The following is a 70,889-nucleotide window of genomic DNA, read 5'->3' as shown; positions in this document are numbered from 1 at the left end:
TACTGCTACTTGAAACAGCCTCGTTTATGAATGTGCTTACATGTTTATCTTGTCTCCTCCAAGAGAATGTAAACCTCCTAAGAGCAGAGCCCTGGGGTGCCCTGATCCCCCACTGGTATCACTCGCACCCAGAACGGTGCGCGGCGCCAGGCGGACTGCAGTGACTGGAGAGAAGCGTTCCCTCCTGGCCGGGCACTGGGAGAGGCTGCCTCAGCTGTGTGCGGGTGCTGCCCTCTGGCGGTGCCAGGCCCCCATCACACCTGGCTTTCTCCTGTTGGCCTTTTCAATCTCCAACCACCTGTCGCAAGGCACATCTGTGTGGGACCACGGGGATGGAGGTAAAGGGATCTTGTCTCCAGGGATCAACCCACGTGGATTCAGATAAGTGATCCTCTACGACACCTGGTATTTGAAAGGCCAGCCTCACAATGAAGAAAGATGAGTTTAGTGTATGCTGTGGATTCTGTCCCGGAGAAGACAACTTCAGGGCAGAAAATGATGGTGCCTGTCTCTACAAAGTCTAATAAAGGGAGCAAGATAAGCCAGTCTGACTGTCCCACTTTACAGATGAAGTCACCGAGCCACAAGCCAGGACACAAAGAGAAAGTTGCCTGGCCTAAAGAAACCCTAGAATAACTGACCCATTCCCCTACCCACTCGCTGTTAAGCCCAGGGCAGTCGCATTTTATGCAAAGCATGTGCTCCTGAAGACCTTGCATAATTCCAAATGTGCATAATTCTAGACTAATTTTGCCATAGAGATGAATGCAAAGTGGAAAGGATGTGTTGCATAAATCTACCCCCATTGTGGCATATTTTTGCTTTAATGCCACTTTTTATTTTCCCGGCATTACCTCTAATATTTCACAGCACGGTCTCAGCTGAATTAACAGCACAGCATTTCATGCCGGTGGTTTGGTCTTCTTCATAACATTTTATCACATCTCACTTCCTTTCCAACGTTATTGATTTTCAGGTGCGTTTTTCAGCACCACCATTTAAAGAACACTTGGATGACACCGTTACAGGATACAGATAAAAGATTTAAAGTTATAATAACTGTGAATGTTGAGAAAGTGGCACAATGTCTCCAGAATCTCCAGCAGAAATTAGAAATTTGGATGCATGCAAACAGCCATGCATGCATATAGAAGGCAGCTATTTCTATTTCACAACCAAAGCGACGTTACCATGTGGCAGGGTTACAATTCCCAGTTAACAACTCACTTAGCTCCTCCAACTCTAGGAAACTGGGCAATTCTGACAATTTTTTTAAACTGAGGGGCTTTGCATTATTGCCGATTGCGTGCATAAACATTTATCAGCATTTTACATTGCATCTTTCCAAAGCCACGTAGTTGGTATTCTCATAAACCGTGACCTCATCTCCCTTCGCTATGTCCTTAACCCCAGAAGGGTGGAAATGTACAACCACACCCAACAATCACAGATACAGACTTCAGAAATTCCAGCCACCCAACTCATACCCATGCCAGGGCTTTTTTGGATGCAGCATCAGCAGAGGCCCCCTGCACAGCTGGGTGGGTCTCACCCCTCCTCCAAGTCAACTTCTCTTACTAGCCAGAGAAGGACCTCCCCTGGGAGCAATCCTCCTGTCTCCTCCTGCCCCCTCTCCCCATCAGCCTTTGGTTCAAGTGGTCAGCTACCCCCTCCCCCAAAAGTAGCCTGAAGGGGTTTTAGATCCACGTTGGGGGGAGTGGGGGGGAAAGAAAACTGGCTCTCCATTTCAAGCATTTATAAGACCATCAGCCTTTTCACATGGCCAAGACCCATCTCTCAGTACCACTCCTGTGAATTGTCTCTTTGGCCTTCCCCTGCCTGGAATTGCTTCTGAAAGGCTCCCTCAGCTGAGCCAGAGCCTGGCCCCATGAGAGGGAGGGCCAGACCCTAGGAAGGAGGAGAGGAGGAGCAGCAGGGCAGGCTCTGACCCTGTCTGCTGGAACTCCTGTCCAGAGTCACCTCCTCCTGGCCTTAAGCAAGCCCCTGTCCAAGACATTTCCCCTCTCTGGGCCTGTTTCTTCCTCTGTAGAATGGGAATAAAATACCACCTACTTCCCAGGACCACTGTGAGAATGAAACGCAGTCCCCCAGGTGACAGCACCTAGCACAGAGTAAAGGACAGGCAAATATTCACAGGGAGTTTGGGATGTCTGAGCGTCAGCATTAGAATCTGGGAAATCCCACCCCTGGGAGAATTTATGGTCCAATATTACTAGTGACCCAGACAGGAAGACTCTTCCCACTAATTCACAAATTCACCAGTGGGGATGCGGAAGGAATTGCTCAGCTGAGGAGGGCAGGCAGGGGTTCCCAGCCCTGGCTTTGATAGGGTGTCTGTCAACTCACCTTCTGCCTCTGGGCCACCTCTAAGACTTGAGAGGCAGGGACAGGCACCTGGGGCCCTCCAGGTGGTCCGTTCAGGTCAGCCCCTCCCACTGGCCCGCCCCTCCCTGCGCTGCCAGCGAATCTGCAAATCTGCCTGGTGAGTATGTCTGTGGATTCAAAACCACATTCCCCTTACCCCTCAGAAGACGGTGGAGTCATACAGTCGCCAGCGAAGGCAATGGCCACATCCAGGGCTTGATTGTCTGGACCCCTGCCCTGCCCCTCCCCGTTGGTCCCTCCCCCCTTGGTTCCTCCTCTCTCTCCTCTTCTGCTGCTGTGGGTGCCTCTCCCCGGGGGGCACTGAGGCTACTGTTGCTGGGCTCCCAGGCACCAGAGGAGGGACCCCACAGGACAAGAGGAGAAGGACGGGGCAGGGTTTTCAGGAGAGAATGAGATGGCCTAGCCCCAGCAAGGCTAGCCATAGGTTAAAAGCTGGAGGGCATGCCCCGCCCATTCTCGCCCCTCTCCTGCTATTTTAATCATCTCTTCACATTCTTGTCTCCCACCAGACAAGGAGGCTCCTGAGGGCCAGGGGCACCCAGCCTTTCCTCTCTATCTCCAGCACCTGGATGCTGATTGGACAGGGAAAGGATGGGTGTCCCAGGGCAGGCGCCAGGACGGTAACGTGGTCCTCGCCTATGGCTTATCCAGTGCGTTCCAAGTGTCCACACGGGGCCAACCATGCCACCAAGAAATGAACTGTGCTGGACTCTTCCTAGCTCTCTCTTCCCTCCTTTCTCAGCTCCTCAGCCTTCTAATCTCTTACTTTTCCCCTCCCTCCCCCTACCCAAGACCTCCTCCCCTTGTGTCCAGCCTCCCTCCTGGAGAGCCAGTCTGTTCCAGCTGTGACTCAAATTGGAAGGGGGAGAGGAATAGGGAAGTGGGGACTTTGGATCAGGAGGGTAAAGGAAAGGCCCCAGGGTGGCCTGGCTTCAGGGCAAAATGTCTAAAAATCATTCAGAATTTTATCCTAGGGGAAATTCACCCACTTGCATAATTTTCATATTCAATTCTGCTACAGTGTCCGTGTCCTTCCCATGTTACATCTCTAAGGACTCTCTTCTGTTACTTGAGTCCTGAGAAGCACCAGGTTCCAATAACTGTGTGGGGAGAGTAGAGGTAGCAGGGGAGGAGAAATTCATGCTGCCCCGGTAAGAGTTAAGAACCGCTAGGTGTGGTTTCATTGAACCCAGATAGATCCTGGTGTCAGCCCTGAAATTCCTCCTCCTCCAGGAAGCCCTTCTGGGATGGGAGGGAGAGTCCCATGATAAAGGAAGAATATTAGATGTTCTCAGATACATCTCTTGTTCTCCTGCCTCTGCATCTTGCCACTTGGAGAGCCCTTCCTCCAGATGTGTCCAAATGCTCCCCATCTGTCGCTGCGAGACTTAAATGTCACTACTTCCCAGGGAAAAGCGACTGTTCCCTTATTAGGGTCACCCCAAGCATTTTCTATCCTGGGCTACTATGATCACAGGTGCCAGGGAGAATTGCTCAGGCTGGGGACCAGTGGCAGCTCCCAGTCTGGCTTTGCCCAAGTGTTTTTCAAGCCACTTTCAGCCTCTGAGCCTCCTCTTCCACCAGAGGGGTAATGTGAGCTTAGAGGCCATTTAGGCTCTATATCCACCCTGGTGTCATCTCCCCACTAGCCTGTGAGCAAGATGCTTGACCTATATTCGTGGGACACTGAGGAATCAGTACATTTGTTGAGTGGCTAAATGGATGAATTCAGAACCTGGGGACGTAAGATCTAAAGCTCTCTTAACATTAAGCCTCTGAGCATCCTCAGCCTTGCAACTATACCTTCTTTTCCTTACACCAGCCCAGCAACAAAATCATCTCCTAAGCCACCAGCCAGGCAGTCACACCTTCGGTATGACCCCAGGAGAAATGATCAAAAAGGTTAACAATATGTCCACTCACTTTTTTTTTTTTTTTTTGCGGTACGCGGGCCTCTCACTGTTGTGGCCTCTCCCATTGCGGAGCACAGGCTCCGGACGTGCAGGCTCAGCGGCCATGGCTCACGGGCCCAGCCGCTCCGCGGCATGTGGGATCTTCCCGGACCGGGGCACGAACCCATGTCCCCTGCATCGGCAGGCGGACTCTCAACCACTACACCACCAGGGAAGCCCTACTCACTTTTTTTTTCCAATATATTTATACACAATGGAGGTAATAATAATAATAACTGCAAATATTTATTGAGTGCCTATTATACACCTGACACTGGGCTCTACACTTTCATATGAATTTTCTCATTTAATCCCCATGATAATCCATGAGGTAGGTTCTACTATTAGCCCCCACTTTTCAGGCCAGGAAATAAGACCGAAAGAGGTTAAACTTGCCCAAGGTCACATAACAAGCTAGTGACAGAATTTGGGAACTTTGTAAGTAAATCATTTTTTATGCATTTGTGTCACAATAGATTTGCATTTTTAGAGTCCTCTCTCAGACTTTAGATTTTTGTTTTTTAATTTAACGTCCTGATCTATTTTCAGTCCATTATGCCTACTCTGTTGTTTGGCAATGTTTCTGTGAACTGTCAATTTTGTCTTCCTCTCTAAGAGAGTAGAAATATTTTGTGGAGTTTGTGAAAACATAGCTAAATGGGTACGTGGACATGGATGACTGAAAATGAATTTTTAAAATGAAACAACCTAGAAAGCAGACAAAATTGCTTTCAAAATGCATATGAAAATTGCAAAATCACCCCAGGGTGTATCAGCCTTATCAAGACATGAACTAATGGCTGTAAACATTCATTTCCAGCCAAATTCCTTTCAATTGATTCACTTGGAACCTGGAAGAAAAACTTTAAAATGTGTTATAACTTTGTCAGACAAATGCATAATTGCTGAAAAATTATTTAGAAATTAAAAGCCCAAAAGACTGGAGGTGAGGATGGAGAGTAAAGAGGTAACAATAAAAGCTAAAATATACTTTTTAACGTTTCAAGGACACTCCCATGGTACATAAAAATTAATAGTACTTGGAAAAACAAGGGCCAGAAATACCATTTCAACCAACTTTTTTTGTGTCAGCATTATTGAAGTATAACTGCATACAATAAAATGCACAGATTTTTAAGTGTAGAGTTTAAGTTCTGACAAGTATGTATACCTGTATAACAACCATACAATCAAGATATTGATTGATATTGACATTGATAAGAGACTGAACATTTCCATTACCCCAGAAAGTCCTTTTGTGCCTCTTTGTAATCAAGCCATCCACCCCCAGTCAACCAATGATCTGCTCTCTATAATCAGTTTATGTTTGTCTGTTCTAGAATTTCATATAAATGAACTTGTACAGTACATACCCTTTTGTGTCTATCTTCTTTCACTCAGTAAAGTGTTTTTGAGAGTCATCCATTTTTTTGCTTAACCCAAGCAGTTATTTCATTTTCAGTAGTATTCCATTGTGAGTCATCCATTTTTTTGCTTAACCCAAGCAGTTATTTCATTTTCAGTAGTATTCCATTGTATGAAAATACCACACTGCATTTCTCCATTCATCTCTTAATGAGTATTTGGTTTGTCTCCATTTTTTTGCTATTGTAAATAAATTTGGATTGTCTCCAGATTTTTTTTTTTTTTTTTTTTTTGCTTTACGCGGGCCTCTCACTGTTGTGGCCTCTCCCGTTGTAGACGGACGCAGAGGCTCAGCGGCCATGGCTCACGGGCCCAGCCGCTCCGCGGCATGTGCGATCTTCCCGGACCGCGGCACGAACCCCTGTCCCCTGCATCGGCAGGCGGACTCTCAACCACTGCGCCACAAGGGAAGCCCTGTCTCCAGATTTTTACATAGGTCTTAGTCTGGATATAATTTTTCATTTCTTTCGGTAAATACTTAACAGTGAGACCTCTGGGTCATGTGGGATATGTATATTTAACTATTATAAGAAATTGCCAGGGGCTTCCCTGGTGGCGCAGTGGTTGAAAATCTGCCTACCAGTGCAGGGGACACGGGTTCGAGCCCTGATCTGGGAAGATCCCACATGCCGCGGAGCAACTAGGCGGTGAGCCACAACTACTGAGCTTGTGCTCCACAACAAGAGAGGCTGCAACAGTGAGAGGCCCGCGCACCGCGATGAAGAGTGGCCCCCGCTCACCGCAACTAGAGAAAGCCCTCGCACAGAAACGAAGACCAAACACAGCCAAAAATTAAATAAATAAATAAATTTTAAATTAAAAAAAAAGAGTGAGAATGTAAAGACTGGGAAGAAGTATTTTTATGCATATATCTGATAAAGGATTTTATCTAGATGTACAAAGAACTCTCACAACTCAATAATGAAAGCAAACAAACCAATTCAGAAATGGACAAAACATGAGAACAGACACCAAAAAAGAAATATGAACAGCACATAGGTACATAAAAAGACAACATCATTAGCCACTAGAGGAATGCACGTTAAAACCACGATTAGTGATCGCTACACATTTATTCGAATGGATAACAATTTTAAGCTGGCAATACCAAGTACTGAGAAGAATGCAAAACAACTGGAACTCTCGTACATTTCTGGTGGGTACAACCATTTTAGAAAACAGATTGTCAGTCTCTTAAAAAGTTAAATATACTTGCCATAAGACCAAACTGTCTCACTCCTAGGTATCTCCCCAAGAGAGATGAAGACAGACCTCCAACAAAGACCTGTACACAAAAGTTTATAGCAGCTTTATTCATACACCCCCCAAAACTGGAAACAACCATCAACTGGTGACTAGATAAACAAATTAAGGTACATGCAACATGGGGGAATCCTAAAAGCATATGCTAAGTGAAAGATGTCAGACACAAAAGGCTATATACTATGATTCCATTCATATGACATTCTGGGAAAACCAAAACCATAGGGACAGAAATCAGTTCACAAGTGACCAGAAGGAACTTCTGGGGGTGATAGAACTATTCTCTATCTTGATTATTGTGATGGTTATCCAAGTGTACACATTTGTCAAAATTCACCGAACTGTACACTTAAAATATAAATTTTTCTGTGTGTGACATATACCTCCCTAAACCTAACTTTAAAGAAACTGAACATTATGTGCAGGAATCCTATTGATACTTTCTCTGTACTTAGCTCTCCCAATTACATGCCACACATTTATCACACTAAGTAGTGTGTTCTGCAAACACACCAGTATTGACACTTCCTGGTCTACACTTCCTGCTGCCCTGCCCTTTCCTTTCTCCCACCCTGTTCTTGGAACCCCAGCACCTCGGGAGAAGTGGGGTTATGATGGCTAGATTCATTCCCTGGAGCTGGCCGGTTCTTGCCCTGACCCCTCCTCTTGGACAGAAGGAAATGCCCACAGTAGCATCTAGGGTTCTCTGCTTGTAAGCAATAGATACAGGCTCCAGCCACCCTATGCGAAAAGGAGGTCATTGGAAGAGTTCAGCAGAACCAAGGAAAAAGCTAAAGAAAAAAGCTGGGAAGGACAGCGAGCAGGGCAGCTCGGAGGGTCTCAGTGGCAGGAAGTGGTAAATGGGTTTTCTGGGCATTGCTGCCACCATGAATCAGCTGTAACCAATTTTAGGTTTTATTGTTATTTCTGTCCATCTCAGAGAAGGAATAAGTAAGCAATGGGCTCATTAGTCTGGCCTGGGTCATACCCACCCCTTTTGAAACAGAGCAGGACCCTATGGTCCTTGCCCCCCATGTCCTCAGCCTGACTTTTGTCTGTGGAAAAACTTTAGCCAAAGAATAAGTTTAATCAGAGAAGTGAGAAAATGTAGAAACAAAGGAAAACAGTCAAATGAGACCAAGTAATAATTATTTAGTCATTAAGCAAAGTCAAGGACCTTCATTTCTCTTCAAGGGCTATAGATAATATTCTGAGCCACATCCTGTGAGCTGTCTTATAGATACTGAGACCCCCACCAGGTGGAAGAAGTTAACTACATGATGACCAGACTGTAGCCATGACATAAGCTGCCACAATTCCAAGAACCGGCCTCAAAGAAATGAGAACTAACCGACCCTGGAACTATAGACTAACTGTACTTAAAACAATCAAGATGACACTGATCAGACCACTGCATGACCAATTTCTAGATGACTGTCAGAGCTGACTGTACTGTTTCTACATGTAGCCCCCTCCCTCCGTCTATAAAGGCTCTTGCCCTCTGTCATGGGCGGGGGGAGTCGGACTTTGGACTGGAGTCTGCCCTCCCCCCCAGGTTGCCGGCCTCAGAAATAAAGCGAACTTTTCATTCCACCAACCTTCCCTCTTTACTAGCTTTAGAGCATCAAACAGCCAGACCACCACTTTCGGTAACACTTTGGCTGGAGGAAAGCAAGCAGTGGATTGATGGCCCCCAAAGACTGCAAGAGCCAAGGAGGCGGCTCTCCCAAAAGGAGATGAAGACGTTCTTACCCAAAAAGGAATAGATGCCTCCTGTGTGTACTCTCTTCACACCTCGTCAACAAAGGGAAGCAGCCGGAGTGCACATCAGGGAGACCTAATCTAATTGGAGGGTCTCCCTAAGGAAGCGATGTCTGCGCTGAGTCCTGAGAACAAGAAGTTAGCCAGGTTTAGGGGCGAACGTGGGAGAGCACTGAACGAGGTGGAACCACAGGAGCAAAGGAGGAGGGAAGAGGTCCATGCGACCTTCCAGATACCCTCTCCCCCATCCAAAACAGGCCCCTCACAGCGGACCTCGGTAGTTTGCCATTTCAGCATCCATCCCCCTTCTTCAGGCAACACCTCCTAAATTTTATTTCCAGAGCCAAAGCTTACCTACTCGCAGACCACCTTGTCTGGGTCCAAGGGTAGAGCTTGCTATGCAGGGCTTAAGCTGGGAGGCTGGATTTATCCTCCTGGCTACAATGATTGGTCAAAGGTAGTCATGTGACCTGAGCTGGACCAATTAGAATAAACCTCAAGGCTTTTGAGAAACTTTTGTGGGTTTTTTTTTTTGCGGTACGCGGGCCTCTCACTGTTGTGGTCTCTCCCGTTGCGCAGCACAGGCTCCGGATGCGCAGGCTCAGCGGCCATGGCTCACGGGCCCAGCCGCTCCGCGGCATGTGGGATCTTCCCGGACCGGGGCACGAACCCGTGTCCCCTGCATCGGCAGGCGGACTCTCAACCACTGCGCCACCAGGGAAACCCCAGAGAAACTGATTTTTTTTTCCCCACCGGACAGAAACTTGAGCGATGTTTTAGGGCAGTGACATGACTCTGTATGATACTATAATGGTAGATATGTCATTGTATATTTGTCCAAACTCACAGAATGTAGAACATCAAGAGTGAACTCTAATGTAAACTACAGACTTTGGGTGATAATGATGCATCAGTGTAGGTTCATGGATTCTAACAAAGGTACCGCTCTGGTGGGGGATGTTGATAATGGGGGAGCTGTGCCTGTGTGGGGCAGGGGGTTTATAGGAAATCTCTGTACTTTCTGCTCAATTCAATTTTGCTGGGAACCTAAAACTGCTCTAAAAATAGTCTATTTAAAGAAAAATACCTAAATGGTATAAAGTCTGGAATGCTTGAAGACTTTTGCCATCACATGGAGCCTGAGAACAAAGCCAACACTTGGAGAAGAGCCCAGACAGGATTTGTTTAATGACGTTGTTTGAGCTGCTCAAACAAGGGTCAAGCTGCACCTCAAGCCAGCCACTCCCCCTGGACTTTTCAGTGACATCAACCAATACATCCCATTTTTCTTCAACAAGCTCTCCCCTGCCCCTCCATGTACCATCTGGGACAAGGATCAGAGTCTTTTATCTTAAAGACCAGCAAGCCTGACTCTCCTCCCATTTTACTGATGGGAAAACTGAGGTCCAGAGAGGTGGAGAGAATTATCCAAAGTCTAAAAATTGTAGTCACCAGGCCAAAAACTAGAAGTCTAGGGAGCTTTCCACTATGCCTTGATGTCTCTCCAGGAGTATCAGTACCATCCGCTGAGGGGGCTAAGGATTCAATTAGCTGCTGGTACCCTCTCTCCCATCATCCCCAGCCAAGACTGAGAAAAAGCTGTTGCTATCATGAGATTTATCAATCAAGCAAGAGGTTTTGGTTTTGTTTTTCACAAACCTACCATATTAATTTCCTAGAGCTGTCATAACAAATTATCACAAACTCAGTGGCTCAAAATAATGCAGATTTATCCTCTCACAGTTCAGGAAGCCAGAAGTCCACCATCAAGGTGTCAAAGGTTGGTTCCTTTGGGAAGCTCTGAAGGAGAATCTGTTCCATGCTTCTCTGCTAGATTCTGGTGCTTTCCAGCAACTCTTGGATTTTCTTGACTGGTAGCTGCATCACTCCAACCTCTCCAACCTCTACCTCCGTCTTCACATGGCCTTCTTCCCTGTGTGTCACCTCTGTCTCCAAATCTCCCTCCTTATAAGGACACCAGTCATAGGATTTAGAGTCCAACTTAATCCATTATGAATTCATTTTAACTTAATGAAATACATCTGCAAAAACCCTGTTTCCAAATAAGTTCACATTCTGAGGTTCTGGGGCTGAGTTTGAGGGTTGAACACTATTCAACCGAGTACACTTACTACATGCCAAGCATCATGCTACATGCCTTGAGGGATAACTGGGATGAAATGGTGTGTCTAATAATAACACACACACCAGACTCATGTTCATTTATTTTTTTTCTCTCTACCTATTTTATTTTTTTAATTAACTTTTATTGGAGTATAGTTGCTTTTCGTGTTCATTTTTTTTAATTTTTTATACAATTTTTAAAGGTTACACTCCATTTACAGTTATTACAAAATATTGGCTGTACTTCCCAGGTACAATACATCCTTGTAGCCTATCTTTTTATATATATATAAATTTATTTATTTTATTTTATTTTTGGCTGCGTTGGGTTTTCCTTGCTGCACACGGGCTTTTCTCTGGTTGCGGAGAGCAGGGGTTACTCTTTGTTGCAGTACACAGGCTTCTCATTGCGGTGGCTTCTCTTGTTGTGGAGCACGGGCTCTAGGCGCAGGCTTCAGTAGTTGTGGCACATGGGCTCAGTAGTTGTGGTACATGGCCTCAGTAGTTGTGGTGTGCGGGCTTAGCTGCTACACAACATATGGGATCTTCCCAGACCAGGGCTCGAACCCGTGTCCCCTGCATTGGCAGGCGGATTCTTAACCACTGCACCACCAGGGAAGCACTTGTAGCCTATCTTACATGCACTAGTTTGTACCTCCCACTCTTCCACCTCTATATTACCCTCCCCCAACTAGTTTGTTGTCTGTATCTGTGAGTCTGCTTCTTTTTTGTTATATTCACTAGTTTGTTGTATTTTTAGAGTCCATATATAAGTGATATCATACAGTATTTGTCTTTCTCTGTCTGACTTATTTCACTTAACATAATGCCCTCCAAGTCCATCCGTGTTGCTGCAAATGGCAAAATTTCATTCTTTTTTATGGCTGAGTAGTATTCCATTGTATATATATACATCCTCTTCTTTATCCATTCATCTTTTGATAGACACTTAGGTTGCTTCCATGTCTTGGCTATTGTAAATAGAGCTATTACGAACATTGTGGGTGCATGGATCTTTTCAAATTAGTGTTTTTGTTTTTTTCAGATGTATACTCAGGAATGGAATTTCTGGCTCATACAGTAGTTTTATTTTTATTTTTTTTGAGAAATCTTTGTACTGTTTTCCACAGTGGCTGCACCAATTTCCATTCCCACCAAAGTGTACAGTGGTTCCCTTTTCTCCACATCCTCACCAATGCTTGTTATTTGTGTTCTTTTTGGTGATAGTCATTCAGACAGGTGTGAGGTGACATATCATCATGGTTTTGATTTGCATTTCCCCAATAATTAGCAGTGTTGATCATCTTAGACTCACATTAATTTAACACACACTCCCTGAGCACCTACTGTGTGTGAGGCTCTGTGTTAGGTGCTGAAGAGCTAAACATGCCAATGGCATAGCCCCTGTGCTCACGGAGCTCCAGTCCAGGGAAGGAGCTTGGCATGTGCAGGGTTGTCAGCATCTAGGAGAGCAGAGTTCCAGTCCTGTCTCACCTGTTCATAAACTGCCCCTCTCTGGACCTGTTTCCTTTTCTTTAATGTGAGGGGTTTAGAATAGACAATCTCTAACATACTGTTAAGCCCTGGTGTTCTGAAAACTTTTTTTAAATGTGTTTGAAAATGCTTTGTAAACTGAGAAGTGCTGTACACAAAAAGAGAGGCAGAATAAAGTTAATAGTTAAGTGAGTAAGTCAGTCGACCTGGGTTCAAATCCCAGCTCAGCCACTTACAAGCCCCTATGACCTTAGGCAACTTACTTTATCTCTCTGGACCTCGGTTTCCTCTTCCATAAAATGGGATAATAAGATAGCATCTCACAGAGTTATTATGAGTTTAGAGGAATTAGACCATGCAGTATTGAGGCCAGGGCATGGCACAGAGCAGTGCCTGATAATGATTAGCTACCATATAACTGTTAGCTACACCCTCTCTGCCACCAGGAGTTTACAGTTCATGTGGGAGATGAAACTAATAGGCGAAAAAGTTAGAGAAAAAGATCAGATAGTGGATCAACCAGAGGGCTCTCGAGTAACAGCATGGAGAGTTCCCTGGGGATTGGGACAATGCAGCCTGAGGCACATATCTGCCCTCCAACAAACAGCGGGACAGAGGGCAGCAATGCCAGGGTCACTCCATAGGACCAGTGTCCTAGGAGACCAATCAGGAAACCGGGCTCGGGAGGAGATGAACTCATGGAACAGGACAAACTTCAGCTCAGCGGACAAACTGGTCTGGGTTCAAATCTGGCTCTCACCTCTTCACTGGGTGGCCTTGGGCTAGTGACCCAATATGTCTGGGGTCTCACTTTCCTCATCTGTAAATTAGAGATTAGAACAAGAGACTATCCCTCACAGCATTGTTGCGAGGACTGCGTGTTGTATATGGAAAACACTGGCATGGAGCCACCTCCAATAAGTGTTAAGTGTTAGTAAAACACCCTCCACCGGGAGGGACTGGCTCTTTCAATCACTCCCTAAGGGTTAGCTGCTAAACTGGGGGAAACATCACTCCCGCTTGGAGATTATCCAGGTGCATGTTACAGGAGCTTTGGGGAGTAATGCTTTTGGCTATCCTAGATCTCAGAAAAACCAAAAAGGCCCTCACCATCCCAAGCTAGGTGCTTCCCGGAAGCCAGAACCGGGCATAGAGGTGACGTCCCTGGTAGATGTTATTGTTAAACAGAGCCAGCTCTTTGCTAATCCTCTGCAGCTTTCCCGCTCTTCCATGCAGAACCCCCTCCCCCATGTTGGGACTTCTTTGTGAACAGTCCCTAGCCACGCATCTCATGCTTTGGAATTTGCCTATGCTAACGCGGGCTCCGCCACCCCTGATCCCTGTCTGGCAAATGAGCCCTGCCTTTGGAACGCTCCACTCCGCCTCCAGCTCTGCAGCTTGCATTCAATCCCAGATAATTGTATCCCCTCCCTTGCTGCCTCAGACTCCGTACCACCCAATCCCGGGCCTTCCTGGAACCTTAGACGTGAGTTCCAGCAACAATTAATTACACAGTATAGTGGACCATGCTGTAACGGTAAACTGACAGGGTCTTATTCATCTCCTGCAATAAGGAGTAGGCAGCCCAGAGCTGGATGGCAGCTCACCCAAGCTCTAAGGGACTCAGGCAAGCCCTCTCTCTGCTTCTGCTCTGCCACCCTTTGCTTTCCTCCTATCTTTTGTCTCATGGTTACAAGATGGCTGCTGCCCTTCCAGACCTCAAGTCTGCATTACCTACAGAACATATAAGGACAAGAAGCAACAAAGGCTGTACCTATATCAAGAAAGCAGGGCTTCCCTGGTGGCGCAGTGGTTGAGAGTCCGCCTGCCGATGCAGGGGACGCAGGTTCGTGCCCCGGTCCGGGAAGATCCCACATGCCGCGGAGCGGCTGGGCCCGTGAGCCATGGCCGCTGAGCCTGCGCGTCCGGAGGCTATGCTCCGCAACGAGAGAGGCCACAACAGTGAGAGGTCCGCGTACCGCAAAAAAAAGGAAGCAAAGGCCTCCCCAGAAATTCTCAGCTTGTAACTCATTAGCCAAAAGTATGTCACATGGCCACATCTAGCTGTAAGGAGTTCTGGGGAATAAGTATTTTTAGGTGGACACATCGACATACAAACAATATATGGGTAGTGTTAGTAAGAAAGAAGGTTAAGTTAATAGACGGTGAACCAGGGATCAGCAAACTACGCCAGCAAACCAAATCCAGCCCATGGCCTATCTTTATAAAGTTTATTTATTTATTTATTTATTTATTTATTTATTATTTTTGGCTGTATTGTGTCTTCGTTGCGGCACATGGTCTTTCTTTAGTTGCGGCGAGTGGGGGCTACTCTTCGTTGTGGTGCACAGGCTTCTCATTGCGGTGGCTTCTCTTGTTGTGGAGCACGAGCTCTAGGCACGGGCTTCAGTAGTTGTGGCACATGGGCTCAGTAGTTGTGGCGTGCGGGCTTAGTTGCTCCATGGCATGTGGGATCTTCCTGGACCAGGGCTCGAACCCATGTCCCCTGCATTGGCAGGAGGATTCTTAACCACTGTGCCACCAGGGAAGCCCCTATAAAGTTTTATTGAAACACAGCAGCGCCCATTTGTTACAACACTACAACAGCAGAGTTGAGTAGTTGTGACAAAGACCATATGGCCCACAGAGTCTAAAATATTTATTCTCTGGTCCTTCACAGAAAATGTTTGCCAACTCCTGGGGTAGGCAATTCTTACTGTCTGCCACAAGTACCAGCAAAGGAAAGGCATAATTTTTTTTCCTGGAAAGAATATATTATTTTCCAAAGAATATTCCAATCACCATGAGAAAAACAGAACATTTTTTTCCTCTCCTTACATTTATTTTACAGTTTAGTATTCATTTTTATTTTGAATCACATATAGGGCAAATGAGGAGACTTATAAGCTTTTCAGGGTATAGGGCCAATAAAAGTCTTCAATCAGCCTTGAGTTTCAGGTACTGCTAGTTGTGGTGTGACTTTCATTCATTCCACAAAGAGGTACTGAGCAGCTTTTGTGGCAGGAATTGTGCCAGGTCCTGGATAGGAACAGGATGAATGAATGGATGGATAGATAGATAGATAGATAGATAATGAACTGAGAGAGAGAAAAAGCAAAAGAGGGAGGGATCAGACTAACAACATCATGCCTCCTTAATTTTGCCTAGAGAATACACATATGTTCTAGGAGAAGGGAATATAGACTACAATGGGTATTGTGGGTAAAGGCCTAACTGCTGTAACAAAGAGACCACTTCATAACTGCAGAGGTGTATACAGCACGCAAGTTGACTCCCCTCTCATAGAACAGTCTCAGGGTAGGCAGGGCAGGTTGGCAGGTGGCTCTCCTCCACACAGAGACCCTGGCTCTTTCCATCATCTTGCTCCCACAGCCCCTAAAAATTGACCTCGTCTCCATGGTAACAGCTGTGTTATAGGCACACTTGGGTTGCAGGTTATAGGAAGAGGAGGAGAGAACACGGAAGTGCGCCCACCTAACGTTTAAGGCCTAGACCTGGAAAGTACATCACATCACCTCCATTCCCCAGCCATGGAGTCATGTGGTTCACCTACCCACAAGGGAGGCTAGGAACTGTGCTCTCTGGCTGGGCAACCATCCAATTAACTTGGACAAATGGGAGAATGAATTTTGGTAGAAAACAGTGATGTCCACTACATGGAGTAGGCTCAGGAGTCCTTGCTGAACTCAGGGCTGAGAGAGGCAATACCTGCGTGTTCCCAGGAGCTCTCAGGCCCTTTTGCTACCGATCCACTGTCCCGCACACCTGGGAGGTTAGTTCTGTTCACCCTTTCAGGTAGACATCATCTTCTTCTGACGTCATCAGTGGCTCCCAGCCACGGTAAGAAAATAGGACCACACCCAAAAAGGGCCCAGCTGCCACACTAATGACCTTATGTGCTGCCACATACCAAGTTCACACCCTGGGTAATTACCCTTGACAAGACCTAAAACATCACCCTTTATGAATGGTTTAAACAATTAACATTCCTTAAGAAAAATTCAAATGCAGGTTGTGCAAAGTGCACAATTCCCGAGGCCTTAGACCCCTAAGAAACATCCCCACTTCCCCTTTCCTTCATATAAAGAGCCAAAAGGATTGGGATCTATGAGATTTACTGTAGTGGCCTATTACAACCTTAATCCAAGGGAGTGAAGCTAATGGTGGAATTTCAGGTACAACGTAAGGGTAGGGATTGGACACAGGGATACACCTTGGTCTCCTGGCGCATGGGGAGCCCTGACTGTGCCCCAAACATCCAGTGTGGACTGTCCCTGGGTCTCTCTTGGTGAAGTGCATCTGGCCTATATACAGTATATATCTCTGCCCTAGGGGATCTGGGTGACAGCACATTCATCAGATAAATTAATTCCTGTTAACGTGCCAAGGAGAAGGGCCCTTCCAGGAAACCAGGGCCTCTCAGAGACAAGTTTGTCCTGTTTGCCATTAAAGTGTTTGTCACAGTGAAATATCACGCCTAAGAGAGGAGAGCACCTAGGGGCTGCTCTTAATAAACTGAAACCCACAACCTTTAGTCTGACCCTGGAATGAGACCCTCCAAGTAGGGGTCAGAGGACCAGCTCAGTCCCTTTAAGTCTTTCCTTCCCCCAAAGGGTAATTTGATTCAAAGGTGACAAGGTGATCAGATGGCATCCTCCACCTGGAGACCAGCCCATAACTAGGAAGCAGGAAGTCCCATTTCTAGAGGAAGGGGCAGTGCAGGTATTACAGAGCAAGAGCCAGAGCGGTTGGAAGAGGACAGGCCTGGGGTGGCTGTACCTGCCCTGGGGCTGTTGGATGGTGCTCATTTCCCCGTAACCCTTCCAGTTCCCATAGCCCACCAAGGGCTGTGTTAAACTGGGGCGAGGGTTTATGCAGTTAGCAAGTGAGACTTTAACTGTACTCCATAAGCTTTACCTTTTTCTTATGGAAATTTTCAAATGTACACACAAGTAAGGAGACTCCTATACCCTCCATGTTCCCATGCCTAACTTTAATAATTGCCTATCTTGTTTTATCTATTAACCTTTGGGGATATTTTGGGGGGTGGGGGTGAGTATTCTGAGTATTTCGAAGCAAATCTCAGACATCTCACCCATAAATCAAATGGTACTAATTAAATGGTATTTGACATCCTACACACAAATAGTCGTCTCTACTTTCAGCCATATCAGCTAGGGTTTTGAGCAAGGACGTTGAGACCCACTGGTATGGTCCAGACCCCTAGTTTTAATGACGATAACTCCGGAGAACTGAGCTACCCAACGTTGGTGCTAGAGCGGGTACCAGGAAGAAGTCGGTCCTCCCGGCTGTCTGGTGAGTGATGGCCCAGGCCGGTGACCATTTCCTAGGTCCCGTCCCTGGGAGGGGGAGGGGGCCCCTCCACTAACTGCTGGCAGGAAGAATCCGGCTGTTTCCCGAACACACTTCTGGAAGCACAGACCGGGTGCGCGGCAGCGGGCCACGAATGCAGCCGGGTACTGGGACGTGCAAGCCGCGGTAACTGGAGCGGGGGATCCTGGGCGGTATACCCGGGTCTGGGGTGGCTTTGGAAAGAGAAAGGGGCCTGCTCCCACGACCGGTGGGATAACTCGGGGCCAAGGTCAGGCTGCGGCCCGGGTCGCCCCGCCGCCACCCCGGGTCCACGTGGGGAGCAGGCCGGCGAGGCTGGCGTGGCGCCCACGCCCGGAGCTGGGAGCAGGAAGTAGTCTTCCGCGGGCGCGGCGCTGCAGGTGCGGCTCAACGTGGCGCGGGCCGGCGGCAGGTGCAGAGGAGGGGGTAAGAGCGGGGTCGCCTTCGCGGCCAGGGAACGCCAGCCGCGGTGTCGGAGCCTGCGGCTGAGCCCGGCCTGGAGAGGGTGTTTGGGGAGGGGCTGCTGACTTGAGGCTCGGATCCAGCCACCGGGAGGGTCTCGAATCGGGGGTGGGGTGGGGTGTGGTGTGGTGTGGGCGCTGCTGGGGGTCTCCGGCTCTGGAGAGGGATGGGGGCGGTGAAAGTAGGGGGAAGGAGGAGATTGCAACAAGGTTTTTGAAGTGTGAGCGGGACTAGGTAGACGGACGCGGGGTTAGGTTGGGGGGCGGGGGTTCTCTAGACGCCGGGGAACGCGGGGTGGTCCCAAGGCTCTGGGGACGCAGTCCTGCCCGGGGATGAGGGGCAACGTGGACCTGCAGATGAACCCAGTCGAGGGGCGTTAAGCCTCTAGAGGATGTGGAGCAGGGGCGGAGGAGGGGGACTGGGGGGAGGAAGGGGGCCGAGGCTCTAGCACCCACAGGTACCTCCCGCGGCTACCGAGATCTAACACCAGCACCACCATCTGCGGGCAGGGAGCGCACAAGGGCTGCCAGGGACCCGACGCGAGCCTGACTCCGAAGGCCATTTCTCTGAGGCTGTGGCTTTAAGGGAGACGGTGGGCTTGCGGGCTCTTTAAGGAGGCGGTTGGGGGCGTGTCAGGAAATGAGTCCTGGGCCCGCCTCGCCGGCGGGAGCGGCCTCGGAAGTCCGGAGGCTGCTGGGCGGAGCGAGGGCCGGCACCTGGGAAGACTGCGCGCGTTGGGCTTGTACCGGCCCAGCTTCCTCCCGGTCCAAAGCACCTGGGCCCTGAGCGCCTCTGACCTCGCCTGCACCGTCTTTCCAAACCCCCCGCACGCTCTCCTTTCAGCTCCTTGCATGCCTCCCCCTCTCACCCTGCAAACCTTTCTCTCCCATAGCAGCCCATGCCTGTCTCTCTCAGCACCTCTTCCCCACGCTGTCCCCCGCCCTTTTCTAACACCTCAGCCCTGCATTTCTCCCCTTTTTCCTTACATATCTCTCTCCCGCCACCCCCCTTCCTGCGAATCCTCCTTGCTAGGTCCCAGCCCCTTCTCCCCTGACCTGTCATCTCTGTCCAACCTTAGCCCGTCCCTCACCTCTTCCCTGTGTCTTGTCTCATGAACCCCCTCAGGGTGGCAGCAGGTTGCGGGACTCACCCCAGAGCAGAACCTCTCCATCCAGGAGAAGGGTGGGAGGCCTCCAGGCCACCCGCCATGTGACAGTTGAGGACTTCAGCTTGCAGAAAGCAGAAGTGAGCTCACTGCTCCGTACTCCAGGAAATCAGTCTGGCTGATTTCAGCTGGGTGACCCAGCTCCTCTGCTACCATGAACAGGGCTTCTCTGAAGCGGTCAAAGATCCTGCACATGGCACTGATGGGGACTTCCGACCCCTCCGGAGAGGCAGAGGCCAGCCACGAGAAGCCCTTTGTGCTGCGGGCACTGCAGATCGCTCTGGTAGTCTCTCTCTACTGGGTCACGTCCATCTCCATGGTGTTCCTTAACAAGTACCTACTGGATAGCCCCTCCCTACGGCTGGACACCCCCATCTTCGTCACCTTCTACCAGTGCCTGGTGACCACGCTGCTGTGCAAGGGCCTCAGCTCACTGGCCACCTGCTGCCCTGGTACCATGGACTTCCCCACCCTGCGCCTGGACCTCAGGGTGGCCCGAAGCATCCTGCCCCTGTCGGTGGTCTTCATCGGCATGATCACCTTCAATAACCTCTGCCTCAAGTATGTGGGTGTGGCCTTCTACAACGTGGGGCGCTCACTCACCACCGTCTTCAATGTGCTGCTCTCCTACCTGCTGCTCAAGCAAACCACCTCCTTCTATGCCCTGCTCACCTGCAGCATCATCATTGGTGAGTGGCCAGCCAGGGCCACGGGGAATGGCTGTGGGGGGTGGGGGAAGATGGGGGCCAAAACCCTAAAGAATAACCCTGTCAACCACCTTTGACTTTATCTGTCCCAGCTCCCTTGTCGTGACAGTCATATGAGGAAGAGACTGGGGTCCAGAGAAAGCAAGTAACTTTCTGGAGGTCACCTAGCAAGTTAGGGGCCCAACCAGGGTCCTTCTAACAAGATGGGATTCTAATCTACATTTCACAGAGGGAAAACCAAGGCACAGAGAGGTTAAGTAATTTGTCAGAGATCACTCAGCTAAGTGGCAGAGGTGGGACCTGATCTCAAGCAATCTGGCTCCTTACACTTGACCACTATACTCTCTTGCTTCTCAAGACTTCAAGTGTCCTGACTCCCCATCCAGTGCTCTTTCTAGAGGACATGGCATCTTGTAATAAATATATCATCACCGTCTGACCTTGCAGGCTTACAGTAATGCCTGAGTCAGTGGCAAGAGATATGCTTTGAGATAACTTAGCCGTCTTCCCAGACTTGACCCTCAGAAAATAAAAATTAATGATGGGGACATTGTGCTAATCATTCGCATACAGCATCTCCTATGTTCCCCAGAGATCCCCTGGGTGGTAGCATCACCATGATCAACTCTACACACACAAGGAAATTGACACCCAGAGAGGTTAAGTCACTTACCCAGAGCCCCACAGCTAGGAAGTAGCCATGCTGGGATGCAAACTCAGATTGGCCGGACCCCCAGGCCTGTGTTTCTAACCACTCTGCTCTGTTCTTGTCCCCTAGAGGTTAGAACTGTACTATCCAGTTCAGCAGCCACTGACCACATGTGTCTATTCCAATTCAAATTCAATGAAATTTTTAAAATTCAGTTATTCGGTTGCAGGTGTTGTTACCTGATTCTGTAGCCACATTTCAAGTGCTTAGTCTCCACGTGTAGCCAGTGGCTACTGTATTGGACAGCACAGATGACAGAACATTTCCATCATCACAGAATGTTTTATTGCAGCCCATTAGGTAAGAGCACCACCAGCTTCCCACCCCCTCAGAGCCCTCCTGGGGCTCAGTCATCCAGGAATGGGATCTTTCTTTGAACCTGTTCAGGTTCTTCCTGGTGCTGCAAATTTCATCTTGGTTGACCTACATATTCTCAGTTGGTGTCTCAGAGTCTCAGGCTGAGTTGCACTGGTTGCCGGGGAGAGGCCCATCCCAGGCCACCTGTCCTAGAAAATGTTCCCCTCACTGAGCCACTTCGGGACCTAGGGCTGCCCAGTCTAGGCCCAAGGTGGGAGAGGGAACAGGGCAGAGGTGGGAGTCGGGGGAGAGCTGCTAAGACCCCTGGCAGATCGGGCTCGCTGCTCCCACTTCCTCCCCAAGGGAGCTGGTATGGGCTCCCAGGCCTCACTTAGCCAAATGCCCCAGGGATCTCCACTTCAGCCCTGCTGACCCTATAAGGGGTGGAGTGGGAGGGACCTCCTGGTTGGCAGATTTGCATGCCGACCAGTGAAGTCATTAGGGAAACTAGGCCCAAGTCCCGAAAAGTAATCAAAGTAGCAGATGGTGAGATAGCTTCTGGGAAAGTGCATTCGCTGGCCAGCCTGATGGGGCAGGCGCCCTGGAGGCTGGTGCTCTCTGCTGGCCCAGCACCTGGCTTCCTCTCCGCAGTGTTTCCCCCTCCTTCCTTCCTCTTCAAGGGGGAAGATGGGTCTCAGGTGACTCTCCAGGCCTCCTGGGATTGAGTCACAAAAGGTGCTGTGGAAACCCTGGTGGAGAGTGGGGAGGGAGGAATCTAAGCAGGCATTCCAGAGAAAGTACTAGATGGGTATAAGGAAGGAGTGAGGAGAGAATGTTCTAGTCAGTAGAAAAAACATGTGCATTTCTGCATGGCTGGGCCAGAGCAAGATGCACCCATGAGGCTGCCCAAGTTAAGTGAGTCTGGACTATTTCCTGAGGGCAGTGGGAGGCACAGAGGGGCTTTAAGCCAGGACAGGACCTGAGCAGATCTGTACTGTAGGAAGATCATTCTGTTTGCAAGGCAGAGAGTAGATTGATTGGAGTGGGAGGATCAAGAATGTGACCCAGATCTCTACAGCTGAAGGAAATGGGAGCTCAGAGAAGTTAAGTAAACTGTCCCCAGGCCACCCAGCCTCTAAATAGCAGAGCCTGATCAGCGCCCAAATCTCTCTGGCACCAAAACCATGTCGCGGGCTGCTGTGGTGGGAGATACAACATGTGTAAGATTCAGCCCCTGCCTTCTGGGAAGGTGGGGTCTAGCTAAAGAGACTGTACTGTCCCCACGGGCAGGTGTCTAGCAGCCCAGGGCAGGCAAGGGTCTTGAAGGAAAGCACAGCAGGAGGAGGCCAGGAAGAGGTCTGGGTGCTGGGGATATCAGGAAACACTTCACCCCTGGAGAGACTGGCTTTGACCCTGAAGAATGAGTGGAATCTCCCAGGAAGGAGGAGGGTGTTTCTGGTGCAGTAGATGATCAAGGACACTGAGCTCTGGTGTGAGAAGCAGGGAGATGAGAGGGGACTCGGGGTGATCATGACACAGAAACACAGATCGTGGCAAGGGCGTGGGAAGCCCAGCATGCCAGGCTGAGACTCCTTGCAGACGTGGGGGGCAGTGGGGTGCCATGGAGGCTCTGTGAGCAGGAGATGTCACAACATGAGAGTCTCAGAAAGAGTGCCTATCCCCAAAGACCTCAGGCCACAAGTGCTTCTAACCAATTGTAGGCTCCCATTTTACAGACCAGGAAGCCGAGGCTCCGAGACCTGAAGTCGCTTTCCCAAGGTCACCTTAACCACTAAGTGCTGTATCTGTGCTCATCCTTCGGAGCTCATTTCAAATGTTGCTTTCCAGGTGCCCCAGGCCAGCACAGTCGCCCAGTTACGGGCTCTCACAGCACCCTGTACTGTTTTATGGACCTCATTACAATTGTAATTAAAGAAATTACTTCTTTAAAATTACTTCTTTAATCGTTTTAATGTCTCTCTCCTCTGCCAGAATGTGAGCTCCGTAAGGAAGGGTTCATGTCCTGGGCTCCTTCCCCAGCCCTGCGTGGTGCTTAGCATGTAGTGGAGCCTTTGCACACGTTTCTTGCAGGAAGAGCAGGGAGGATGGGATGACGCGGACAGCGTTAACGCCGTCTGTGAACTTTGGTGGCAAAATTCTCTGTCCTTCCTCCTCCCCACGCTCATCCCCCTCGCCTTTCTCCTCCTCTCCCTCCTGTAGGTGGCTTCTGGCTTGGTGTGGACCAGGAGGGCGCGGAGGGTACCCTGTCTTGGACGGGCACCCTTTTCGGCGTGCTCGCCAGCCTCTGCGTCTCACTCAACGCCATCTACACCAAGAAGGTGCTCCCGGCGGTGGACGGCAGCATCTGGCGTCTTACCTTCTACAACAACGTCAACGCCTGCGTCCTCTTTCTGCCCCTGCTGCTGCTGCTGGGGGAGCTCCCGGCCCTCTACAACTTCCCCCAGCTGGGCAGCGCCCACTTCTGGGGCATGATGACGCTGGGCGGCCTGTTTGGCTTCACCATCGGCTATGTAGCAGGACTGCAGATCAAGTTCACCAGTCCCCTGACCCACAACGTGTCCGGCACAGCCAAAGCCTGTGCCCAGACGGTGCTGGCCGTCCTCTACTACGAGGAGACGAAGAGCTTCCTCTGGTGGATGAGCAACATGATGGTGCTGGGAGGCTCCTCCGCCTATACCTGGGTCAGGGGCTGGGAGATGAAAAGGATTCAGGAGGAGCCCCGCCCCAAGGAGGACGAGAAGAGTAACGTGGAAGTGTGAGCTTCTCCAGAGACCCTGCAATGGCCCAGCCCAGCCCAGGGAGAGTGCCCATGAATGAAGTGAAGGTGCCTCTCTGGACCCAGAGACAGTGGCCTTACAGACCTCATGGGAATCTGGTGGTTGAAATGGAACCGGTGTTTCCAAGTGATGTCAGAAAGTTGCCAAACCTGTCTCGACCCCCTTTCCTATTTCAGGGTTTTTGTCCTCCCCTGGGGAGGAGGGACCCCCACGGGAAGAACCAGTTAGGTTCTCTGGAAGAGCACCAGCTCTCTGGGAGTAGGAGAGGGACAGCACCCATTCCTGTCCTCCTGCCAGGGCCTCCTACCTCCACATGACCTTTGGGGTTGGGGACAGGCCACAACCTTTAAGGGACAGTATTGACAAAGCCATTACGTCTTCACTTGGACTCAGGGGAGATGGGGGTGTGACCCCACCACAGGCTTAGGATCTGGGAAACCTCACACCTCTGTGCCCCGGGGCAGGCAGCATAGCTTTGGCCCACCCCAAACCAGCCTTCTTTTGGAGGAAAGTGTAGGCTGGGCTGAGGGAGGAAATGAACAAACATTCTCTCTTCTCTGCATTGAGACCAGCAGCCCCCGCCCGTGCAAGGGGGTGAAGGATCGGAGGTACCGAGCCTGGCCCGGGCCCCTGCTCATTAACACCCTCCCGCAGTCGGTTTTGCCCGCCTCACTCCCCTGCCCCTGAGGGGCAGCTGCCACCTGGCACAAACAACTACCTGGCTCAGGTAACTGCCCCCCAGAAGTGGAGGCAAGGAGCCGCTTTGGCTTCTCCCAACTCTGCCTGTGCAGGGCATGCTGATGGAGCCAGGGTCACCTCAGAGCCATCCACCTAAGCTGTGCTGGGCCCCCCAAGATCCAGGTCCCTGCAGGGCAGGTGTTGTAACCTGATCTTGATGAAGGTGTTAAGCTAACAATTACAAACTTCCCTGAGTTTGGGGCCGAAAGAATCTTCTCTTCCCCTCACCACACCCTCCGGGCCTGAGGGTGGCTTTCACAACTCCTGTCCCTTCTGTTGGGTGTTTTGTTCCACCAAGTGGAACAAAACTCCTTGGGGTAACTCCTGATGTTTTCAGCACCTGTAACGAAAGGCTGGGGAGAGTGGGGCTTCTCACGACTACTCTCTTCCAGTCCCCGCACAATCCCAGGTGGTTTCTAATAAAGGTGGGGCCTGATGCCCTGAATTGTATGTGATTTAATTAAAAATCAGAGTAAGACATCCTGTGTGTGTGCAGCAAGAAGGGACAGGCAGGGTCTGGCTGGGATTGATGAACAAAGGCTCATCCCTGCCATCGCCAAGCCTGGGTTCTAGCAGGACAGCCCTTCTAAGAATCTGTTCTCCCTCCAGGCAAGGGGTTGATCCAAATACCAAGACTCCTTCCAGACCCCAGGTTTCGTACTGGTGCTTGTTGCCATTTACTGGGCACTTGCTGGAGGCAAGACACTGCTGAGTCCTCAATTCCGTCATTCATCTCCACAAGCTTCCCACGCGCCTTGAGGTGAGCACCATCGCTGATCCCCCATTTTACAGATGAGGACACTGAGGCTCAAGGAGGAGCACAGGAAGGAAGAGGCAGCAGTAGGATTCACACGGAGGTCTCTGCCTTCAGAGCACAGGTACCCAGCCTTTTTTGAGCATCTACTACGTGCCAGGCACTGTGGTAGAACATACTGGTATGAAGACCCAAATCTGCTTCAAGGGTCTCGAATATAAACACACAGCAAGGTCCCCATAACAGATGCAGTATTGCCCTGAGGTCTCAGAAGATGGAGAGACCAAGTCTTCACAAGGGCCAAGATGTTTGAACTGAATATTACTGGGCAAGTAGGGGGCTCCAGAAGCAAGGATAGACTGGCCCAGGAAACAAGGTAAAGCTGAGGAAAGAGCACATGGGGGGTGGTGAGAGGGTTTCTTTTGTGGGGGGGAGGGTGAATAGAAAAGGAGGGTGGGCCATGGCATGAACAGCCTTGAGTGCAGTGGTCAATCTAGACTTGATTCTAAACGATTTTAAAGCCATCACCAGGTCCCTTAAACAGAAAAGGGACATAATCGTTTCTGCACCCTTTGTGTGATCAGAAAATTGAGATAACATTCTTAATGTTAGTTGCACTTTCTTGAACAAGATTCAAGAAAAACCTAAATCGTTTGAAAAAAATTCAAACAGGCTTAACTCTCAGGACACAACTGAACAGCCTACTGTGCAAGACCCCCACACAGAAAAGCACAAAGATGTGCAGTGTATGTGGATGGGTTTGAATCCACACGCGGCAGAAGACCCCAGTTCTGACGCAGATGAAGCCCAGGGAACAGCCAGAGGCTGCCTTCCAGCATCCCAGCCTCTCAGCCTCTCCCACAGTCAGCACCGTCGCCCCCAGCTCATCTCTATGGTATTTAAAGGAGCCAAGACGGCCTCCAGGAATGTTTCCCCTGCAAGCAGCAGAAGAGGTGCTCCTTCCCCTGCAAACCCACTGTTCCCCTTCTCTCTTGTCCCTTCTTTTTTTTTTTTAACAAATTGTCTTTTGTTTGTGACATACAAGTACAACCAATGGAGAAAGAGATTACTTTCTCCCTTTGATTCCAGTGATAACAAGTTGCTAAAGAAAAAATGTATCCATCAAGAAGGAGTTTCTCTTCAAAGTTTCCTCTAAAATAAAAAGCCAGGAAGGGTTAAAAAGAACCATATAAACGTCATATACACATCTGACATCAACAAAGATAACCTGAAATAGGGTGGATACATACAACTAAAAAAAAAAAAAAAAAAAACTCAGAAAATATATTTTAACTTGCCCCAAAAAACAAACAATGAAAAAAGCCTGGTACAAAAGACAGGGATGTGGAAGTCAGCCTGCCCAGCAAAAAAAATTGGTGGGTGAAGATGGAGAATTTAGGAACAGTGAGCTGGGCCAACACTGCAACACACCTCTGCTTCAGAACGCATCACTCTTCACTTCTGTTTTTGAAGAGCACTTGACCAGGAGTCAGGAGACCTGGGTTCTACTTCTTAGAAGCTAGGAGGCCTCAGGCAGGTCCCCTAACCTTTCCAGGCCTCACTTTTCCTATCTGAGATATGGGGATAATCCTTGTCCATCCTGCCACACAAAATGATTGTGAATTAATGCTCAGCATCATTCTGGAAATACAGTGAGTTATTGTTCTTACCAACATCAACAAACAACAATCTCTTGGAGTAGTAACTATGCATCAGGCACTAGGGAGACACACAGTGGACAAGACACTAAAAACAAGTAAACAAATAAATACAGCATGTTGAAGACAATGAAGAAAACAAAAAAGCCAAAATGGAGAATATCAGAGGGGACCCTTCTCTAGACAAAAGAATCAGAGAAGGCCTCTCTCTGAGCACATTTAACCTCAGACCCAAATAATGGGAAGCAGCCAGCTATAGGAAGAGCTAAAGAAAGGGCATCCCCCCAGGCAGAGGTTACAGCCCATGCAAAGGCCCTGAGGAAGGAAGAGTTGGGTGTGGTCCAGAACCAGAGACAAGTCCAGGTGGGTAGGAGCAGAGTTGGGGAACCAGCTATTCCCAGGGGACAAAAATCCCAGGAATAAGGACTTCTCTGGTGGCACAGTGGTTAAGTATCTGCCTGCCAATGCAGGGGACATGGGTTCGATCCCTGGTCCGGGAAGATCCCACATGCCACGGAGCAACTAAGCCTGTGCACCACAACTACTGAGCCTGCACTCTAGAGCCCGTGAACCACAACTACTGAGCCCACGTGCCACAACTACTGAAGCCCGCGTGCCTAGAGCCCGTGGTCCACAACAAGAGAAGCCACCACAATGAGAAGCCCACGCACCACAACGAAGAGTAGCCCCCGCTCGCCACGGCTAAAGAAAGCCTGCGTGCATCAACAAAGACCCAATGCAGCCAAAAATAAAAATAAATAAATTTGTATTAAAAAAAAATCCCAGGAATAGGAAAGGTGGAAGAGACAGACTTGGCAACTTTCTGACATGACTTGGAAACACTGGCTCCTTTTGGTTCCACTCACCATGGGGTGGAAAGAGAGGAGGTCAGAGACCAAGTTCCAGCCAGGGAGCACCCTGCTGACCACAGCAAAGAGGTTAGATTTATTCTCAGTGCCTGGTGAAGCCACTGGGAGTGCCATGACTGGTTTATAGCTTAAAAAGTTCCCTCTAGCTGCTGTGAGGAGAATGAATTAGATAAATCACTTAACCTCTTTGATCCTTTTCCTCATATGAAAGAAAAGAAAGTTGTTCTAATTAAGAGATAATATGTTGATTTAAGGAGTCAACATACATGAAATTTAGTTACTAGATGAGAAAACTGAGGCCCCAAAGGGTCAAATGACTAGTCCGGGACACCAATGACAAAACAGAGTGTGGTACTCAGCCCTGCTGGCCCCCCTGTCTGATTTGCTTCCCGCAGCTGCCTCACCAGATGCAGCCCTTGCTCAGACCATCCCCCCACCCCCAAACCTTGGCTCCTGTGAAAGGGCTAAATTTAGGACCTGAAACCAGCTGAAATGGGACAGCAGAGCCTGCTGCACTGAAGCACCTGGTCCACGTGTGCTGGGAGCTTAGGTGAAGGAAGGCTATGGGTGGCGTGGGTCAGGGAGGGGTAGTTAGTAGTGTGGGGACGACAGCAGGATGTCCGGCACCTGTTGAGCACAGGTGGGGAATTTATAACATGAGAGCTGGGAATGAGTTGGGAAATCAGAGTCCAGCCCCAGATTCCACAGACAAGCCTGAGGCTCAGAATGCATGACAGGCTTGCCCAAGGCCGCAGTGCGATGGAACCCAGACCCATCCTCCCAGGCCAGTGCCCTTTCTACTAAACATCATCATCATCATCATTTTTAGAAATAATAATAATCACCATGATTATCATTATTACTAGCAATTGTTAGATACTCACCACATGCCAGGTGCTATTCTAAGCACTTGACCCAGGTACTATTAACATCCCCCTTTCACAGATGAGGTGAGGGAACCAAGACACAGAGAAATTGGCAACGTGACCCAAATCACAGAGCTAGGTTCCCTCTTGCACAGTGAGACTGAATATACAAACGGACATTGGCCAAACCATATATGACAATAGAACTCTGACCCACAGCTTCGGCAGCAATCAGCTCTGGAACCCAAACCAATATCTCCACAGACGTGAGCCCAGGACAGTCAGGATCTGGGGAATGACTGCCTGTTTCCCTATTTTGACCCACACCCCCTACTTCCAACTAAGGACCAACCAGTCACATAAGACGCCCTGCCCCCTTGTAGTTAGCCCACCTCCAGCTTTCCCATCAGTTTAACAGCCTCTTGAAGCCTTCCCTTTTCTCACTATAAAGCTTTCCCATTCCTCTGCCTGCCTTCAAATCTTTGCCACATTTCAAGTGATGGTGGCTGACTCCCCTGCTATAGCAAGCTCCAAATAAATAGCCTGTTTGTTCTCATTTGGGTGATCTTTGTTTATTTCTACAACTCCCACTCCCCATCAGCTTTCTGTCCAGGTACAGGCTGGCTTGGGAGGAGGAAATAGTCTCAGGTGAGCCCCAGCCAGGTGGAAGGAGCCTGTGGTGTGAGGGTGGGGCTCGTTGAGGGTGCCTGCATTTCTACCAGTCCTGCAGTCTGGCTTCCAGGCTGCTCTGTAGCCCCAGAAGTCTTACATGATTTTCCATCCAGCTAGCGAGCCTCTCTCTGCTTCCTCCCCAGGTCACTATGCACAGGGTCCCTGCCTTACCTCATATTTCATTCCCCTGGTCCTTAGTGAGTGCCCGCTATATGCAGGGCCTGAGCTAGTCTCTTTACATCTTCATCTCGGGTAAACCTAAACCCCCTTTAATAACCCTGATTTAAAGCAGGATCACTTTTCACTGAATCTCAGATAGAAAGAAATGACTTAAAACAGTAAAATCAATTCAACCACGACCCCAGTGAACCAGTGGATCCTGAAGCCTACTCAATCTATCCAACAAAACTTGGGCTCTGGGACAACATCATGGTCATGGAGCTGAACCCGAACCCAAACCATATCTCCTTGATCTCAGCTTTCAACTCCTGTGAAACCTGGTGGGATGGGGTCAACAGAGACAAACACAGACCTCTAGCTCTGTCCTGGGACCAAGAGCTCATATTCACTTGAGTTGGACTCTGTGGGAAGGTGAGGGGCCATAAAAAGAACATGAAGGTTCTCACCTTCTCCAGAGACCAGGCAAGTAACAGGCAAGGGGAGAGGCCAGGGTGTGAGTCAACAGGGATTAGTGGAGCCTATAGCAAACTGGGGGCCAGTGAACCCAGCAAAAGGCCCCAAATTCCTAATTTCCAAAACTAGTTTGCCCCTCTGGCCACCAGTTTTCAACTTCTAGGCAATTGGACCTAAGTTGGAATCCCAGCTCTGCCATGTGCTGGCTGGGCATCTTTGCATGAGTCAGATAACATTTCTGCAGACTCAGTTTCCTGGCCACTTCCTAGCTGTGTGGCCATAGGCTAATGACTTGATGTCTCTGAGCCTCAGTTGCCTGATATGTAGAGAGAGGATGATGATAGTTCCTACACCAGAGGGCAGTGCAGTGACTGGATGAGATAATGCCTGTTGTGCGCTTAGCACGCTGTCTGCTACATAAACAGCAGCTGTGATTATTAGATGGAAGCTCACGGCAGAAAAAATGGTAGGACTTTGTCCCCTCTGCCACACGGGCCCTGTGGATTCAGCTCTGAGACCTGCCCAGAGCAGCCTTCCAGCCCGCTGGGTGGGAAGGATCTGCCCTGGCAGGAGCTGGAGACGCCAGGGCTCTGTTGCTGCATCCATCCCTGCCACCTTTATCTGCCTTCTCTGCTCCCTCCCTCCCGCTGCAATCACAGGGGAGGTGAACACTTATTTATCACGGGAGTGAACTCCTGATATAAAGACAGCAATGGGGACCACCAGTAACACAAATGAGGAAGGTGAGCTGGATGGGAGCTGTGGTGAAATGGACAGTTTCAAACGGGGGAGACACGACTGAGTTCTTTTCATCTTTTGCCACTTGGGCCTATATTGCTAGAACTTCTACTTTTGCAAGAGAAGCTGGAAATCTGAATCTTTAAGTGCGATCTCCTGATTTCTTTTAAACAGTGACTCAGATTTATAAAATACTGTGTGGACTGTGTGGCACACACACAGACCAGATTCAGCCTCAGGCCACCATTTCACACCCTTTTTCTTAGAATATAACTTCTTTGGCAGCCTCGTCACATCTGTGAGAGGATGAGTAGGACACAGAACCAGGGAGCAAATGCCGGAGTCCAGCTCCAGCGAGTCCAGGGATACCCGAGGGATGGATAGCGTCGGTGAAGGAAATAATTCTATTACACTTCTTAAAGTATCAGCATTGCATGTTTCTCTTTCTCAAGTCTTTATTCTTCATTCTTCCTTTACTGTTTACAATCACAGGTTTATATATTGTAGTTGATTACATTACCAGGTACGTGGCCAAACAATCTTAGCACAATCAAACCTCAAAATGTTCTATAAAGATTTTTTAAAACAAATATCCCCTAGTTTCTAGATGTCCTATTAAAATATTTCCCCAAGTTCCCATTAATCACAGGTTGTTTCTTAGTAACCAAGCCAAGCAGTTATATGATTATTTCAATTGTAAAAGTTGGAGCTACTTGTTCCTATTTTTCTTCTTGCATGAGCAACCTTTTACAATGGTTCCATGAAAATATTTACAATGTACCTGCATGCTCCTTCTCATTGTTTCCTTCAACTGAGACAGTGTTTTCTCCCTATCCTGGCAACGAATTCTGCTCTAGTCATTTGTTTTTCTATAATTAATCTTCCTTTATAATAGAACCATAAATTTCCTATGTCGTCATCAGGAACTCCAGCCCATGGCCATAACTCCATACTAGAGGGTGTTTTTTCATAAAAACATCCCCTTAGTTCCAGGCTCTTAATTCTTTACCCATTTCCCCGAGGCTTTAGTGGGTACTTCCCATTCTGTGGTAGTTTCAGGAGGGGGAGTCCTAGAGGAATTTTTCTTTCACGTGGAGCAACATCCCCCCAAAATTGCCCCTGTATGTAAATTTGTTATCATAAAACATAACAACGGAGCTGTAGTCCACCTTCCTGGCACGGCGCTGCCTTGCAGTTTCGCCTTCCATTGCTCATGACTTTGTCATGGTGCAATGGCTCCAGGATGGCTTCCGACATGCAAAGGTGGCAGCAACTCTATGAGCCAGAGCTGAGGGGATTGTCACTCTTGGCTTTGCCAGCTAAAGCACCCTTCTTTTGCCACCTCCCCAGAAGAGAAGTTTCCTGAAGGGGGTCACTCTGGCTGTTCCCACAAGTTTCCAGCAGCAATGAGTAGAAACAACATTTACAGGCCTTTAGAGCGTGTGAAGAGTTTTACTGCCCTCTTCACACTGTCCTTGAAATGTGCAGGGATGCAGGAGAGGACCTGGGGAGCTTCTGTGATCGATTTTGCTACTGCAAATACTAAGAATAGTTAACCTAACATCGCGATAATAACAAAGCTTTCTATTCTTGTAAGGAATATTTGCATATGGTTTCACAGTTTATTTTGAGAGGGTGAAAGAGTGAATGCTATCCCATCAACCTCCTCCAAAAATTCCTCAGGGCTTTTTTTTTTTTTTTTTTTTTTTGTGGTACACGGGCCTCTCACTGTTGTGGCCTCTCCCGTTGTGGAGCACAGGCTCCGGATGCGCAGGCCCAGCGGCCATGGCTCATGGGCCCAGCCGCTCCGCGGCATGTGGGATCCTCCCGGACCGGGGCACAAACCCGTGTCCCCTGCATTGGCAGGCTGACTCTCAACCACTGCGCCACCAGGAAAGCCCCCTCAGGGCTTTTAATCATGTCAATAGAAGGTGCAAATGGCAGCCACTGCTGGTTGTTCACCAATAACCCCCTCTTCTGGACGAAAGAGCCCCCATTTTGTTCAGGTGAACTCTTGCTTCCCTGAGGCCAGCTCCATCCAAACCCCAGGGGTGAATTGTGATCGGTCTAAATCATATCAGATTGGCCTGGGCTAGGCCATGTGTGCAATCCTGGCCAATGAGACCTGAGGAGAGGTCTGACCGGGTGCTTCCCTAAAGACTTTCCTCTCTCTTACAAAGGAAGCATTTTGTAGGTGGGTGGAGCTGCTGTAGCCATTTTGCCACCTTGAGGGAAGCAGCCAACACCTGAGGACAGATGAGCGGAAGGATAGAGGGAACCTGGGTGCTTGACCTGGGGTTTATTTCATTTAGCATCTAATCTTTAATTCTTCTAGTGCTTAATGCTCCCACTTACCTCAGGACCTTTGTACATGCTGTTTTCTCTACCCACAGCACTGTTTTTCCCTTCTCCACATAGTTGCACCTGCTAGCCCCTCAGTTGTCAGCGCAAACATTGTCCAATAAAAACAAATCTGGACGTAGACAGGGAGACACGTTCATTAGAAAGAAAGGCTACTGCAATAGAGAGAACACACCAGTCTCAGAAATCTTTGAGCATCTCAAAATCAAGAAGAGAAAGGTTTTTCTCTTTTAGGATAAAGGAGGAGGCAAGCAGAATCTATGGAGGGGAGACAGACAAGCAATGGGAAGTGACAAATGGGATCTGATAGGAAAAACATCTGGCTTTAGTCAGCCAGTTCCCAGGAGAAGCTGATAAGGGGAGGCACATTCTACTTCTTTGGTGCTTGCTCAGGCTTGGGGCAAGCAGAGTCCAGGAGCCTGTAGGAAAGGGAGAAACCTGACTAAAGTTTGGTCAAGACAGAGCAGATGGTAAGAAGGGGGCAACTGTGAACACCTGAACAACACCAATTCCTCAGAGAAGCCCTCCTTTATTCACCCAACTTGGACCCTAGGGCCAGACTGCCTGGATTTAAATTCCAGCTCTGCCACCGACTAGCTGTGCAACCTTGCATGGGTTCCTTCACCTTTCTGTGCCTTGGTTTCCTCACCTGCAAAATAGTGACAAGAAAATGATGTATCTCACAAATTGTCATGGGGATCAAACGAGTTGAGCAGGTCCCTGGCACACGGTAAGTGCTTCAGAGACATTAGCTATGGCAATAAGATCCCACCCCTGGGCATTTCCTCCATAGCACTGTCTCCCCCACTGGACTGTAAAGTCCTTGACAGCAGGAATGGGGACTCTCTTGCTCACGACTGAATCCTCAGTACTGGTAAAGAGGCTATTGCAGAGAAGGCTCTTAATAAATTTTTTTAAAACGTCTTTATTGAGCTATAATTCACACACCAACGAATTTAGTCGTTCGAAGCATACTATTCAATGAGTCTAATAAATATTTTTAAAATGCATTCTAGCATGCAAAGAGGTGATGGCATTGGGGGAGAAAGGTGAGAGAGCATGAAGCCTTTAGCCTGCAGATGGGCAGTGACAGGCAGAACCCCTGCCCCAGACAGCGCTTTCACTGTTCTTCCACAGGGAAGGCGATGCAGTTTCTGTACACGCCTCTCACCTGTAGTTTTCAGTACATTGTTCGGGGCCCTAGTGGCCAGTGTTAAGGTCGTTTCTCCTGCTGGGCAGGTCTGTCTCCTGCTCCCAGGCAATGAGGGTTTTCCCTGCACTGTGTTTCTTTTCTTTCCTTGACCTGGGGTTCTTGGCATCAATTTCTCCTCATTTTGTTCTTTCTCGTTGGGTGCCTTTATGAGTCTGGATGCTAGAAAACCCAACTTAAAGAGCCTAAATCAAGAGTTGACAAACTTTTTTCTGTAAAAAGCTGGATAGCAACTGTTTTTGGCTTTTCAGACCATAGTTTCTGCAGCAACTCTGCCTTTGTAGCTCAAAGCAGCCATCGACCATATGTTTAAAAAAAATGAACGGGGCTGTTTTCTAATAAAATTGTATTTACAAAACAGGCGGTGATGGAGGAAACTCAAAAACATGAAGCTAAATGAAAGAAACAGGTAAAAGAGACCACATCATGTATGATTCCACTGATATGAAATGTCCAGAATAGACAATTCTCTAGAGACAGAAAATAGATTAGTGGCTGCTTAGGGCTGAGGGTGAGGGTGAGAGAATGGGGGGTAGTTGGTAATGGGTATGGGGATGTTTCTTTTTGGAGTCAGGAAAATGTTCTAAAATTAGATTGTGGTCGTAGTTGTACAATTCTGTGACTATAATAAAAAGCATTGAATTGCACACTTAAAACAGGTGCATCTTTTGAGTAGGTAAATTATATCTCAGTAAAGCTGTTTAAGAGGAAGAGTACTCTTGGGCTTCCCTGGTGGCGCAGTTGTTGAGAGTCCGCCTGCCGATGCAGGGGACACGGGTTCATGCCCCGGTCCAGGAAGATCCCACATGCCACGGAGCGGCTGGGCCCGTGAGCCATGGCCGCTGAGCCTGCGCGTCTGGAACCTGTGCTCCGCAACGGGAGAGGCCGCAACAGTGAGAGGCCCGCGTACCACAAAAAATAAATAAATAAATGGTTTTTTTTAAAGAAAAGTATTAAGAGGTGGCATCTCTTCGTTCAGCAAGCATTTGGAGAGGAGATTCAAAAATAACGACAGGGTCAGAACTGGGATAGACCATTAAGGTTCCTGGCAACCTGAGATTCTAGTCCCTGTCGAACTTTTACTAAATAATCCTTGAGCATAAAGTGCCAAGCACTGAGCTAGACCCTGGAAATACAGCTGTAAATGAGTCACATTCCTTGCCCTCCAGTAATTTATAGTCTAATGAGGCAGACAGACAAGTAAGAAATTCCTGTACCGTGTACTAAGGCCAGTGATAAGAAGAAGCACAGAACGAGATGGGCCACTATGTAGGCTGGGACCAGATGGCAAGTGACATCTACACTGAGCAGTGACCCAGGACAAAGTGGAGTCAGAAAGGGGGTGGAGTGTGGCATGTGATCCATGTTTGAGGGAACAGTTTGTACGAAGCCCTGGCAATGAGAGACCCTAGGATTGCAACAACACTGTGGTTTAAGAGTTGTGCTAATCAACACCACTAAACTGCTGGCTATATTGCTAAATTCCTCACTGCTCCTTCCCAAGTTCAGGAAGGGTTCTGAGCATGGGCACAACCTAGGGACAAACTGAGATAGACTCTTCATTTGATAACCCCCAGAGCTCCAATCTGACTAGGCTAGCTTAGTTCACCATCAACACTTCACTGTGGGTATTTGTATGCTTCTCCTGTCATTCACTCATTCTGTCAATCAGCAAGCCCTGTGCTAGACTCCAGAAGGAGAAGAGGGCTCCACCTGGCTCCCCTGGGAGGAATGGGGAGTGTCCTCCACATCTCTGAAGCCCACACAGACTCCAGTTCAGTGTTTTGCATACAGAGGTACAACTGAGTCTACTCAACATAGAAGTAAAAGCAAAACTCATCTGATGGCATAATTACTATCTCAACCCACGTCCTCTACATTTCCAGCCCCTACTCCCAAACCGTCTACTGCTGCACATCAGGGCACTTCTCCCCACTCTTTGAACTCTACCGCTTGTAAATGCCACGTTGCTCAGCGCAGACGCAAGTATAGCTTTGTAGGTAAAAGCAGAAGCTTCGGATTCACAATAATCGGGGTAGAATCCTTTTATTAGCGTTATGATACTGAGCAAGTCGCTCACCCTACGGCAGCCTCAGTTTTTTTTGTCCGAAAAATGAGAATAATAACAGCTCTTTCACTAGGGTTCGTTGAATGAATGCAACTGGGCTGAACTGAGTAGTAAATGGCACAGTCAATGTAAGGATATTATCATGTTGCTTGGCATATATAATGCAGTCAATAAATGGCGGCTGTAGAAGAATGTTGTAATGATGTATAGAGTGAGGTAGATGATGATATTGATGACGATGATGATGTAGGACGGCCGGTTGTTTGTCGTGTAATTCACTTTCTGGAGTCACAGCAACCCCGCCAGCCCACACAGCTTCCAGCGGCAAGCCTGGGATCCACAGTCCCTCCGGACTCGGTCCAAGCCCAGACCTCCCTGGGGAGCGCCAGCCTGCGTCACCCGCCCAGCCCTCCGGCTCCTCCCCAGCGAGCCCACACATGGTGGGAACGTGAGGGGGCGGGGCCAGACTGGGCGCCTCAGAGCCAATCGCCGGGAGGGGGGCTTCCAGCCAATAGAAGATGGGCTCCAGGTCCCGGGGGCGGGGACCCAGAGAGGAACGGAAGCGTCATAGGTCACTGGGCGGGCTGGGGGCGGGGCCCGCGGTGTCTATGGGGGCGGAGCAGCGGTGGCCAGAGCAGTCAGGGCGGTAATGGCGGCGGCTGTGTCTACCGTGGCAGTGGCGGCCCCGGCGCCGGCGGCCCGCGCGGAAGGCGCCTCCTCAGTGCACTGGTTCCGCAAGGGGCTGCGGCTCCATGATAACCCGGCGCTGCAGGCGGCCGTGCGCGGGGCGCACTGTATGCGCTGCGTGTACATCCTCGACCCTTGGTTCGCGGCCTCCTCCTCAGTCGGGATCAACCGATGGAGGTGAGGGGGCCCGGGGCGGGTTCGCGGGCCCGGGAGACGCAGCCTGGCCTCTTGGGCACCCATCCTCGGAAAGGGAGGCTCTGGCCCCAGTCCCCTCTGCCGAAAGACCCCGGCCTGAAGGAGGTGGGGCAGGGGGACGGAGCCGAGTCTCCAGAGGGGAGAAGCCGGGAAGAGGGAAGCAATTAGTCCCCGTAGTAATAGCCTGGGTGGACCAGGGTTCAGCTTCTGACACCGCGCGCTCGCACTGCGTGTTATCCTCTTTGGTCCTCACGACATTCCTGTGGGACAGATCATGATCCCCGTTGTACAGATGAGACCCTCGAGCCCTAGAGACGCAAAGTTGACCTGCTCAAGGATTTGCAGTCAGTGAGAGGCAGAACAGGGACTCCTTGTCTAGGGCTCTTAGGGGTGTACTGGGGGCGGGGGGAGGGGGAGGACAGGAGCTATTGTGGTGTGAGGGCAGGGATGGGTTTCTGAATTGAACGCACAGCAGACGTCTGCATTCTTCAAGTAAAGAGCGCATTGCTGTGCTCCTGAAGGTCATCTGTAAGCCTCTGGTTTGTTTGAATCCATTTTTTCAACCATCCTGCCTTCCCTCCACCAAGATCATTCTGTTTCTGGAGGCGTCTAGAGACTCTGGCTTAGCATTAGATAGGGCAAGTGCCGTCTCCCCTTCATTATAGATAAAGACCTCAAGGGCATGTTCAGTTAGAGGCACTTTGTGTCCGGAGCTGGAGAGCAGAGAGCAGTACTTAATCCATTTGGAGAATTCCCTCAGCAGCTATGGGCTTGCTAGAGGGGGAAAAAACAAAAGGGGAACCAAAGTGTCCCTTCCTTCCTCCTCTTCTCATGAGTATTTTTGTTTGTTTGTTTTGCGGTACACGGGCCTCTCACTGTTGTGGCCTCTCCCGTTGCGGAGCACAGGCTCCGGACGCGCAGGCCCAGCGGCCATGGCCCACGGGCCCAGCCGCTCCGCGGCATGTGGGATCTTCCCGGACCGGGGCATGAACTCGTGTCCCCTGCATCGGCAGGCGGACTCCCAACCACTGCGCCACCAGGGAAGCCCCCATGAGATTGTTTTTAAAGCACGGTTGAGCCATTATAGATTAGATTTTTATCAACTGATGTACTAAGATGAGGGACCAGGAAAGCTGTGATATCAAGGGTCCCTCTTTGATGATTCCCAGGAGGTGGAGTGGACAGGATCATGGGAGAAGATTAACAGATAAGTAGTTGATGGGTTTTCTCTTTAACGAGTGTTTAAAACCAAGGAGTTCTGAGACATTGTTTTCCCATCTCTCTTTAACATGCCCCTCAGTAGTCCTTTGGTTTGTTTGCATTGTTCTGGAGCATGTTTGCTTGTGACCTTGTTGCCCGAGAGGCAAGGTTATTCCCAGGATAGGCTGGCTCTCCACCATTCTTTCCTCACCAAGGTGTGTGCCCTGCTAGGAGACTGAATGCCCCTAGCAGTGGATCTATTAAATGCCCCCCTCCTGACCCATTTATATTGAGGGAACAACTAAAGATAGTCCTGTGGAGAGCCTGCCCACACAATTTTCAGCTGCTCTATTGCTCTGCCTGTGCTTCAGTTTCTATAGATAGGAGGTTGGGTTTGACAAACATCCTCAAAGGACTGGCCATCCCTAGCATGGACTAAGCCTGAGACTTTGCCCCCCTCCCAGTGGCAGTGTGCCAGTCAGAGCAGAGAAAATAGAATCCAGACTGCTTGCTTGCTGCGTTGTCACGGAGTTTCTCCTTTTTTGGGGTTTTGGAGGACATTGCATAGGACTGCCTACTCCTTTGTGGTAGTGGAAATTACAGATCAACAACAAAAACTCTCTTGCTGATTAAACTCAGATTCGCTAGAAACTAGGAGTTTTGTGGGTCACCCTTTTGTGATTGTGCTTTTGAGTGAGTGAGAGAGAAAAGGAATGTGGCAGTTCAGATGCCTGTGTCAAATCCTGAAGTCAGAGGCTGTGTAGGAATGCAGATGTTAATTGAGTAATTGTTTAATGAGTGCCTAATATCTGCCAGGCACACTGCTCTAGGTGCTGCTAGGGAAATAGCAGTGAACAAGCAGATGTGGTGTCCAGAGCTCCTGGAGCGTACATTTGCGTGGCGCAAGACAAGTAAACAACCTTAATTTAGTAGAACTAATGCCATGAAGTAAATAAAATAGGGGCACAGACTAGAGCAGTGGTTCTTTTTTTTTTTTTTTTTTTTTTTTTTTTTTTTGCGGTACGCGGGCCTCTCACTGTTGTGGCCTCTCCCGTTGCGGAGCACAGGCTCCGGACGCGCAGGCTCAGCGGCCATGGCTCACAGGCCCAGCCGCTCCGTGGCATGTGGGATCTTCCCGGACCGGGGCACGAACCCCTGTCCCCTGCATCGGCAGGCGGACTCTCAACCACTGCGCCACCAGGGAAGCCCATAGAGCAGTGGTTCTTAACCTTGCTGCACATGGGAATCATTTAAGGATCTTTAAAAGATGTCTGGGCCCCCTTCTCTCCCAATTCTGATTTCATTGTTCTGGGTTATGGTCTGGGCATTAGGGTCTTTAAAGGTGTGATGTGCAGCAAAGCCAGAGAGGCACTGGACTAGAGAACCCCAGACCTGAGCCCGACAGCTTGGGATATGTATTGCAGTGCATTGGCAAGAAGTCTGATTTGTTTTGGCATCAGAAGAAAGAGGTGAAATCACACAAAACAGATCAAATACAATAACTGCTTCTGGGTCTGGGCACAGACACATGCGTACCACCCCCGCCATATTCTTTGCTCCCAGGTTCAGAGCGAGGGCAGAACTGCAGACTGTTTTATGCACTCGGTTGGGTGTTAGGGGGAGTGATGGAGCCAGCTGTACCTCTGTGTAACTACACTATGTGTAATCTCCCAGTGGCTGTTTCTGGATCTGGAAGTGACCTGGGAGAATTGTGCTGCAGCGTAACATCCTAGCTCTGTAAATATTTCAGTTGCCGCCTCTGAGAAGCCTCCCTCAGAAGAGTGGGCCCTGGGCCATCCGCAAGAGGTGGGGGGAACCAAAGTCTGTATCTCTGTTATCCTCCTGCACTTCCTACACTGACTCCCACACAGCGTTTTTCAGCAGATAAATCAGATTAAAATAACCATGAATGGCCCTTCCTAAGAGTAAAAGTGGACAGAGAAAGGCAACCAAGAACATGTACATTTATTAGCATAGGAGAAGGACTAGCATACTCCTTGCCTTGGTGGTAGTGGGAAGTTTATAGGCTAATTGTAGCATTTGAGCCTCAGGACTTTTTTTTGGCCAGCACTAGTTAGCTAAACCCTTTGCCGTTTTCCCCAGCCCCACCTTCCCCAAATTTACTGCGTCTAGAAGGAAGTACTGTAGTGAGAACCAAAAAAAAAAAAAGAGGGGATGTGAGCCCCTTCTAGATTTAAAAATGGCCCTTGCAGTTTTTCATTACCTTTCTCTCCCTACGGCAACCCAGATGGGTGTTGGCAACAATTCACCTTACCCTTTATTTATGTCACTTTCTCCTTGGCTCTGTGCTACACCTGTATTCCGGAACCTGGGGACAGAAGGAGTTGGTAGAAATAAAATATCAGCCAAAATCACTCAGAATTAGTGAATGAGGTGACCTGGGAACTCCCCAGGATGCCTGGTGAGAACAAGTGTGTCTCTTTTCCCAATGCCTGGAGCTAAACACTGGTGGACTGTCCAAGTTGGGTGGTTCTTCCCTGGAACTTGGTCAGCAAGAAGGGGGTTGAGAACTATGGTCTACAGGCAGGGAAATTTGAGTTTCTCTGAGTTGTTCACACTGGTACCCAAGAGTCACTTTATTGTTCTGCTGCTGAGGAAATGTTTCCATTTGCCTAAAAGGGATGAAAACTTTCACATTCATCTTTCTCTTTGAAATTAGTAAAGAATAAACATATTTTTAGCCAAGTGATACTTAGAGATCAATCCCTGCTATGGATTGTGGGTTTGGGTTATCCTTTTCCATGGGGCTTGAAGCACTCTTAATTACTTAGGAGAAATTAATTTATATTAATAGCCGATGTAGCCAGTCTGGGCTGGCCAATGATATCATCATTACAGTTAACCTTGGCTTGAAGCAGAGAAACTTGGTCAAGGGCGATCTAGACCCAAAAAGAGAGTTCACTATCATTTTCCCTCTTCCTATTAATAACAAACAAAATATTTCTCAACACAGAATCTGCCTTCTCTAGAGAAGTCCTTCCCTAAAGGATCTGCGTGTCTTTTATTTTAAAGGGCTAGTTCCATGGAGTTCCTGAATTACTGAGTCCTTTTAGTATTTTTTGAAATCCCAATTTGATTTCTTCCAGTTCTGTCTTCTTCTGGCTCCAGAGCGCTTACATAATGCAACTAAGCTGCACATGTTGTCTAATCCAAAGGGTGAGCTTGAACTCTCACCCAGGACGGTGTGCTCTGAATTGCAGCCATGTGAGCTCAGCTTGGAGCTGCCAAGGGTGAGCTGCCTGCCCGAACAGTGCCACCTCCAATGCCCAGGCCAGTTTTCTTTAGAGTCCCCCCTCATTGGAGTAAAGAGAAACTGGCCATGTAGAGAGGAGGGCTCTAGGGGAGCACAAAGGCCCAAGGGTCTCTCTGGTGAAAGAATGCGCCCGCTGGCCCCAGTGAGCTTTTGCCCAGGGGCAGCACTGCTCCGCTGCTCCCTGTCCCTTCTTGGCAGTCCTCACAGGTGGTGCCCTAGCAGTGGCTACTCTTTCTCTGTCTGCCTGGAGGCTGGGGCTCCTGGGGGCCATCGTGAGGCCTCCCTTCCTGGAGGAGCCCTGCAGGGCTTGACTGGGGAGGGGGAGAGTTGGAAGTAACCACATTTCTAGAGGGCCAAACGGGAGGCAGAAAGCAGGCTCTCAAAGAGAGGAAGTTCAGTGAAAACAAACTAGAAGCAAAGAAAGGCAACTTGTAAATCGAAGCTAGAAGTGAAGTTCGGTTTTCTGGGACAGCGCTTCTGAACCTTTGATGTGCAACGGAGGCACCAGAGGATCTTGCTAAAACGCGGATTCTGTTTCTGGAGGTCTGGGATGGAGCCTGAGATCCTGCATTTCAGCAAGCTTCTGGGTGATTCACAGCTGTTGATCCCCGGAGGAGCAAGGATTTGGTAGCAAAGGTGTTGGCCTACGAGTAGAACTGTGGTGCTCTCTGATGGCTGAGTCCCTGGCAGCACAGCCTCAGTGCTCAGGGGGTAAGTCCTGGTTGAGAGGCAGTGGAGCCTGGTGGTTAAGAATAAAGACGCCAAGCCACACCGTCCGGGTTTGAATTCTGGTCACCTGTTAAGTGAATGATGTTACGCAAATTACTTAATCTCTCTGTACCTCATCTGTAAAATGAGAATTAAATGAGGTGATGTATGTAAAACAAGTAGGATAGTACCTGGTTCATTGTAAATGCTCATTAAATGTTAGTTATTGCTGTTACTATTATTATCCTTTGGTTGCTGAGTCCAGAATCGTGCCTTCTGCTCACTGCCTCGGCTATAGACTTCTCTTGTCAAAGAAGAAAAGTGTTCTCACGAGGTTATCTTTACTACAGAGATGCTGCAAGGCATCTCTCCTTTTAATAAATGAGGTCTAGAAATAAAGTCTACAGAAGGCAGCTGGAACCTAGCCAGTCCTATTTGTAGCTTCAAATCAAAGTTCTGGGCAGCCTGGTGGACTGTGAAGGCTGAGGCCCCCAAAGTGCATGGCAGGGACATTCCTGGGAGCCGCAGGACCCTCTGTCCTGGGGTTGCAGAATCTAAGTCACCAGTTATCCCTAGGCATTCTGCCTGGCAGGGCCCAGGTTTCAAGTGGCACAGAGGCAATTTACACTGGTCTCTCGTCTTTTCCTCCTGAGGAGAGGGTGAGGCCTGGGAGGAGGCCAAAGCAAGTGCAAGTGCGTCACTCTGTCTCAGCTTTCCTTTTCTGAGGGTGACAGTGTTTCAAAAACAGAAATTCGCAGAGGTGGAGCTTTGGCTTTGCATAAAGCAGCATTCAGCCTGTCAGTCTCCCATCGCAACCCCTTGGAGAGTCTCTGCCTGCTCGTGAGCTAGCCTGATGCTTCGGGCTGAGCCCGGGACTCAGCTCGTGCTGAATGTGGGTCTGTGGCATTCTCCCCCTGGCAGTGTCAGGTTGTCGACGTCAGAGGTGGCGGCAGGGACTGGTTCCAGTTGGCAGCCTGGGAACAGTCGCTGCTTCTGTAAGCCTCCCATAGTCAAGGGAACGTGATGTGCTGCAGAGGAGCCACCGGGTTTCATTGTGCTCAAAATAAAATCCGGTGATTCCCGTCGTTGACAGGCCTGGGTGGGAGGCCCCAGCATAGATGGCAGGAGGTGTCCATGAATGAGGGTCACCTGCCAGGGCTTCGTTCCTGAGGAAGAAGAACAGAATGTCAGTGGATTACCTGGAGTCAGGTTTGTGTTTGCCACAAACACATGAGATCCTGCAGGAATCTCAGCCCCTGGAGCAGTGTTTGATGTGCCACTGAAAGGCTTAAGAAATGCGTCACAGAGAAGAAAACATGGTTTGAGTCTGACCGAGAGTCTGGGATAGTTTGCTATCCCAGCTTTGTCACTCAATAACTGTAATCTTTGGCAAATTAATTCTCCTCTCTGTATCTAATTTTCCTCATCTATAAAACGAGGATAGTATTTTCCTTCAAAATGTGTTGAGAGAATTCAAAGGAAAACGCACTTAAAAAGCATAACAGGTGGGCTTCCCTGGTGGCGCAGTGGTTGAGCGTCCGCCTGCTGATGCAGGGGACATGGGTTCATGCCCCGGTCTGGGAGGATCCCACATGCCGCGGAGCGGCTGGGCCCGTGAGCCATGGCCGCTGAGCCTGCGCGTCCGGAGCCTGTGCTCTGCAACGGGAGAGGCCACAACAGTGAGAGGCCCGCGTACCGCAAAAAAAAAAAAAAAAAAAGAAAAAAGAAAAAAAGCATAACAGGCAGATAATAACATTGATAACATTAGTTGTCTCTGGAGGGAGGATGGATTAAATTCCTTGGGGAAGCAGGAGGAGGAGACTTTTTCCTGTGTACCCTTTTGTAACTTGAATTTTGAACCACATGAAGAGTTAATCTGTTTAAAATGTAAATTTAAAGATAAGACACATAATCTGTTTAAAATGTTAATTTAAAGATAAAACACATAATCTGTTTAAAATGTTAATTTAAAGATAAAACACATATCATAAAATGTATTGGTGGAATTTGTCAGAAAGGTGATTATGCCTAACTGAACAGGTAATAAATTTTTGTGGTCCTATGAAGTAAATAAATAAAACACTGAAGGCTCTCAGGCAGTGTTAATTTCCTTTCCCTTTCCCATGGTGATCCAGCTCGCAGGCTAGGTCTCTTGAGTTTCTGGAGTCTCCCACACCTCAACTTCCACCCCCAAAAGCATGGGAGGATATCTTACAGAGAAGTGCCTCCTCCCTCTTGGGACAAAAACCTGGTGGCCAGAGCCCTGGGGAAGCCTGGAGAATGAGCTACCTGCCAAATGAAACCCTGGCAACTGGGGACTCAGCCCAGGCTGTGGGACCATGGGACCGTGGCGGTAGACATCCGTGCAGCCCAAAGCATGAGTGCAGAAAGACAAGGGAGTCTGTTGGACCAGGGTAGGTGAGACTTTCCAGTGCTCTTGCAGTCTTGTTCCTCTTCTAATAGGACAGGCCTCCCTACCACAGTACTGCACTTGTTTTTCAGATGGCTTTCCCATCTGTTCTCCCTTTTGATTCTCACAGCCACCTAGTGGTGGGAAGATATTTACACCTAGGGCCTGAGGCCAAGAGGGAATAAGTGACTGACTTGCCTGTAATCCCAGAGGAACAACAAGAGTAGGAGCAGCTCACACTTATCACAGATTTTCTATATGCCAGGCTCTGTGCTAAATGTTCTTCGTGCTTTATTTGGCTTTCTTAACAATTCTGTGAGATAGGTACCAACACAAACTCCATATCACAGATTGGGGGGGAAAAGCTAAAGAGGTTAAGTAACTGCCTAAAGTCCCACAGCTAGTAATGACAAAGGCAGGATTTCAGCGGAGGTGGCACTGATCCTCTACCATATCACACGTCAGCCAGAACCCAGTAGAACCATGCTACTTGTGTGGCATAAACAATGTACCAGCTTCTCCCTGCTTTGTTATGTTACCACCAACAAGGGCTGTGTGGGTTCTGCAGGTTCCTACTTCAGTCTCTGGAAGATTTGGACACAAGTTTAAGGAAACTGAACTCCCGCCTGTTTGTAGTCCGGGGACAGCCGGCTGACGTGTTCCCAAGGCTGTTCAAGGTAAGTGTGCAAAGTCCAAGAGAAGACAGAGTCTGCTCCTAGGGTTTCCCCGCAGACTGAACGAGACAATATTCTGACTGAGGAAATGGAAATGGTCAGGGACGGTCTGACCACTGCTGCTAGGGAAGTTGGGAGCAAATGCAGCCAGTCAGCTGCCAACAGAATGGAAACTGTGTTAAGGAAAACTTCTGTGAATCCAGTGTCTTGTTGGAAAGTTCCCATCTCAGTCCAGACATGGGATGTGGCAAGTTATTCCACCCCAGATGCCACTGGCTTCCTTAGATGTTTTCTTGGCTCAAGCCAGCAAGATTTATTAGAGCTCTTCCTACGCCAGGAGTTTGAGGGTGAGGTTTCCTATTGAGCAATGGGCGTTTCCCATCTTGCTTTGCTTTGCTTATTGGAAAAAAAAGTCAGCCTCTCTGAGGAAACATCCCTACTTCCTCTGTGAATGATTGATAAAATCTTCATTTAGGTACCATATAGGCCTCTGTTTGCTGTATCAGGTAGCCAGCCCACTTTTCCCCCCAACCCCTTTATAAAACACAGCTTTTAATGCCCAAACAGAGACGAAAGTGCTCATAGACAGAGGGCTCTAGGACGTTCTCCCCTCATCCTCAGCAGCACACAGTTGTTTTTCTGCCTCTCTCCAGCCCAACTTCCTTCCCTACTCTTCCTGGGGGAAAAGGCAAGAGCAAAGACTTAATGTCAGGGCCAGAAGCTTAGTAAACACTTCATCATTCACTTTACGTCCCCGCACAAATGCCACGGTGCTGATAATAGCCAGCATTCATTGAGGGCTGACTATGAGTCGAACACTGTTCTAGGTAAGTGCTTCACATACATTAATTCACGTACTCCTCACAGCGGCCCTCAGAGGTGGGCACGGCTGTCCCTATTCTGCATATGAGGAAACAGTATCTTGGGAAGCTAAGGGTGGTGGCCTAGGATTTGCACCCAGGCTCCGACTCCAGGGCTGTGTTCTTAACCACCGCACCATCAAACACATTTGCCTCTCCTCCCTCTGCATTGTCCCCTCTCTGCCAGCACCTCAGAGGCCAACCCGCTAATAGCCCAGAGATACAGATAGATCATTCATTCACTGTATGTTATTAAGCTTCTCCTGTGTACTAGGTCCCATACTAGGTCCTAGGGTAATGAAGAACAAGCATGATTTCTGCTGTGAGCATTCATACTGTAATGAAGGAAACAAGCAAGTAATGGGAAGCTTCATTGCCATATGATAACTGCTGTGATGGAAAACGGGCAAGGTTCAGCAGAATCATACTGAGGGAGAAGGCCTAGGAGGCTTCTTGGAGAAAGTGTCGTCTAATAATATTTTTATTATTATTCACAGGGTTATGAGTCTTTAACAATGTAATCTACATGAACTGCTAAGCATGGTACTTGGCTCATAGTAAGTGCTCGATAAATGTTTAGTGCTGCTGTCCTTGAACGAGGGATAAGCAACCCTGCTCAGGACTCACATGCAGCAGGGCTGAGTCAGGACCAGGCTGGCCTGTTCACAGCCAGGACATTTGCCCCAGGGATTCAGAGTTTTAAGGGACCATGACCAGAGACTTTGGTTGGAATGTGGTTTCCTTCTTGCTAGTTGCATGCTCTAGGGCTTTCTGTGGGTTTTCTGTACAACTTTTCACTGGGCCACTTTCTCCCAGCTTTGCTAGGAAATCTAGAAATTTCTACCAGACATGACTAAAGACTTGGAAAAGAATTCCCTTCTTTTTAAATATGCGGCCCCTCTGGTCTGATTTCTCTGACCTCTGGGCTAAGGGCTGCTCCTCCTTTCCCAGCTCTCTCAGAGCTGGAGCCTGTTAGCTGTGTTTGCTACTGGCCTCAGGAGTGTTGCTGTGGAAACCATCAACACACTTCACACAGCACAAGTCTGCCAAGAAAACTAGGCCAGAAGTTTTCAGGGCCCTGAGGAGCTCTGGGAAAGGCTTGCCAAGCAGGTGGAATATGGCGATCCTGTCCCCCGCCATCCTTACCAGTGAGTCAGTGCCTTTCTGGGATTGGAGGCTCCCCTGGGAGCATGTATTTATAGCCTCCTGCTGCATTCTTCTACCACAAGGACACAGCAAGTGCACAGAGCTGCCCACCTCTCTCCTGGTTCCACAGAGACCGCTGCCTCGGGCTCCACTGTTGTAGGCTGTTGGCCTCACCTCAAAGGCCTGCCCTCCTCAAACCTTGTGGATCTCAAGATTGTTGGTTTTCCAGTTCAAGTCATTGTCCCTAGTTTGTTCTGCAGCCCATTCTGTCAGGTCTCTAGACTTGCTCTGTACCCTCCCAGGAGAGAGCTGAGTGCCCAGCTTCTTCTCCCCAAACAGTGTTGAACATTACAGATTCTCTCCCCACAGGAATGGGGGGTGACCCGCTTGACCTTTGAATATGACTCTGAACCCTTTGGGAAAGAACGGGACGCAGCCATCATGAAGATGGCCAAGGAGGCTGGTGTGGAGGTGGTGACTGAGAACTCTCATACTCTCTATGACCTGGACAAGTAAGAGATGGGCCCCAGGGGTCAGGTTGCCAATTGTGGGAGTTGGTGATTTGGGCCCCTGCTGAGTGGAACTCAGGGAGATTCAGCAATAGGGCCCCCTGGCACATGAGGTATGGCATTTTCTAGAAGCTGGAAGAGAATAGGTCAGAGTTGGGGCCTGTAGAACAGCTCAAAGAGCTTACCCGATTTGGGTGCAAAGAGGCTTATTAGGCCCAAGGGACAGAAGCAGTGAGGCTCCCCACTCAGGATCTTCATAGATCTGCTCCTAACACGCTCCAGTCCCATCCACCCCACACACTCCCGCTTCCGTCCTGCTGCTCAGAAACTGCCCTCTGACCTCAGTGGGCCCTGTCTGTCACCCCTCCCAGCAGATCTCTGTCCTCATAGACACAGCTTCTGTTCCTGAGATGCGTTCCCTGGGCTCCCCTGGCTATCTGGGTTTCCCGGCCATGCATTTAGATGTTGCTCCGGAGGCTCTAGAGATCCCTGCAGGGCCTCTGTGCTTTCAGAGGGGCTAGGAGGAAACCCTCTCCTCCCCTTCCCTGCGAGAGCTGTCACCCTCCTGCTGCTGCTGCCACTGCTGCCAAGCCCTGCTCCCTGTCCCTCTCCCCACAACCAGTGGTGGGGGTCACACAGCTCTGCATGTGAGCTGGCCTCAGCCCAGGGAAGTGCTGGGTGTGGAGCTCCTCCTCCTACCACGTGCCGGAGGAGCGGGGAGGTACTGCAGGGGCAGCAGCCAACCTTCTGTCTCCACTAATGGAAGGGAGGAGAGAGGAACTGAGAAATAAACTCGCCCAGCAAGCCCCGCTTGTGTAAGCTGCTTCTTGGCCAACAAGAGCCCCGGGAGTCTAGCTGCAGCCCATCCCAGTTCATCTTTATAGAAACAGCCTCAGTTCTCCTCTAAATCTCCTCTAAACTCTCCTATATCTTTTCTTCTTATCTCAGTGCAGCTGTGTTCCCCTTGCTCGTGAAAAAATACTTTTGTAAATTGCAAAAAAGATAAAACCCTTGAAGTATTAGTTGTTACTATTAACCCCAGGCCCAGCCTCCGATTTAGGGAGGACAGGCTGTCCTCCACCTCTCTGTTCTAGTAATTGGGGCCCAACAAGGGAATGATTTTCCAACCAAGGAACATGTTTGCACCTCTTATCGAAGAACTTCCTCGAGGCTTACGCTGGGATAGAGAGGGAGGTCCACGGGACTCCCTGTGGCTTGGACAGGCAAACCAAGGACCAAGAAGGCCAGTGGGGACTTTTCTGTGATTAGAAAGATATGGTCAGTCTCTGTCTTTAGGCGGCTCCACATCGGCACCAGGGAACCTGGAAATGAGCCCCAGCTTTGGCCCTGACTTGCTCCAGGCACCTGCTCCAGCAATCTAAGCTTCATTTTCCCTCTCGGTAAAACGGAGATGTAGCCCCCCTTGTCCCCTCCTTTCCACTTAGGAGTGGGACCCATGAGCGAATGAGGAAAGCCACCCTCCAAGCCTTCGAAGTCTGGGCTCTTTTCTGGGCAGGCTGGGACCTGAGATGAAGGGTCTTGTGAGTGACGTCTGGTGTGCTTTGGGATTCCCAGGATTATTGAGCTGAACGGGCAGAAGCCGCCCCTTACCTACAAGCGCTTTCAGGCCATCATCAGCCGCATGGAGCTGCCCAAGAAGCCCGTGGGCTCTGTGACCAGCCAGCAGATGGAGGGCTGCAGGGCCGAGATCCAGGAGAACCACGATGAGACCTATGGCGTGCCCTCCCTGGAGGAGCTGGGTGCGTACTTCCGGCCCCAAACCTCTCATGCCAGCACCTCCTTTTTTGCAAAAGAATTTACCGTTTTTTCTTTTTTGTCAAAGTAATGCAGTTATTGTAGACACTTTAGAAAATACGGAGAAATGAAAATGGAAATAACTATCACTATTACCCACCACCCAGAGAAAACCAGCCTTAATTTTGCAGTAGTCCTTCTGCAGTCTTTTTTCTGTTCGTATTTATATACGTAATCTTCTGTTTCTAGTTCATGCCTCTATTTTTGTACTTCTCCCTCTCAGATATAGGCACAGCCTGGTGCTGGCATCAGTGGGCTTCTCAATACCAACATAACTAGTGTTGTTTCTGATGAAAGGGGGTATGTCGGCCTCTCAGGTTACTGACCACACCCTCTCTCCCCTTCCCGTTCCCCTTCCTCCCCACCGTCCATTTTTTCGATCTGAACAAAGTTAGCCTTTCTCACCTATAAACCAAAGCTGTAGTCAGCTAACCTGACAGGGCCAGCTGTACAGGATTGTTCTCACCTGTCCAGAATGAGGCTTGGGGGAGGCAAGAGAAAGGAGAGGAGAGGTCACAGTGGAAAGAGAACAAACATGACTTAGAAAACACGGACCCATTAAGGATTATCTCAGCCCCACTAGCACCAAAAACACAGTGGTTCAGTTCCCACAAAGCTCAAAGAGCAGACCAGCCTGGGAGGACTTGCTGAGCCGTCACTGAAATGGCCTGACCTCCAGTCCTGTGACCTGCTCCTCCCCATGTAGGATTCCCCACTGAAGGACTCGGCCCAGCTGTCTGGCAAGGAGGAGAGACGGAAGCTCTGGCCCGCCTGGATAAGCACCTGGAACGGAAGGTATGGCCCCGTTTCTGAGGCACAGAACTTCAGATGCTGACACCCATGCCGCAGGGAAGATGGAGCCAGGTTCATGTCCCTTAGTGCCTCTTAGCTCAAGCTGGTTGAAAAATGAAAAGTCTTCCTTATGGCAATAACAACAATAATAATAGCAGCTACCATTTAGTGAGTGCTTACCATGGGCTGGTCACTGGGCTGAGCATTTCTGGGTTTAGCACCTGCTTTCACTATATCCTTTCATCTTTCCAACAGCCCTACAAGGACAGTAGTAAGCTCTCCATTTTACAGATTAGGAAATGAAGGCTTAGAGTAGTTAAGTAACTTGCCTGAGGTCACACAGTTAGTAAGTAGAGTGAGATCTTGTTCTATGTGATTCTAAAACTTAGGCTAGATTGCTTTTCTTTCATCTGTGTGTCCCCTTACTAAGAGGGTATCTGGTCAGTAAAGTTCTTTTGTGTTTATGTGTCCCCCACCTTTTGCTGGGTCTCCTCCAAGGGTTTGATTTCCATTTGCTTGTCACAGAGAACAAATGACCCACCTCCCAGTAAAGTGGGAATTGGTAACAGGAAGGAAAGAGGCCAAGGCCCCAGAGGCACCCCTCATAATGTCACGTGCCCCTACCTCCCTGGGACTGGAGAAGCAGAGGAGGTTCTCATGAACAGTCAGCTCCTACTTCCTGCCCCCCTGCAGATGGTTTATAGACTGGGTCCCTAAAATCACAACTTGTTCTATTCCTGCTCAGATGGCTGGGCATTTGGCCCAGCATCCAGGTGATAACAATGCAAGAAGGAGGCTAAGATAGCAGACTTGGGAAGAATGCTTCCCAGCCCTGGAGGTACCTCGCCAGCAGTGAAGGCATACCATGGGCCTAGCCTCCCCAAGCCCCAGCAGCCTTGATGTCCCTATTTGGGTGTTACCATCAGACAGGGCCGAAAGCAAGCCCCAGCAATTTAAAAGGGTAAGAACTGATGTCCAAGGGTGTGGGGGAACCAGCTGTCTTTGTCCACATCAGCTTTACCCAGAGATTCTTATGGTCAGTCTGGAGACAAAGGCTGGGCCAAGGAGGCAGAAAGGCGCAGATGATTTTGGAAAAGAGGCAGACAACTTCCTCTGGTGGTGCTAAGCAGACTGAAAATAAGCTGCTGGTGACCAGCCTTGCCACTGCTCAAGGAAAGCCTGCCTGAGAATGAAATAATACAGAGGAAAGCAGAGCTGAGATGGTGAATGCATTCCAAGTAGCACTAGCTGGACACCTAGATCCAGCTGTGCCTGAAGGCTACATCTTGGACTCTTGGTTATATGAGTTAAAAAAATCCCTTTTTCAAAGGCCAACTTGCCTTTGAAATCCTGGACATCTTGGACTCTTGGTTATATGAGTTAAAAAAATCCCTTTTTCAAAGGCCACCCCACAAATGGGGTGGCAGGAGTACAATGAGACTTAAAAGTGTAAAGAGCTAACCTATAGCTTGGGGATTATTATCCCCTTAAAAGCATTTCGTAGAGGAATGCCTTTTAAATCACCAAGTCAGGGACTTCTTTTCCAGACACGCCTGGAGGGCCTCTTTTGTAGTGGGGCCTTATGTCAGGGCCCTTCAGACTCTGGTAGCCGGAGGGAATACTGTATTTTACACATCAGGGAGAACAAAAGGTACTTGATGGCAGGAGTTTAACCATTTCAGGAGGTTTATTTTAACTTCTTCAATTCTCCAAATCTGAAGCGAGCATTTTCTTATGTCAGAATGCTCTAGCTGCTAGAAAGACTGCCTAAAAAGACAGGCATAGTGTCTGTCTCCAGAAACATAGTCTATAGGAGATGATAGACACGAAACAAGGAATTACAGTATGCTTAAGGTTAGGAAAGGAGTAGTTCAGAGGGTTATGGGAATGAAAGAACAAGAGGAGTATATTAATCAGTTCTTGTTTGCAAGCTGGCCTTTGAAAAGGGATTTTTTTTAACTCATATAACCAAGAGTCCAAGATGTAGCCTTCAGGCACAGCTGGATCTAGGTGTCCAGCTAGTGCTACTTGGAATGCATTCACCATCTCAGCTCTGCTTTCCTCTGTATTATTTCATTCTCAGGCAGGCTTTCCTTGAGCAGTGGCAAGGCTGGTCATCAGCAGCTTATTTTCAGTCTGCTTAGCACCACCAGAGGAAGTTGTCTGCCTCTTTTCCAAAAACTTCAGAGAAAGTCCCAAGGAGTGTTTTCATTGGTCTGGCTTGGGCCATGTGACTGTCCCTGACTCTGTCACTATGGCCAGGGAAGGGGGCGCTTTCTCTGGCCAGACTTGCATCTGGGAGTGAGCCCACTCCCAGAGTCAGAGGTGGCTTAGCTTTACTTTACCACCTTGAACTGAGATTAGGGAAGGGTTGGGTCACCACAAGAAAATTAGGTGCTGCTACCAAAAAGGGGGAGGCAAACAATATGATCTTTACCACTGGGTTACCCAGTAGTAGCTGAGGACAAGCATCTCTCCATAAAGGTGTCCCAATTATTAAATGAAAAAGGGATGATGGAATCTTGCAGCCCCTAGTGAGGACACATGATGCGTTAATGACTGCTAACACCAAGGAGAGTGACAGTCAGGCATGTACCCCCTGTAGTCTTGCCAAGGAGATCAGACCTGAGTCCAAGCCAGTCTCTGGTACCAGCCACCAATTTGCAGACAGCACACAGGACAGAGGGATGTGTTGAACTGCACCGTAAGTACACAGGGAAATCTGGACTGTGGGAATTAGTACAAGTCAAACGGCTTGGATTCTTTGACAGAAAATATAAAAGGAAAAGAAGGAAATGGCAGGAAATGCATAGAGTAAAAAAACTTAAATAACACATCAAAGTATAATGAGAACCTACTGTATAGTACAAGGAACTCTACTCAGTACTCTGTGGTGACCTAAATGGGAAGGAAATCCAAAAAAGAGAGGACATATGTATACATATAGCTGATTCACTTTGCTGTACAGCAGAAACTAACACAACATTGTAAAGCAACTATACTCCAATAAAAATTAATAATAAAAAAAAACACTTCAAAGTCTTTTACATGGCCAAGACTAAACTATAGTGCCTAGGGATGCACATTAGGGTGAAAAAAAGAAAAAAACACTTAAAAATGCAAAGAATAACTGAAAAGATAAAGCCCTCCCTTTCAAATGTGCTTTGCAAAAACAGGAAAATGTAAACATTTTTATTTATTTATTTTTTAATTTATTTATTTTACTTATTTATTTTTGGCTGCGTTGGGTCTTTGTTGCTGTGCGTGGGCTTTCTCTAGTTGTGGCGAGCGAGGGCTACTCTTTGTTGCGGTGCGCGGGCTTCTCATTGCGGTGGCTTTTCTTGTTGCGGAGCACGGGCTCTAGGCGCACGGGCCTCAGTAGTTGCGGCACGTGAGCTCAGTAGTTGTGGCTCAAGGGCTCTAGAGCGCAGGCTTAGTAGTTGTGATGCACGGGTTTAGTTGCTCCACGACATGGGGGATCTTCCTGGACCAGGGCTCGAACCCGTGTCCCCTGCCTTGGCAGATGGATTCTTAACCACTGCGCCACCAGGGAAGTCCCAGGAAAGTGATTATTATAAAAGTTGGGCAAGTGGTCACTTACGGGGCAGGGAAGGGACCGTGACTGGGATGAGCACATAGATTGGCTTCTGCGGTGGCCGGCAAAGTACTGATTTTTTTTTTTTTTAATATTATTTAGCTTACTTCTACCTTGAATACTGAGTTTTTAATTTATTTATTTATTTATTTTTGCTGTGTTGGGTCTTCGTTTCTGTGCTAGGGCCTTCTCTAGTTGTGGCAAGCGGGGGCCACTCTTCATCGCAGTGCGCGGGCCTCTCACTATCGCGGCCTCTCTTGTTGCGGAGCACAGGCTCCAGATGCGCAGGCTCAGTCGTTGCGGCTCACGGGCCTAGTTGCTCCGCGGCATGTGGAATCCTCCCAGCCCAGGGCTCGAACCTGTGTCCCCTGCATTAGCAGGCAGACTCTCAACCACTGTGCCACCAGGGAAGCCCCAAAGTACTGATTCTTGAACTTTGGCGGTGGTTGCACAGGTGTTTGCCTTAGAATAATTTGTTAAGCCACACATCTGTGTGATTTCTGTATCTGTGTTTCACTTAAAATAAAAAGATTTTCAAAGAGAGGTGGGCCAAGGATATGAGCAGGTAAATATACCTCGCACCTGTTAGAGGTACTTAACCAATACCTGAGGAATCACCTGCTGAGGAGGTGGCCTTTAGGTTGAGACTTGAAGGAAGAGTCAAAAGTAACCAAGGAAAGGGGAGTAGAAAAGAAGGCGGCACTCCAGCCAAGGGAGCTGCATGTGTAAAGGCTAGTAAGAGCATGGTGCTTACAGAAGAGTGGTGAGGAAGGAAGCTAGAAAGACGGGGCCACTGTGGGGCGCTTGTAAGCCATGTTTAGGATTTGGGACTCTAGCCTAAGAACACCAGGAAGCCCAGTGCATGTATTGTCCTCAGGGACAGGTATTTTAAAGAATCACTGTGCTCCCACTGTGGAGGGTGGATTAGGGGGGACAAGAATTGATGCAGAGCGGTCAGTTAGGAGGCTGTGACAGTTGTGCAGTCTAGATACAATCTTAGCCTAAACCAGGTTGGTGGCAATAGGGAATGGAAAGAAAAGGACAGATGAGAGAAACACTTGGACAGTAGGACTGACAGGACCTGGTGAGCAGGGAGTCAAAGGTGACGGCCAGGCTTTTGGCTTGGGCGACGAGGTGGATGACAGTGCAGTTTTTGAGATAGGGAATGCCAATGGAAGGGTGGTTTAAAGAAAAGAGCCTGCTACCCTTGAGGTGCCTGAAAGGCGATCAAGTAGAGCTCTCTGGCAGGGAGATGGATGGAGTGACTTGGGAGTCCAGGTGAGCAGTCTGGGCCAGAGCTACAGACATAGCGATCGTCTGCAAAGAAATTGTCTTGGGAGCCGTGGGACTGGATGAACTCACGCAGGAACACAGCTGAGTAGAAGGGACCTAGGACAGAGCCCTGGGGTGCCAACACTTAAGGAGTTGGGAGGGGTGGTGGACCTGGTGAAACACCAAGAACAGCCAACCAGCTGATGCAGCCAGGATCCAACAGAATGGCGGGTATGGAGACAGGGAGCAGTCAGCAGGGTGAAATGCTGTGGGGGAGTCCAAAAACACAAGGACAGAAAACGCCCACAGGATCCGGTGGCATGGACATCTCAGAGACTCTGGTGGGAGCGGTGAAGGCAGAAGTGGAGGTGGGCCTGAGGAAATGGAGAGAGGCTGGCTGCGAAGGCAGGAAAGAGGACCCAAGGGGAGAAGTCCACAGGGTGACTAGAAGTTCTTTTTGTTTTGTTTTTTGTTTCGTTTTGTTTGCAACGAAACAAGATCATTTTCCCAATGTTCTTGGAGTGAACAGGGAAGAGAGGGAGAGATGGAATGTGCAAGAGAAGGAAGAGGGGAGGGCTCCAGAGCCAGGTGGAGGCCTTAGCCTTGGGCAGGGTCACAGGAGGGACAGGGAGTAGATGGGGATGCTAGATGCTAGATTGTAGATTTGGTGGCTAAAAGTTGAGGTGTTTCCTACCTGATGGCTTCCATTTCCTTATCATAAGGAAGGAAGGTCATCTGCTGAAGGGTGGTGGGGAAGTGTGGAATAGGAGGTCTAAAGAGGGTGTAAAGGACTTCCCTGGTGATCCAGTGGTTAAGACTCCACACTCCCACTGCAGGGGCTGTGGGTTCGATCCCTGGTTGGGGAAGTTCCACATGCCAAGCAGTGCAGCCAAAAAAAGAATAAAGAGGGTGTGAAGTTTGTGAAGTAGTCATCACGAAGAGAAAGAGGGCATTAGGAGTCGAGAAAGAGAAAATGGTTATTAGAGGTAGTGGGAAAAGACTGGAATCTGGAGTCAGTCCCTCCAGCTCTGTCTCTTACCACCTCTGTAACCTCAGAAGAGTCACATAACACTTTGAGCTTCCTTTCCTCATTTTCAAAAGGAGGTAATGACAAATGCTGCTTCAGACGATAGTTAAGATCAAATGAGAGAACACAGGTGTCAGTGAGTTGTGGAGATAAAGCACTCTGCCGGCAGCAACTGATGATAAAAACAAGACCAATGATACCGTATGACAAGTGGCCCCAGCAATGAATGACTCTGTGGGTTTCCAGGAATGGATTTCTCGGCGCTGTTGAACAGTGGGGAGAAGTGCTTGGGTAGCCACCGTGTAGCAGCAGCCTCAGGGCCCCTGGGCCAGAGCAGGGACTGAGGGAGGGATATCTTCCTCTGTAAGGTAGACGCCCTTTTTCCTTCCTTCTGTAGAATCACAGACCCTTCAGTGCTTTCAGAAACTTTCATTTCCATCATTTTATTTCATCCCCAGGAGGTGGGAAATTTTGTTCTCATTTAATAAACAAGTAGCTGAGGGACTAAATAACTTATGCTCATAGCACAAATTAAACAGAATCAGGACAAGAACTTGGGCCTCATTGGTGGTGGTTCCATCAAAAATTCTGCCAGCGTGAAGTAGCAGGACGTGCACAGGGTCTCATCCTGGCTCTTTGGCTTTCTGGTCTGCGACCTTAGGCAGATTCCTTAACTAGCTGGTGCCTCAGGTTTTTTCCTCTGAAGCATCCAGGTCTGTCCTTTCTTTGCCTTCTCTCTCTGCTGCAGGCCTGGGTTGCCAACTATGAGAGACCCCGCATGAATGCCAACTCCCTGCTGGCCAGCCCCACGGGCCTCAGCCCCTACCTGCGCTTCGGCTGCCTCTCCTGCCGCCTCTTCTACTACCGCCTGTGGGACCTGTACAAAAAGGTAAGGGGCAGTGAGGGCGGCGGAGCCCGCCCCCGGTTGCAGCCCAGAGGACACCAGGGCCTTCTGGGCCGGTCAGTTACCCTGAAGAGAGGCCTTCCCTCTGGCTTAAGTGTACGTACTGTCCAGAGAAGGTGAGGAAGAAGCCACATCCAAGAGGTGCCAGAGCCAAGCACAACCCAAACTGCTGATCTAAACAAAATCCAGGTTCTCAAGTGGAGCAGAACAGGCAGAAAAGCCGACCTCAGGGTGTGACCCCAGAGGTGGCAGTTCTGCTGGCAGCAGGTGGATGGGGGCCAAGCAGTCAGGGTGGGAGGCAGGGAGGCTGAGGCTGGTGCCAGTTCTAAGGTGAAGAGCACAGCAACCCTCTATGGGGCTGTGTCCAGAGCATTTAAAGGGGAGCCTAGGAGCGGCAGTTGCCCATCAGTGATGAGGAAATGACCCGGAGGGCTGAATGCAGGGCTGGATACGGACAGTAGGTGGATAGCCCTGTAGTAATGCACCCACCCCCAGGAGGAGAGAGGACAGCACATCCAGCTATTCAGATTCATCAGATTCATCCGTGCGTCTGCACTGTTTCATGTTGTTTCCTCATTCTTGCCAATATCTGGATTTTGTGGCATGTGGTATAACTGCCAGCTTGGTGGGTAATCTTGTGATTTTCGGAAGATTACTATTTGCTTGGCAGTCTGATGTCTTAATTCTTTCATGGCCCCAGATCCAGGCTGTTGGGCATAACTTATTTAACCAAAGTCTAGACTGAGCATTTTTTACGTGTGCTGATGAGAAAACTTACTTTGATGTTTTAGAAAGTGGAGCCCAACAGGGACTCTCGAGGACAAGGATCATGACCAGTCTTTGGGAGTTTGGTTCCCAGTGCAGAGTCCGGCAGCGCTATCCCTTTCCACTGCCTGCTGCTCCGCAGCCATCCTCAGGGCTCAGAGCAGTAGTGGGCACAGCCAGGGCCCAGGGTTCAGTCTGCAGCACACCCTGCCGCTTCTCCTGGGGCAGGTTCCCTCCACGCATCTAGGGGCTTTGGAGCCACCAAGTTCATGGCAGCTCCAGATTCCTTTGTGGGGAAGTCCTGAGTGGCACGGCGCTGATAGCTGGGCAAGCGTTTATATCCATGTGCTGTCCCACCCCACCAGGTGAAGCGGAGCAGCACACCCCCGCTCTCCCTGTTTGGGCAGCTCCTGTGGCGAGAGTTCTTTTACACGGCAGCCACCAACAACCCCAGGTTTGACCGCATGGAGGGGAACCCCATCTGCATCCAGATCCCCTGGGATCGCAACCCCGAGGCCCTGGCTAAGTGGGCCGAGGGCAAGACAGGCTTCCCTTGGATTGACGCCATCATGACCCAACTGAGGCAGGAGGGCTGGATCCACCATCTGGCCCGGCACGCTGTGGCCTGCTTCCTCACGCGCGGGGACCTCTGGGTCAGCTGGGAGAGCGGGGTCCGGGTGAGTCCTCTCTCAGCGGGCAGCCCAGGGCAGCCCCCTTTTGGGCTGGGGGATGGGCTGGGACCCCTGGGTCCAGGAGATTCCCTCCAGATCCTTCTTGGCTTGCCCTCAGCAGAAGGCTTTGGCTCCCTTCTCCACAGGGTGTGTGGTGACTTGGGGGGAACCATGACCGTAGGTCCCCAAGGAGGCTGATTGTCCCACCCTCCCTGCATCTAGGTATTTGATGAGCTGCTCCTGGATGCAGATTTCAGCGTGAACGCAGGCAGCTGGATGTGGCTGTCCTGCAGTGCTTTCTTCCAACAGTTCTTCCACTGCTACTGCCCGGTGGGCTTTGGCCGCCGCACGGACCCCAGTGGAGACTACATCAGGTGAGGATGCAGACCAGGCTCTCTGGTTTCTGACCACTTTGGCTTCCTCCTAGGGTGGGATATGCTTGGCCTTTGAAGGAGACTCCAGCATGCTGATGGGTCGTCTGGTGTATGTTTCAGGCGATACCTGCCCAAATTGAAAGGGTTCCCCTCTCGATACATCTATGAGCCCTGGAATGCCCCAGAGTCAATTCAGAAGGCAGCCAAGTGCATCATTGGTGTGGACTACCCACGGCCCATCGTCAACCATGCCGAGACCAGCCGGCTCAACATTGAGCGGATGAAGCAGATTTACCAGCAGCTCTCCCGCTACCGGGGACTCTGTAAGGAGCCCCTACTCCCACTGCCACCCCCTAGTTCCCCGAAGGGAAGGACAACACCTACAGGCTCAGGGGGCGTAGACAGAGATTCCCAGATGTTTGCAAAGGGAGGCTGCCGAGCACTGTCTTCCAGGCTGTTGACTTCACTTCCCGGGCACAGGCCACACAGGCTGGGCTGGATCAGGCCTCTCTGAATTAGTTGCGGCCAATGGGAAGCGATGGAACCTTGATGTCATGGCCCAGCACCCCCTGCCTCGTACCTCCCTGCCCTGGGGCCCTGTACAGTCCTGTGAGATTGCATTCTGATTGTTCCCCTACCTCTTTCCCAGGTCTGCTGGCGTCTGTCCCTTCCTGTATGGAAGACCTCAGCAATCCGGTGGCGGAGCCCAGCTCGAGCCAGGCTGGGAGCATGAGCAGTGCAGGTAAGTACAGCTAGCCTCCCGTGGCCTGTGCCCACCCCAAGGGCGCTGCAGAGCTACTACCACCTCAGTCACTGAGGGCTGAGGATGGAGGCCAGAACCAGGTTATGCCCCGATAGAACTTGTATTCCACCTGGGGAGACAGATGGTAATGGAGCTGTGCAAGATCATGTCAGATAACAAGTGCTTTGGGGGAAAATAAAATCGAGTGACCTGATAAAAGCGGGCTGGGGAAGGGGGTTACTTTAGATGGAGTACCAGGGCCCCACGCAGTGAGCAGAGCCAGCCTTCTAAGAACAGGGGGAAGAGCATTCCAGGCAAGGGGAAGAGCAAGAAAAGACCCAGAGATGGAAACAAGCTTACCCTTCCAGGAACGAGAGGAGGGAGGCCAGTGGGGCTGGTGTGTGCTGAGTGAGGAGGTGGAATGGGAGGAGGACGGACACGGCAGGAGTAGCAGCGCATAGACTCAGCGTCCACGAGGAGGATTAGGGTTCCGTTGTCAGTGCAGGGAGAAGGCACTGCCGGGGGTCAGCAGGGCAGAGGCGTGACCCGGTTTATGTTTTAGAAAGCTCACTCTGCCTGCTGTGTGGAGGGCACAGTGTGGGCAAGAGCCCCCGAGTATAGGGAGGCTGGAAAGGAGGCGACTGTAGTTGTCCAGGCAGGTGGCGGGAGAGAGGAGTAGATGGCCTTGCTGCCTTCTTAACCTCTGCCCTTCGGCTCCGGGACAAAGATCAGCAAGCTCAGACTGGCAAGAACGTCAGGGCTTTTTCTAGTTTCTGGTTTGCCCAGCCAGGCTGGCTCCCCAGGTAAGGGCACTGCTCATTCCGGCTTCAGGAGGCCAGTTACAGAGGGGATGCCTCACCTTCAGCGCAAGGATGGCAGACAGGCCAAATCAGTCTCTGGCCTGGAGACTGATCCCCATGGGACTTGGGGCCCAAAAGCTGGCTGTACGGCCAGCAGGCCTGGTTATGCTCTCCTTGGGTATTTCCAGGCAGAGTCACTGCTGAAAGGAAGGCCAAGGGGCAGGTCTGAGAAGCAACGTGCTGGTTGCATTGATGAGCAGGCTCCATGCCCCCTAAAGAGCTGCTGCTACACGGTTGAGCGTCATCTTGGCTCCACACACAAGTCTGTGTGACACTTTGACCTGCTTCCCTACAGGCCCAAGACCACTACCCAGTGGCCCAGCGTCCCCCAAACGCAAGCTGGGAGCAGCGGAGGAGCCACCTGGTGAAGAACTCAGCAAACGGGCCAGGGTGGCAGGGTTGCCCCCCTCAGAGCTGCTGAGCAAGGATGTCTGAGAGTGAGTGACAGCAGCTGAGAGTCAGCTTCAGGGACGGGCGTGGGAGAGAGGTGGGGTGAGTGTGGAGAGCTGCCCTGCCAGCTGAAGGCTAAAACCCACAAACTAGATTAAAACCTGGTAGGGACTGGGGGCTTTTCTAGGGTTTCAGCTCAAATTCTACCATCCTGACGTCTATACCTTCTAATACTAAAAAGAGAATTTAAAGATAAAGCCGTGTTCTTCCTTTGCCAGCTAATGGGGAAAAATGGACTCTTGCTTCCTATCAAAGTGAGCCAAATCCAGAAAAAGAAAGCCGAGACCCGATGTGAAGCTGTGGGAGAAAGAGTCCCATCGCCCCGACAGGCCGTGTCCTGTAGGCTGGCCAGCAGAGGGCAGCACCTACCTTCAGAATTCAGGCTTCGGACCTTTGGAGGCTCACTTAGCCCAGCCCTACCTGAGGACCAGAGGACCCAGGCTCCCTATCACCTGTGCCTCTTACAGCCACTCCTCCATTCGTGCCTTTCTTGTGGCTTCAGCTCTGCACTTCCCTGGCAGTGCTCATCTTCCTTGAAAGCCCCCTGAATGTCTCAAAAAACAAAAACCTGGCTCTTCCTTCCCCAGAGCAAGAAGGGCCTTTTATGCCTTTCTGGGGAAGATATAAATTACTGTCCCCTTTCAGTCATCATCTCGGGCTGCTCCTTACGTGCCATGTCTGCATCATTAGGTTGGAGGGTGATTTTCTCCGCAGAGCCAATTCTTTTTTCTAAACCCTTCTACTTCAAGCCAGGTGAGGCCAACTGGTTTGCATGTCTAGACTTGAATGCCGGTGAGACGGCAAGTGTTTGATGCCTGTGCCTTTTTTTTTTTTTTTTGTGGTACGCGGGCCTCTCACTGTTGTGGCCTCTCCCGTTGCAGAGCACAGGCTCCAGACGCGCAGGCTCAGCGGCCATGGCTCACGGGCCCAGCTGCTCCGCGGCATGCGGGATCTTCCCAGACCGGGGCACGAACCCGTGTCCCCTACATCGGCAGGCGGACTCTCAACCACTGTGCCACCAGGGAAGCCTGTGCCCTTTTCTTTACTAGGCTCTTTGTCTTAGACATTGCAGATGGACAGATTTGTTATCTTGTTCTGGGAGTACCGGCAACCTTAGGTACTATTCTCTTAGTTACCTCTTAACTCTGTGGTACTAAGCATAGTTCATTCTGTCTTACAAACCTGGAACTTTCCAGGGTGATACTCTGACTTTCAGGTGAGAAGATTAAAGAACAGAGAGGTTAAATGTCTGGGTCATGGTTCCCCAGAGGTAATGGCATCCAATTCAGCTTGAAACTGTTGCCAGCAAGTGTGTGAGGAAGGGGAGCATAAGACATAGAAAATGTGATACGATGCCCATCCACGAGGGTTTAATAGTCTGCTTAGAAAAGTAAGACAAATAACCTGTAATTCCTGGACAAATGATACAGACTCTACCAGCTTATCACAAGACAGTTATTGGTGGGCTAGAGTGATCAGGGAGTACAACACAGAAGGTTACCCTAGGGGACCCAAAAGATGAATTGGATTTAGACAGCAAGGAGAGCATTTCCAACAAGAAAAACAGCTTAATGATTACATGATCTTGTACAAATTACTTAACTGCTCTGAGACTCAGTTTCCTCATCAAAAATTAGGTTCTTGTTGCAAAGATTAAATGATGAAATATATGTGTCAGGGATGTGTGGGGCTGCTAGTTGCAGAAAACCTGACTACTGTGTCTAAAACAAAGAGGGATTTGGTTTTCTTACTGAACAAAAGGCCCAGAGCTGGGTGCTGCTAATTTTGGTTTGGTGGCTCAACAGTGTCAGAGCCAGTTTTTCTGAGATTCTCTTGTTTCCTGGCCTCAAGGTGGCTGCCACAGCTTCAACCATCAACTGCTTGTTCAAAGCAAGAAAGAGAAGGAAACGCAGAGACAGCTGCACTCATTCATACAATAAACATATGTCAAGTGATCACAATTTGCCAGACACCATTGTAGGCACTGGATATAGTTGTGAACAAGACTGACAAAGTCCCTTCCCTCTTGGGTGCATCTTTGTGGGAGGAGACAGACAGTAAACACATAGATACATCATGTATCAAGAAGCCTTAAGTGGTATGAAGAAAAAATAAAGTCGAGTAAGTAGGTAGTTTGGGGCCCAGTGGAGGTTGCAGTTTTATATTATGAGGGTTGTCAGGGGATGCCTCTCTTCCTTTTTCATCAAGAAAATAAAAGCTTTCCCAGGATACCCCTTCCCCAGCTTTTCACATTGGCCTCATGAACCAGAACTGAGTCACAAAGCCTCCCCAAAGCTGGGAAATAGGCATCTGGATTGTCAGGATTGGTTAGACCATTGATTTCCAACCTGAGTGAGCAGTGGAATTCCTTAGAGGATTTGTTAAGCTGCAGATGGCTGGGCCCCACCCCCAGAGGTTCAGATCCGGTGAGTCTTGGGTGGGACCTGAGAATTTGCATTTCTAACAAGTTCACAGCAGTTTGATGATGCTGCTGTTCTGGGACTGTACTTTGAGAATCACTGACTTAGACCATTCCTGACCTATTGTCTGGGCCACGTCCATGACCCACTGAACAAAATCCAGATTCTGTTAGCTAGGAAGTGTAGATACTGGTCGATAACTCTCTATGTAATATACAGGGCACTTAGCCCAGTGCCTGCCTTATAAGTTCATAAATAAAATGGTAGCTATTATTATTATTATGGATATTGTTATTATTATTTTTTTAGAAGAACATAAGGTTACAGTTGGGTCTGATCATGGAGGGTCTTAAATGTCAGGCAGATGGAGTCCTTGGTGTACTCTCTGGGAACTAAGGAGCATTTTGGAACAGGAGAGTGAATGACCAAATTGGCATTTGTGGAAGATTAACCAGGCTTTGGGCTGGGACCTAAGAAGAAATGGTGGGAGGAGAGAGCCAGCTGAGAGTCTGTGGTGGTGATTCCAAGTGGACATTACAAGGGTGCAGAGGTCAGCACTGGTCCCTTGCCTTGTAGTCCAGGAGATATCCATCAGCCTATTGGGATCTTAAGGACTGATTCTCAAGGTTTAGCCCTTAATCATGGCTAATTGATTGGAAGTGAGGACCAGGAGGTCAGAGGACAGGACAGATACTCATGTTCTTTGGAAACCCTGAGAGAAAAGAGTTTCTTAGTGAAACTTGTGCTTCGCTGTGTACTGGTGGCAGCACCTGGGCTGAAAGATGTTGAGCATCCTCATCAGTAAAACAGTGATAAGAGCATCTTGTCACCTGCCCTACCCATCGAGCATACACATTGGGGAAAGAAAATGAAAAACCATATGTGAAAAGCCTTTGAATAAGTAAGATGCACCACGCAGGTGAAATCACATTACCACCTTGCATATGCTTCTCAGGGTGTCTCTGACCGTGTTATTGTCACTTCAGTCAGGGGCAGCACGCTGAACTGGACGGACCACAGAGCAGTGGCCACAGGGCCTGTGCTGAAACAGACGTATTGACCCTTCCCCCTCTCCTCTCTGTCAGTTTTAGTTGTGTGACTTAGGGCAGGATTCATAACCTTTCTGAGATGCTTTAGCTGTAAGGTGTGAATAATCATTCTTTACCGGCTCCATCACGGACCTTTTGAGGACATGTTTAGCTCCAGCCTCTATCGTTTTGTGATTCTGTTATTTCTAATGCCTCAGGCCTGGGCCAGACAATGATGTAAACTGATCTTGTGGGAAAACATACTCTGGTATCCGTCGGTTCCGTGTTTACCTCAAACCCACATCAGTATCTGTTCTGTATTTGGTTATCGTACAGTGTTCACTAAACTGAAAAATAAGCCAGCGGCAAATAGCTCTCATTTCAGCTGCTTCCCCATAATCCCCAAAGCTGCTGACTGCTCAGGATTCCATCAGGCTCGAATTGTGTACAGATTTTTCTTATTGGTCTAGTTATTTTAACAGTTCACATGATCCATTTGTCCTTCTGCTGGTACATGGGGATCTGTTGAGAGAAGCCCATTAAATATAAAAGGTTCATGGCAAGGATCACCTCTTCCCCTCCTCCGCCGAAGTTCATCCAAGCTTGGTTAGCCCTGGGGCTTTGCTGAGGAAAACCTGATTTCTGGAATCTCTTCATTGTCTTTTTGACATTTGTTCCGTGTATATCCTTCCTTACGTGAAATAATGTGTGTGAAAGGCACTGGGCGATCTGCAAAATGCTGCCCAGTGGAAGCAGAGGCCGTGCGGTGGTCAGAAACCCCATCGTGCTGCTCGCTGCCCGGGGGCCTTCGCACAGGTTCTTCTCACCTCTCTGTCTCTCAGTTCCTGAAACAAGAAGTTAGTTGGGACTTGGTGTCCCCTCACACTTTCCCTGGCACTTACTAAGAAGCTGTCGACTAATGGACGTCCCCTCCCCTTTGCCACGTGATTTCTGTGGTGCAGGAAGGGCAAGCATGTAGTTGACATGAGGAATGAGACTGAGCGAAGAGCCCAGCTTTGTACCCCATCCAGGCCCAGCTGCACCTCTGGCCTTCCCTGCTCCTAACTGGGAGCTGGCAGCAAACCCTCTGCCCCTCTCGAGCTCTTGGGTACTGTGCCTCACCCTGTGTGGTGGGAGGGGTGACCTCTGAGACCTGGTTACAGGCTCCAAACAAAAGTTTCTTCCCGACCTTGAGCTGTCGTGTCTCCTCTGCTGACACACGCTCATGTGTGCACGGTATCCACACACCCCTCCTGGGCTGGGAGCTGGGGAAGGGTGGACTTGCAGATTTGGGTTCCTTGTTAGCATCCAGTGGGTGGGAAGGGGTGTGAGGGCACAGGTACCCAGGGGGGCCGTCCTAACTGACATCGGCACACTGAGGGAGGCGCTCGTTAACTTATTCTATGTTCCAGCCACTTCTGCTTCTTGTATTAATGACAGGTTGAAAGAGTTGGACAATCGTGAGATGGATTTTTTTTTTTTTTTAGTGCATGTTTTATGAGTTGATTTTTCCCTAGTGCCTCTCCCCTAGCTGTTCTTCCCTTTCTTTTAGTGCTGCTGTCATCATTTTCCTGCAAGGCCTCATCTGATTTCCCCAGCCCCCTTTTTCTGCAGACTTATGCCCTAGCTTGAGAACAAGAGCACAGGGACCATCTAATTATCTGCTGATGGAGCAACTTGAGTAACTAGTTGAACAGGCCTCTGACTAGCTTTGTAGACAAGGGTAAGCTGGTTCTTCCAAACCTTGGTTTTCTGTTTGGGGTTTTTTTGTTTTGTTTTGTTTTTGCGGTACACGGGCCTCTCACTGTTGCGGCCTCTCCCATTGCGGAGCACAGGCTCCGGACGCGCAGGCTCAGCGGCCATGGCTCACGGGCCCAGCCGCTCCGCGGCATGTGGGATCCTCCCGGACCGGGGCACGAACCCGCATCCCCTGCATCGGCAGGCGGACTCTCAACCACTGTGCCACCAGGGAAGCCCCCTATTTGGGTTTTTGAACCCATCATAGAGGGTCGTGGGTCACTGGGGCTTATCTGAGGCCAGGACACTGCCACCTCCCTTCGTGAGTCTGCCCCATACCTAGACCACACCCAAGTCAGCGTAGGTCTGAATGAATTGTTGTTATTATTATAGCCACCTGACTGCACCTCACCCCCATATCTTCTAAGCTTAGGCATCAGTTCTTAAACCCTCTTTGGGTTACCCATGCTTTGAAGAGTCTGATGAAGGATGGAGCCTCTTCCCAGAAAATTGCACCTATTTGCACACACAGAGAAATGTACACATTTCTCTTCCTGGTCTTCATGGACTGCCCCTTAAGCCTATCCTTGGACCCCTTAAGGATCCAGGAACCCCCAGAGTAAGAGCCCTTGTTCTAAGGAATCTTAAAGCACTCTTTATCTTCCCCCATCCCTGAAGGTGGAGAAAACACAAGAAATGGAGGTAATAGGTAGGAGGACCTGTTGTGTATACTCTTCAAGCCTGAAATTTTCTGTTTCAGAAGAATAGTCATCTCTTTGGCTTAACAATAGGGGCCAGAGAGAGATCTATGTATAAAATATATATCACAATCAGCATGTTTCAATAAACATATGTACACTTTATATTTAACAAATATATTTATTCGTAGTGAAAAAATATGGCTAGGTTATTATAGTACAAGCTTAAAGGGAAAATTGTTGAAAATATTTTAAAGAGGCTCTGAGTACTGACCCCTACAGGTACCCACCCACTCCTACATTTGCTCTTGATTTTTCCCAGCTTCTAGATAAATTATCATCATCCAGTTAAAATCTTCTTCAGATTCAACATTTGTCTGAAAAGGGTCGCATGTGTCAGAAGACTGATTTTGAATCCCTGACTCCAATGTCTTGGACTCTTGAGAGCATTTCCCCTTTTCTGTTAATGTCTGAACTTCCATTTATGTTGCTTGGATATTAGTCTTCATGCCATCATGTTGATTTCGTTTTATATCCTCTAAAAGTCTTAATGAGCAGTACTATAATATAGAGATTACTTAGTGGTAAAAATACAGGTTTTGGAATCAGACAGACCTCGGTTTCCTGTCTTGGCTCCGGCACTTCTGAACGCTCTAGTCTTGGGCAATTTACTTATCCTCTCTGGCTTCCGTTTTCTCATCTGTAAAACTGGAAGCCATATCTTCAGGGTTCATGGGATCGCAAGCTGTATTAGTTTGCTTGGGTTCCCACAACAAAGTGCCACAGACTGGGTGACTTAAACAACAGAAATTTATTCTCTCACAGTTCTGGAGGCTAGAAGTCAGATCAAGTTGACCGCAGGGTTGGTTTCTTCTGAGGCCTCTCTCCTTGGCCTGTAGATTGCTGCCATCCCCCTTTGTCTTCACATGGTCTTACCTCTGTGCGTGTCTGTGCCCTAAGCTTTTCTTATAAGGACACCAGTCATTTGGGATCAGGGCCCACCCTAAGCACCTTATTTTAACTTAATTACATCTTTAAAGACCTTCTCTCCAAAAACAGTCACATTCTGAGGGGGTTAGGACTTCAGTGTATGAATTTGGGGGGACACAGTTCAGCCGTAACACAAGTGTATAGTGCCTGGCCCGTAGTAGGCTCAGTAAGCCTTCTTGTTATTACCTGTCTGACCATCATTTAAAAGGTACAAACTTTTAACGGAGCCCTGCATGTCTCTTTACTCTCTCAGACACACTAGACCTATTTCAACAGGCAACCCAGCATTATGATGGGCTTACCCTGTCCTCTGTTATCAGACATGAGGCCATTTCTTCCCTCTGCCCCAGATTCAGGATGTTATAAATCTTTAAAATGAGCCATCCTTGCGTCTCCTCTCCCCGCCCCTCGGTCCTCTAGCACAGTGCCAGGGTTCTCTTCTCTCTGTGTGGAAATTTGCTCACCGGCTGATTGTGAACTCAGTCATTGCCTTCATCTTCAAGATGACTGGTCCCGGCTGGCTTCTCTTCCAGCCATTCTTTTCTGATTCTCCATCTCTGGCAGCGGCCACTGTGCCTTATTCAGAAACTGCCCTTGTCTTATCTGAGCAAGTGTTACCCAAGGCCTCAGGTGAGTGTCCGTGGCCTTCTCCCCCTCCTCTGCTGCTCTCAGGCAAGGGGCAGAGGAGGCCCAGAGGGTCCGCGGGGGACCGCTTGTCCATGTCAGCACCCCAGAGGGCCAGTGTTCAGGCACCCGCTGGCATCCCAGCAACAACCTTGTCCCCAGGTACCGTGGCCCGTTCGGTTTGCTCTGGGCTCTTCCCAGTTCCCCAGAGAAGCAGCTGGAGGAGCCGTGTCCCTGGGCAACTGAGAGCCTCCTGAACGCTCCCTTTTGCCCTTGTTTTCTCTTTCAGCTGCAGTGCTGTGACTCTGTGAGCAAAGCCTGGGTGCCCGAGCAGCCACCGTGGCAGCAGAGTGCAACCTGCAGAACAGCCGATCACCTCCAGAGATGGAGCAAGCGTGTGCGTGTGTGTGCGCGTGTGCCGAGGAAGGAGTGGCCCACCTGTTTGCGTGTGCATGCGTCTGTTTACACTCTTGTGGTTCCGAACACTGCCTGGGCTGGTGGAGTACCTGTAGCAGCTTACCTCAGCCTCTGCACACCAGGCTAAAGGTCATGGCATTGACTTTCAGCCCAGACCTGTCCCTGTGAGCCAGCTGCCTTGTCTGAATAGAAGAGTGGTGGAACCTTAGCTGGGATCCTGGCATCTGCCCCCCCAACCCTCCCTCCCTCCCTCCCTCCCTCCCTCCCTCCTCACGTCAGACTGCCGAGCAGGGGGGAAGCATTTCTGGCTCTTGTCCAGAGTGTGGGATTCTAGAGGCAGCTAGTTCCTGGGCAGGCTGGAGGGGACGGGTGTGTCCAGACATAGTCACCTGGCCTGGCTTCTTATTTTAAAATTCCCTGCCACTGGGTTCTCCAGACTCTTCCTTGGGGAGCTGGGACTGAGCACGAGGCTGTAGACCGATCTGGAAACTTTGCATCATCGTGCAGAAGTACAGCCAGGTGCCTGACTGGAGTGCTGCATGCACAGTATCATAGATGATAGCTGAGAAGAACATCACCCTCTTTGGGGCTGAAAACCTGAGGTTAGAAGTAGAAGGCCGGCTCTCACTACTGTTCCCCAGAAGCTGAGAGCCGGCCCCAAAGCTGACTGGAGACTCAAGTGCCTCCACCGGGAGGAGGCCAGGTTCCTGGCGGTAGAAAGCCCCCTGGCGCCTCTCGCCACACTCCACGGCATCTCGGTGCTGCCACCGAGCTCAGCTGACACCAGCCAGGGAAGGCATTCTAGTCTGTGCTCTGAAGGCTTCCACAGCCTGCCCAGGGCTGGTCAGCAACCAAGCTGCCACGCCAGCTCTCCCAGTAGCTGGACATCAAAGACCCAGGCAGGTGGACTGCCAGGGACAGTTGGGAAAGACCCAAGCCGAGATCCCACCCAGCGCATCAAGCCTTCCGGAAGCAGCAGGTGGGAGGTCTGACCCAGAGAAGCCAAGGCCTTGCATTCTAGGGGCAGCCTGTACCTCCCACCGCAGCCTCCCACTGTCGGGGCTGTGCTGAGAAAGACACCATGAAAAGGAGGGCTGTGCGGTCAGCTGGAGCAAGTCTTCCTTCCACCCATGGCCTGCACTTGAGCCACAGCGTGCGTGCGTGCGTGTGTGTGTGTGTGTAGCTGAGAGGCCAGTTCCTCTTGGGATTTTTGTCCTCACACGTAACATTAAGCTGGCCTCTGGGCCTTCTCCTCTCTACCTCCCCTGTGACCTTCCCCGGCCTCAGAGCTGTTCATTCCCTTGGCCCCAGCCCTGCCCTTCACTGTCCTCTGTCCTGGGACCAGAACCCTGGGTCAGGCCCCTGCCTCCTACATCTGTCCAGCACATCGACAGGCTCCTTCCTGAGATGTCCTCAGACTTTCTCAGCCAGAGAGCTGCCTTTAGAGTCCAACTGTTGTATGTATGTCACCCTCACTAGAAATGTCCCATAATCATGTGGGGAGAACAGGGCACCAGTGATGGCTTTTTCTGCAGCATTGGA

General features: G+C 49.5%; 2 protein-coding genes across 3 annotated transcripts; both read left to right on the top strand.

Annotated features, from left to right (window-relative positions):
• Window positions 1-17,913: 17,913 nt before the first annotated feature.
• SLC35C1 (solute carrier family 35 member C1) lies at window positions 17,914-23,918 on the top strand (the record flags this gene model as incomplete). 2 transcript variants are annotated; one of them, XM_079707673.1, is made up of 3 exons in its annotated part: window positions 17,914-17,945; window positions 19,588-20,114; window positions 23,359-23,918. In XM_079707673.1, 3 exons carry the CDS (start codon window positions 17,914-17,916, stop codon window positions 23,916-23,918), a joined length of 1,119 nt encoding a protein of 372 aa, XP_079563799.1. The 2 variants fall into 2 exon arrangements, with proteins under 2 accessions (XP_079563799.1, XP_079563800.1); XM_079707674.1 differs by lacking the exon at window positions 17,914-17,945 and adding an exon at window positions 18,109-18,224.
• Window positions 23,919-37,152: 13,234 nt separating this feature from the next.
• Window positions 37,153-69,302, top strand: CRY2 (cryptochrome circadian regulator 2; the record flags this gene model as incomplete). The annotated part of the gene is made up of 12 exons (XM_079707713.1): window positions 37,153-37,367; window positions 45,546-45,654; window positions 48,027-48,169; window positions 49,742-49,926; window positions 50,688-50,776; window positions 57,416-57,556; window positions 58,702-59,013; window positions 59,230-59,381; window positions 59,502-59,704; window positions 60,031-60,123; window positions 61,279-61,420; window positions 69,220-69,302. The coding sequence occupies 11 exons, from the start codon at window positions 37,153-37,155 to the stop codon at window positions 61,416-61,418; spliced, it is 1,782 nt and encodes a 593-aa protein (XP_079563839.1). The 3' UTR covers window positions 61,419-61,420; window positions 69,220-69,302.
• Between the last annotated feature and the right edge of the window lie 1,587 nt (window positions 69,303-70,889).

This window comes from Hyperoodon ampullatus (genome assembly GCF_949752795.1).
Source record: "Hyperoodon ampullatus genome assembly, chromosome: 7".
In the NCBI taxonomy this organism is placed as follows: Eukaryota; Metazoa; Chordata; class Mammalia; order Artiodactyla; family Ziphiidae; genus Hyperoodon; species Hyperoodon ampullatus.
Note: the sequence above shows the minus strand (reverse complement) of the source record. Positions and strands in the feature narration are given on the sequence as shown.